The sequence below is a fragment of the Castanea sativa genome, chromosome 9, assembly GCF_040712315.1.
Source record: "Castanea sativa cultivar Marrone di Chiusa Pesio chromosome 9, ASM4071231v1".
Lineage (NCBI taxonomy): Eukaryota > Viridiplantae > Streptophyta > Magnoliopsida > Fagales > Fagaceae > Castanea > Castanea sativa.
In genome coordinates this window covers 11,397,173-11,468,127 of record NC_134021.1, presented here as the reverse complement: position 1 = coordinate 11,468,127, position 70,955 = coordinate 11,397,173, and the positions used below count along the sequence as shown (strand labels likewise).

Below are 70,955 nucleotides of genomic sequence, written 5' to 3'. Positions count from 1 at the left end.
TTTGAAGTTACTATTATTCAGTGTCAAACAGAAACTTGGTTAAGTATGGTCTTCGGACCACAAACCTTGTGGAAATTGATATCTTGTCATTTGTTAAACAAAACCTTAGTTATGCCGGGTCCTCGGACCTCCTACTTTGGGAAAATTAACATTTGAAGTTACTATTATTAAGTGTCAAACAGAAACTTGGTTAAGTATGGTCCTCGGACCACAAACCTTGTGGAAATTGATATCTTGTCATTTGTTAAACAGAACCTTAGTTATGCCGGGTCCTCGGACCTCCTACTTTGGGAAAATTAACATTTGAAGTTACTATTATTAAGTGTCAAACAGAAATTTGTTTAAGTATGGTCCTCGGACCATAAACCTTGTGGAAATTGATATCTCAGTTACTGTTCTTATTCTTATCACATGCTTTGTGGAAATCACTATTTTACTATTCGTTAACTTAGATCTTAAGTTCTATATCATTAAGTGTTAACTAAATTTTTGCAAGGAATACCTTCGGACTTGACATCCTACTGAAAGTAATACTTCACATTACAAAGGTTCAACCATCATATGGGTCTTTTAACTAAGGCATTGATTAATGACCAAACTAAGTTATACGGCTGTTTGGAAGTTATAGTTGTTTGATTGGTGGAGTTAGACTTACTTATTCTGTTCTCCCTTTAACTATTTATTAGTGAGAACTTTCATGACAAGCACAAAAAGAATAAAGTAAAACAAATACAACATGAATGAAAGTTGAATAAAACTGTTCTTCATTAATCATATACAAAAAAAAAGGGAGGAGTACAAAAATTTCTATCCTAGGCCTTAAGTTTGTGGAGGGGGGTCTTGGAGGGAGCTGCTGCCAGCCTCGGTACTCTTCAGTTCCAAGCTGAAAGGTGGACAAAACTTGCTTCCCTTTGTCTGTTGAAGGGATGAGGGGCTCCATGTCTTGAACTTGCTCCTTCTCGGCGCCATCACACTTGTCCTTCTCTTTATGGGAACCTTCAGGTTCTGTAGGATCAGGAACAAGTTCTTGCATCACAGGAGGAAGGGCAGGAGAGGCTGCTATAGGAGGGTCTTCTATCTCCTGTATGTCTAGGGGGAGCCAGATGTTCTCGGGCTTCCTCAGCTCGGAAGCTGGAGGAACCCCTGCTGCATTCATGGCCTCTCCCCAGACCTGTTGACAGTACTCTCGGCACAATGCATCGAAGGCCTCTGTCAACAGTTCTTGCGTTCTAGATACCCCCTCCTGATAGCTGGCCTTCTTCGCGGCCTCCAGTGCGATCTTATGGCTGCGAGCCTCCTCTTTCATTTGCGTAAGCTCTTTCTCCAAGTCAGAGCGTACTCGTTGGGCTTGAGAGAGCTCGTCGTCCTTTTGTCGAAGAAGCTTACGCTGCCCCTCCACTTGGGTCTCCATCGTCTTCAAGCTGGCCTTGGCACCATCTCTCTCTCTTTTCAAGTCGGCCAGCTGCGATGTGATCTTCCCTTTCTCTGCTAGGGCCTGGCCTAGGGACCTTTCTGTCTCCTGCCTTAGCTCTTGCTCCATTCCAACACGCTTCCGATAGTCCTCCACGAACTTCTCGGCCGCGAAAACTTCTTGGATGGACTGCGAAAATGTCAGGGGGTTAAAAATGGTTAAGTGTCTACAAATGAATCTAGAGTACAAGTGAGAGGTGGAACTTACCAGAGCTAAACCCCTTTTTAATGAAATGAATAATTGAGGCTGGCCCATTTTTTCCAAGGTTTCCATGTCCTTGGGCAGCAGAATAGGGCGCTCTAACACCTCGGCCAAATGGTGGGCGTGGCCTTGTTGGACTGCCCTAATGCTGGAGTGGCAGGGAATGGGTGCGCCGTCCAGTCTCAAGTCAGGAGACCAGGTAGCTGGTGCTCGGCGCACCTCGGCCACGTCTCTGATCTCCCCCGCTTTCAACGGGGGCGCACCCTTTGCCCTTGTCCAATTTCCGCGCGGGCCGGGTTGTTTCATCTTCTTTTGTTTTTCACCGCCAACCCCCTCGGCCTCCGCCTTCCTTTTCTTCTTGGGATCTTCGGCCAGAGGCTTGGGGTCGGCTGGAGGAGGAGGAGGTGGTGGTAAAGCCGAGGGAACTTGGGACCCCTTCGTTTCCTTCTTTGCCACTCGTGCGCCTCTCGCGGTCATAAGGTCCTTCAGCTCGTCCATCTCTTCTGCAAAGGAGCTGTCGTCTGGACGCGTTATCACTAGACCCGCGATCCCAGAAGCCTCGGCTGCTTCTTCTTCCTCGTCGGAAAGAACAACGAACGGGCTTCCACGAGGTCGTGGGGTGTCCTTGAACTGAAACTGTTCTATCTCCTCGTCTAACGTGTTAGAAGAAGACACTCGCTCCTCTGGGACAGCAATTTCCTGAGAGTGCACAGCGAGGGGGACTGCCGCTATGGGCTGTGTGTACAACACGGTGTGAGGGGCGTTAGGAATGTCGTGGTCGGCCAAGAAGTGGGGTCGGGCTACGTGAATCCTCCTACGCCTTCGGTCACCCGCAATTATTGCGTTTTTGATCTCCTGGAAGTCCGAAGAGATAGGGTTGTACCCTAGTATCAAATGAGCCGCCCTAAGTTGTAAATTTGCACTGACAAACACCTCAGAGCGTAGCACTCGATTCAAATCTGCAACGTTGCAGTGGCTTAAGTGTTGGCGCACGTTTTGCTTATCTGCAAAGAAAAACATCCAAATAAACAAACATGGTCAGATTCGTAGAACATATAATAAATTAAAGTTAGACGCTCAAGTAAATGCAAATGCACATTCCTAGATGATTTAGGGAGTTATGGGGTGGGAAGTTAAATCCTAAGGTGTCGCACCTGGATCTCCCCACTCAACTGGGCAGTGGGGGCCGTCGTGCCAGTTGCCAGAGATGATGAGGTAGTCATCCTTCAAGCCTTTATTGGACTTGGGAAAACAGGAGATCAACCTAACTACGCTAGAGCGGGATTTGATGTAATAACCTACTCCAGTGAGTTTGTGGCATTCGTACATAAAGACGACATCATGCCAGGTGAGGTTCAGACCCATCTGGTCGTTTAGAGCATTGACGCTTCCTAAGACCCTAAAAACATTGGGAGCGCACTGATCGGGGCACAATCGGTGGTTGCGAAGATACTCCCTGGTAACGGGTTTCATTGGGAGGGTCATCCCACCTTCTACAAAGGCGACCATTGGGATGATGACCTCTCCGGCTTTCCTAGAACCAGCCACGGCTTCCGCCGGGCAGTATCTTAAACCTACGTCGCTGGGAATGAGGTACTTAGCTCTAAAACCCTCCATCCCAGCAGCGGTATCAACTAGACACTTAAATTTTCCCATTAGAAAGGAATGAAAGACTAAGTTCTAAGAAGGAGGACGGTTAGAAGGGGAGCCGAGAACAGGATCCGAGGAGAATGGGTTGAGGAAAGAGAATAGGAACTTACAGATTTGAAGTTATGTGAATTTCCACGGATTTGTGCAGGCAAAAGGTGATTACTGATGTTTTGATGGGATTAGCCTCTGAAGAAATAAATGAAGGCGCAGGTTCCCGAAGTGTCACGACGTGCGGGAAGCGGCCTCGAAATTACATTTGTCCCGCCCAAATTTTCATGGAGTAACAAGGGCCGTTGGATGCTCATCTCACCGTTGAACGTGGGGGACAAGGCGTAACTTACGGTAATAAATGCGAGCGCTTTTGAAAATAAAACCGCCAAGTGGCATCTTCTGGAACGCGAAACGGTCTCCACACGTGCAATTATTTACAAAACGTGTGGGGTAAGTCCTCGTTGGATCAAAACCCTATTTTTCTCCCCGGATGATGAAAAATAGAGTTTTGAGGGGCTATTGTGGGGAGTAAAAGGACCCAAGTGGACATTTGGGCCTTTGGACTGTAGCATGGAGGGCCGACCTACTCCAGAATTAAGAATTTGTTAACTCTGCGAATTGGCCCATACGCCGAGGGTCCGAGGATACAGCCGAGGGCGAGCTTCTCCTCGGACAGATCCAAGAGAACTCAGAGCTTCATTATGAAGGTCAAGGCACAACTCTAGAAAGACTAATGGTTAAAAGGGGAAATCCTGAATCTTCGAGGTACACCAGTGGTAGAAAAATACCAAAAGAAAAAGCTGCTACCACCACATTAAAGACTCTGCACCTACCTCCCTGGCCGCATTAATGGAGAAGTGACCCTTGAACAGTAGAACTGAAACTTCTGGTCACTATTCAAAGGCACTAAGAAAAGAAATATCTAGGGGGGAGGGGGTTGGAGCAGCACGTGGATAAAGTATCAGAGAAAGAAGTATTTAAGGGGGATGAATGCCAGAGAAAGGGGGGTCGGTCGGTAACAAAGAAAGAAATTAAGAATTGTAACTTTTAAGAGAGAAAGAGAAATAATACAGAAGTAGTCCTCGGCTTACGTCCGAGGAGGTCTTTTTGCAATTATCATTTGTTATTTACAAGTGTTTGTAACTTTTAGCCTGTTATCAAGTTCTCAGTACCTCTAACCTAGATTTCAAGCCCACACTCTATAAATTTTATTGTTTAAGGCTCATTGGGCCTGAGCCCGTAATTTTCTTTGGGTCCAAGTGCAATTGTGCACTTACAGATGGGTAAGGATAATTATTTTGTTTGGAATTTTTTAAAAGGTTGGGTTGTTTACTATGGGTAAAATTGGTTGATTAGACTTTTTTTTTTAGCTTTACTATTGGTAATTTTTGTTGTTGGGCTAATTTTTTTGGGCTTGTAATTTTTTTTTTAAATTTAAATTTATAGATTTTTTTATTGTCTTTGAAAAGGATAAAATGATATAGATATAATTTTTTTTTTTTAATTACTGATGTGGTGAGTAATTATTTGTAAGTAAAAAAGTGGTGTAAGTGATAGGCTTAGATAAGAACCAATAAGAATTTGCTACCCCAATAGTTTGTAAAAATATTGTAGAAAAATTTGTAGTTATAACATCACTCTTAAAAGAATTAATGATATTATTAAAGGGGCAAAATGTAATTTATAGAACAAAATTACTAAAATTAATACCTAGAATATATTATAATCTTTTTTAAAAAAAATTTGGGGGGGGGGGGGGGATTGTCAAAGGCTACCTTCGTCCATGCTCAAAGTATTGTATAATTGTGCTCCATCTTGAAAATTATTTCGTACTGCTTGAGTACAATAATATCTTACTCCCTCTCTTCACATGAATGGTGAGTCTCACTGTTAATTCATAAGTTCCCAATTTTCTTCTTAATGTGTATGCCAAAATAATTTTTATTAAATAATTTTAAAATAAAAAATTTTAAAACAAACATTTTTAATAGAAGAGATAATTATTGAGAGTATGCAGAGTGTAAAAAATTGTAATTTATAGTGGATTTTTCAGTATACACATCTAATATTTTTTGTTCCAAATAATAATCATCTATTATATTTTGGGATGGCTCCAAATGTAGTGGACTTTGAAAGTTCAATACCATTATTTAATTATTATTTAAATCAATAAAATAATTCTGGAAATTTATAACTTTTTTTTTAACTAAAAAACAATGAATTAATTCTCTTAAAAAGTTGAATTGTTTTTTAAATGAATACAGTAAAATATATCTCACTTTCACTCACTTTATTTCAGATAATTTGTCTTCGAAAATTACTGGGCTTGCCATTGTAATTGTGAGGGAGAAGCGTCGTGCAACTGTGCAGCATCATTAAACCTGTAAAATTCTGTACGCTTTCGCAGTCTTCAATGGACAAGTCACAATGCACTACTATTTTCATATAAATGGTACAAGATAGTACAATATTATTGCTTTTTTTTTTTTTTTTTTTTGCAACCAAAAAAAAGTCTCTAGTGTGGGCCCATCAACTCCACGTCACATAAAGGCAATGGATAATATTATGTATACCACACAGGCCTTGCTAAGGTTACTGCTCGACCCACTTTTCTCTATGTGCTGAGACAAAAACTCCTATCATCAAGCCACATCTTGTGTGGTATATTATTGTTGCTTTACTCACGGCATTGACCGTTTTTACTCACGGCATTTGCCTTCAACATAGGTTATTTTATGGAGGTTTTTTTTTTTTTTTTTTTGTTGGCAGAAAATTTGATTAACAGAAACACAAGCTACAACAACAGTCCAACCTCACCCTCCACAACAGAAACAAAACAAGGGGGGTTGTTGCCTACAGCAAAAGAACCAAAAAAATTACAATTTAAAGACCATCTAGCTAGAGAGTGAGGAGCATAATTACATTGCCCATTCACCCAGCAAACTGAGACGCTTGGGGAAGCAGCTAAGAGAACCGAAGCATCAGCAATGATGGACTTGATACGCTAAGGAGGGGCAGATTCTTTGTCAGACAGGAGATTGACAAAATTTTGGGAATCTGACTCGATGCACACGGCCTCAAAATCCAAATAGGATGCTAATGTTAGCTGAATGGAGGGAGGGAGGTGACCAATGTTGAGCATGAGCCAAGCAGTTCAGGTTGCGAAGAGAAGGCCTAGCCAATGTTGAGCATGAGTTGATGTAGCAACAAATTGCATGTTTAGTTCTGAACAGAGTCCTAATCTTGTAACCTGCCATTTCTTTTTTTCCCACCGAACTTGCATTTGATTGGGTAACAAGTACTTAGTTTAATGTAAATAAATAATGTCTTCAAAAAAAAAAAGAGTACATAAATAATGAGATTATTTTTCAAAAAGGCTACCAGTTGATTTTCAAATTCAATGATAACAGCCATACTTACAAATCAGTAAACATTAAACTCCAATTCTCACATACTAAGGCAAAAGCATCCATTGTGCTTTTTAAGGGTTTTAAAAAAATAATAATAATAATACAGATTCGGGCAATACCTGAACCTAGCCCGATAATTTCAAGTTAGGGAAAAATCCGGCCCATTTTCTTTGTTCAAGATAAATCGGGTAATATCCAACACTTTTGGATCGGGTATCCATTACCCGGAGGGTTTTGGCCATCATACATGCATCAACATGCATGCAAAACTTTAGAAAGTTACTCATGAGCAGGGCCAGCCCTAGGCCTAGGCCATTTAGGCCATGGCCTAAGGCCCCCTAACATGGAAATCCCTCCAAATATGGGGCACTAAGGTTTTTTTTTTTTTTTTTAATTAAAGAAAACTGTAAGTTAGGTGTAAATTTTTTTTTTTTGCAAGGCCTAAAATATTAAAGTTATGAAAGTGTGGGGTCTTGGGCTTCGGCCAAGAGCATGGGGCTTCGGCCGAGAGCATGGGGCTTTGGCCGAGATCGTGAGTAGTCCGAGTCCGAGGAGGAATATCTCCTCGGTTAAGCTAAACATAGATCAGATATAGATCCTAATGATCAAAGTGACCTTCCAAGAAGTTCTAATGATAGGGACGAGCATCATAAACATACAAGAGGGATAAGAACTCAAAAATATCTAAGGGAAAGCTGCTACACCGCATTGAATGCCCTGTAGCTAACTTTCTGAGCGCATTTATGTGGAAAAGAGCCCTGAACAGTACTACCTCGGCAACCACAACTCACAGAAGGCCAGAAATGGTGTCTAATGGGACAAGCACTCAAGTGGTGGCTCAAAGGATCAACAAGTGTAGGATTAAGATCATCCAAAAGGAACTATATAATGGAAGAGGCCTTTCATGAAAAGGGGATGAAAAAAGGAGAAGAGAAAGCACTGTAGCAATCTCAACAACTCCTGTAACCATTGTCATCCAATATATATTAGAACAGAGCTCATCGGACTGTGCCGAGGACAAACTTTCTTGCACAAACCAGGTTTAATTCTTGTTGGCTCATCATCCAAAACCATATTAACTGTTATCCATGCACTAAAACCTAGCTCTTTGATTCACTCTCTACAAATTTATTGTGCTAGGTTCACTGGGCCAAGATCCCTTATATTTTGGGCTTGGTCTGAAAATCGTGTCCCTACAGAAAGTATATTACAAGTTTTATTACATAAATCCTATAAATTAATATGTCACTAATCACATGAAGTAATTCAATACTTATTTATTCTTTTGTCGAAATGTCACCTCATTACTACATCAGTTTGTAAGCTTTTTGTAATAAAATTTATAGTAAATTTAGCATTTTCTTCACACAAAAAAAAAAATATATATATATATATATGAATTAATAGAAATGTAACCTAATCTCCATTCAATGAATGAAAAACGCTAAAGTTAATACAAATTTTACGGCAAAAAACTTATAAACTAGTGATATGATAGTCATATAATTGGTGTCAAACAATATAATACATGAATGTTTGAATAACTTTTTGTTTAATTGGTGATATGCTAGTATATAAAACCTATATAATAAGTATCATTAGCTCACTTCGGGTGAATTAGTCATATTAATATATATGAATTAATAATAGATTTGAAATAAAAATATATATATATATATAATAAAAAACTAAATATTATTTAAGTGATATTTAGATGTAAATTTCCGCCTTAGACCTCAAACTATTTTGGGCCGGCCTACTCATGAGTTGCCACATTTATTGAATGAACAAAATAATACAGCCGACCTAATGAAGATTATTGAATGAACTAAATAATACAGCCGACCTAATGAAGATAAATTAACTGCCATAGACATTTAATAAACACCCACCTTATAATTTAAAAAGTAAATAAACCAACCCACTTACCAAGCGAATACGATTTTAGGCTTCGGAGCTTATCCTATAAATTTAACTCGATAAATTCATGAGGCTACTTGTGGCACGATCCCTCTTCTTTGTCTTTCTTTTGAGCATAGAAATCAAAGGTCATCGACAATCTAACTATTCCCATACTTGGAAGAGTTAGAAAATATTCCTCTGTCTCTTTCTCTCTGTTAGCAATGGCAATGGCAAAAAGGTCAGAAACTGTGTGGTCACTAAGTTCTTACGTTGCTTTATACACATTTTGCTTGACGTTATTTCATTAAGATCAACTAATATATTGTGCATCACTCTAATTAATGTATGACAGTTAAATATCCACTATTCATGTATGTATATACCTTGATTCTAAAAAAAAAAGTATATATATATATATTTTTTTTTTTTATTGTCGGAGTAAACAACATTTTTGTCTAGTGATATGGCCTATATGCATGAGGTACACTGCGTCGACTAAATTCAATTTAAACGATTAGTACCTTAAAGTTCCACATAAGTTTACTAATCCTAAGATGATGCTCAAACAACTTTGTTTTTCTTTTTGTCATTTTCAGAGATTTTTAAAGGTTGAACCGTTAAAACATGAAACTTTAATTTGATTTGGCATAGGCTTATATTATATTTTATATAATGTAACCAGAAATAGTACGACATATTATTCAAGTTTTGAATCAGACTTGATTTTACATGTGGAAAATGTGTACCATGTTCCTCCACTAATTCAATTCCATCTTCAGGCTAGACGGGAAAGTGGCAATCATAACTGGTGGAGCAAGCGGGATTGGAGCAAGTACCGTGCATCTCTTCCATGAACACGGTGCCAAGGTTGTCATTGCTGATGTACAAGATAACCTAGGCCAGGCAATTGCAGATAAGCTTGGGAAAAATGTTAGCTACATCCATTGTGATGTGACAAATGAAGATGATATCTGCAATCTTATTGACACCACCGTTGCCAAACATGGACAACTTGATATAATGTATAACAATGCGGGCATCACAGACAACCCTAGCCCAGTAGGGAGAATTCTGGATACAAAGAAGTCAGATCTAGAGCGAACTATTAGCGTGAACTTGGTTGGCTCTTTTCTTGGAGCCAAACATGCCGCAAGAGTTATGATACCACAGCGCAAAGGATGCATACTATTTACTTCTAGTGCAGCCTCAGCAATAGCAGGAATTTCAAGTCATGCTTATGCAGCCTCAAAGTGGGCAATTGTGGGGGTAGCTAAAGGCTTGGCAGCTGAGCTTGGCCAATATGGTATAAGAGTAAATTGTGTGTCCCCGTTTGGAGTGTTGGGGACTGGTATGACTTTACAGATGAGTGAAGAAGATATGTATAAAGCAGAATTCGCACTAAGTAATCTTGTTGGTAATCTAAAGGGACAAATTCTCAAGGCAGAAGATGTAGCACGAGCAGCACTATACTTGGCTAGCGATGAAGCAAATTATATAAGCGGGATCAACCTTTTGGTAGATGGAGGGTATAGTGTGGTGAATCCTAACATGGAGAATATTTTAAGCGCCTCCCTGGGTTAGAATTTGAGTACTACTCCCCAACTCTTGTTTACTGTTGGATGGAATGTATAACAATAAGAGTCTTTGTGACTTTGTAAGTGTTTAAAAGTGATATGTTGTGATTAGTGTATAATCACAACTTACCACTTTAGTTCTCGTTTTGTAATTTTATTACTTTCAATCAATAAAGATCCATGCCGTTTACTTTGAAAAAGGAAATAAAAACTTACCATTTTTGGGAATTTCTACCTTACCCAATGTAGAACTTTTGACTACATTTTGACTCCTCATCATTTAGACCCAGATAGATTTCTGGGCTTAAGATCATTTTCACCCAATCTGATACTGACTGCGTATGTTCAAACAATTACAATTAATAGGCCAAGGAGACAACAACCATATTTTGGCAGCCCAGTCGCACTGAAGGAACAAATGCTCCGCGAACTCAATTGCATTGTTGCACAAAAAACAGCTAACAAATGGGAGAGGAAACCTGTTGTTAAGAACAAAACTTGTAGCTAAAATATTCCATGAAAGTTTCCACTGTAGATTCTTGAATCTAGCATGGATTTTCAACTTCCAGAGCTTTTTCCACTCTTTATTTTGAAGGATTGGGTGGTGGGCAATACTTGGGATTAGTAGAGCATAATACGCTGATTTAACTTAGTATTCAACGTTTGCATTCAAACACTAGAATATCTGTCATTTCATTCAAGACATCTCTGCAAGCAAGAATACTTTGACAAGACCAAGACACTACTTTCGGCACTAGGATTTTCATAAAATTTATGTTCTTCACATATTTCTTTTGAAAGACTTTTTACCCACCATTTATCAGCATTGCTAGCTATTTCCCAAGCCATTTTCGCAACTAGCGCCTTATTCATATCCTCTGTTTTCTTAATGCCCAAACCTCCCTCACATTTAGGAGTACAAATGGAATTCAAACTCTTAAGACAACAACCCAATTTGTTATCATCTTTCACTCCCCTCCAAAAGTTTCAACTGAGAAAATCTAACTTGGTACAGACTTGCTTACGGGAGTGTCACTAGACCATATGATTGTTGGCACGTCCATTAAAATTTTTATTCACAATACTAATCGCAGACCCACAAGATGCATGGGGATAAATAATTATTTTGTCTGGTAAAATAATGTATAATTTTTTTCTCTAAAATTTTTTGAAGATAATTTGTTCTCCCTAAAAATTAAATAATTTCTATTTAGAATTAGTTCTATTTTGGTCCCATTCAGCCCAATTTAGTCCACTCCGTCAATTTCGGTCCTCTTTAGTCCATTTTAGACTAACTGGGTTTTAAATTGATTTTTTGTGTAGTTTTCCTTTTTAAGTTTAGCTCAAAAATTCATTTTGCTTTTTAATTTTTGGGTTGAAAATATGAAATTTTATTATATATGGGATACACTCTGTAGTTTTGAGTTAAAAAAAATACAAAGAAAATTGAGATTAGAAATTAGAAATATGAGCCCTAAAAATGCAATAAAAATGATAAATATTCAAAAGTCTCATTTGGACCACATTGGTTCTATTCCGGCCATTTTGGTCCTATTCGGTCCACACAGTTCTAATCGGTCCATTCTGTCGACTAAAGTTCTATTAGGGTTGTTCGGTCCACTTTGGTCATACTCGGTCCCTTTTGTTGACTTTTGTTCTATTCGGTCCATTCTGTCCACTTCAGTTCTATTCAGTCTAAATTGGTCCTATTCAAACGACATCAGGTCAATTGGGTCCCACTTGGTTAATTATGTCCACTTCGGTCCTATTCGGTCCATTCTGTGTTATTCGGTCCTATTCGGTCCACTTCGATCTATCTTGTTCTTATTCAGTCCTATTCTATCCATTTGGCCCACATAGTTCCATTTCGTCCAATTCCATCCATTCAGATCACTTCGGTCCATTTTGGTCCACTTCGATCTATTTTGTGCAATTACATAATGGGAAAAACATATTTGGGTTGAATTTGTTAAGCCACGTTAACATAACATTTCAGTCCACTTCAATAATACTAAATTTAAGTGAAAGTTTTTTTAAACATAAAGGCTATGAATATACAAATGTAATATTTAGGGAAATTATTCATTTGAAATTCATCAACGTCATTGCTATTAGCATGTGAGTGCACAAGCATGTGAAATATCCAAAATGCAAACCTTAGATGTGAAACTTAGATGATGCATGAACCTAATTCCACATGAGATGTACACTATTTTCATTTTCTGGCTAATGACAAAGCCGAGCATGTTTGTAACATACTTATTGTTCCTTAGTTAATATTTATGCTTGTTTAACCTGCCCAAAAAAAAAAAACTCTGTAAGTTTGACATTTGTTGATGAATTTTCAGTCTGTTGATGATATGATAGCAAAATATCCTAAAAACTATGTGAAGTTTTGTTTGTGAATGAATGCTATGGATGAATGGATGGGATGCTAAAGTGATTTGTGTGCTATGAGAGAGAGAGAGAGAGAGAGAGAGAGATGAAACATATGCACACACAAAAAAATAGTTAAAAAAGAAAAAGGGTTTGGGTGATGGGTTGGTATTCAATAGTAAACCGTAAGTGAAAATCTTGATCCCTTTTCAGTTTGATACCTCTCCTATTTATATAGAGATTTTTATTTTTATTTTATTTTATTTATTTGCTTATTTTAAGGACTTAAAGGTCATGTAATTCGTTGTATTATCTCATATTTATGTCCCATTAAAAAAACAAACAAAAATACTATCTTTTGATTGCGTTCTTCCATAGTTAGAACTTTAATAAATTAATTTAAAAAAATGCGTAATCTGATAAGATATATTTATTTTAAAGTTAATTAAGAAGATAATATTATTTGCATAGATTAGTTTGTTCTTACATGCTACCATAATTAAAAATTTTAACCAATGGGACTGTATCTTGCAAATAAATTTAATTAACATTTTTATGAAACAATTAAATTAACCTGTGATATTTCCATCCATACATGCAACTGTATGGTAAGATTCTAAGTACTACTAGGTTGTAGCAATTTAGAGTAGAGTTGTTCTAAATCGTAAAAATTTCAATTCATTTAGTGGATGAATTTTGCATACTGTAGGTCAAGCCCTCCCAAGTTTTTTCTTTTTTCTTTTTTCTTTTTTCTTTTTTTACTAGATAGTTTTCATTGGTTTTTCCCTGCATCACCATATTCTGTCTCATTTACTTTCTGATGTTTATTTGTTTGCACAATATTGATGTTGTTCAAGACTGATCATAATTGAACTAAATAATCACTAAATGAAACTAACAAATGTTATAACAAAATGGAAATTAAAGGAGTACATTTTACGAGAGGAGGGAGCATATCAAACGAGGAAAAATGATCTAAAAAATGTGGGCTTTTTTGGTGTTCAGATAGTGGGGCTGATGAATTTAATTCTCACACGCCATGTCCACTACTAGTGGACTCCCCCGTCTTTAGAACTTCAGAAGCAATAATTTTAGTGCACATTACCTAACATCATACACATTTGTTTCAGTGTACTTCAGATTTATCAAGATCCAAAGACATGACTTACAAATTGCATAAAGATGATCATGAGAAATTTAATTGGACTACCTCAAATTTGTCACTATCACATGATATACTTGCACTAAGAGAACATTTTTTGGTATTATTTCACTCATTAATCTAGGAGAAAAAAAAGACTATTATCATTATGACACACCATTTTTGCAATATAAGGTCTGTAGGTCAAGCCCTCCCAAGTTTTTTCTTTTTTCTTTTTTCTTTTTTTACTAGATAGTTTTCATTGGTTTTTCCCTGCATCACCATATTCTGTCTCATTTACTTTCCGATGTTGTTTATTTGTTTGCTCAATATTGATGTTGTTCAAGACTGATCGTAATTGAACTAAATAATCACTAAATGAAACTAACAAATGTTATAACAAAATGGAAATTAAAGGAGTATATTTTACGAGAGGAGGGAGCATATCAAACGAGGAAAAATGAACTAAAAAACGTGGGCTTTTTTGGTGTTCAGATAGTGGGGCTGATGAATTTAATTCTCACACGCCATGTCCACTACTAGTGGACTCCCCCTTGTCTTTAGAACTAAAGAAGCAATAATTTTAGTGCACATTACCTAACATCATACACATTTGTTTCAGTGTACTTCAAATTTATCAAGATCCAAAGACATGACTTTCAAATTGTATAAAGATGATCATGAGAGATTTAATTGGACTACCTCAAATTTGTCACTATCACATGATATACTTGCACTAAGAGAACATTGTTTGGTATTATTTCACTCATTAATCTGGGAGAAAAAAAAAAGACTACTATCATTATGACACACCATTTTTTAACCCAGAAACAAGTGTTTCTTACTGATATGATTAAGAATCTGGGTACTGAAACATGTTGAACGATGGATTGACAATGCTGAAGCCCCCATCAATTAGGAGATTGTGTCCACTCACGTATCTTGATTCATCACTAGCCAAAAAGAGAGCAGCATTTGCAACATCTTCTGCCTTAAGAGTCACACCCTTTAGGTTGGCAAGGGAATTCATCACATTCTCAAGGGTTTCATCATCAACACCAACAAATTTCGTTGCTAAAGGTGTTGCAAGTGCATAAGGTGACAAGCAATTGACCCTAATGCCAAATTGCCCTAACTCAACCGCGGCATTTTTGGTAAGGCCTAAGACAGCGTGCTTTGAGCATGTGTACGCATGTGAAGCTGCAGCTCCAAGATATGAGCTTATGCTAGAGGTTGAAATAATGCTACCACTACGTGCTGGAATCATGGCTTGCGATGCATGTTTAATGCCAAGGAAAACGCCAGTCACATTGACGCTAAGCACACGCTCGAAGTCTGCTTTTTCATTGTCAATGATGCGAACCTTGTTCTCATCAACTATGCCAGCATTGTTGAACATTATGTCTAGCTTTCCATAAGTTGCCACAGCTTTGTCCACAGCATTTTTTATTTGGGCTTCATCAGTTACATCGCAGTGGACATAGAGTGCATTTGATGAGCCAAGGGCCTCAATGACTGAATGACCCAATTCATCTTGGATGTCAGCTATAATCACCTTGGCTCCATGATGGACAAAGACTTTGGCCGTGAATTCACCAATGCCGCTAGCTCCTCCAGTTATTAGAGCCACCTTTCCCTCCAACCTACACAATTTGGAACCAACTTAGTGAAGTAATACTCTATAATTTAAATGAAAGGACATCTTCTAGAGTCCTTTTTAAAGGACTCTGTTTATTCTTTATATAGAAAAATAGGCAAAGGAAATATTTTGTTGCAAAGAAACAAGATATTAAGGAAATGTGCAAAACATTTTGTTAATTTATATACTGCCATGAAGCAATGACATCTGTCCATTGGCTCAGGTGTATTTGAAATTTAATATGCACATGAACACATTTTTTAAATTTGTTAAAGTTATAAATTGTTATTGATAAGGTGATGGATGTATATAAAAGTGATTGTCCACAAAATACATTTTGCCGTTTCAATAAATTATGAAAATATTTATCCATTGACTTAGACTTTGAAATTTAACATCTCTCTTGATTAAGGGTCGTCAATGGGCCAGGTCGGGCCGGCCCGACCCATTTTTACTTGGCCCATGAGCAAAATGGGCTAGGCATAATGGGCTATTAACTAGTTAACGGACCGGATCGGGCTGGGCTGAAAGAAAAAACCTCAGCCCATGACCCTGCCTATGGGCAATGCCCATTTTGTCTTTAGCAAGCTGGGCTATCAGGTTGGGCCTAATGGGCTACCCATAGGCTTGTGTTAGCATATTATTTTATTATTTTTATAAGGAAAGAATCAATTTTTTATAAGAGAATAATCAATCTATTTTTTTAAATGAAAGAATTAAAGAATTTAATACTTAATTACAAATTTTTTTACATTCAAATCTATTTAATTTTTTGTTTTGTTGTTTAATTTTTTTTTATCAAGGCTTTAAATAGTTTTTTATTTTATCTTTAATAAAAAAAATGTCAAATGGTTAATTCAAATTTGCTAGACTACTAGAAAAATATATATTTAGTAAACTAAGTTTAGCACAATTACTTTGAGTATCTTAGTGGTTGAGGGAATTCTCTTAAGAAATTCCTCTATAATATCTCAAGATCAATCCTTCATACACTTCTTATATATTTTTGTTATGAATTATGAGTTATTGGGCTGGGCAACGGGTTGGGCTACTGGGCTAGCCCACCGGGTACCCATGAGCATAAAAACTAGCTCACGGCCTAACCCACTAGGCTAGTGGGCTACCCATGAGCCTCAATAACAACAGGTTGGGCCGCCCATTAGCCCGGTGGGCCGTCGGGTTTCTGGGTCGGGCTATGGGCCGTGGGCTATTTGATGACCCTTACTCTTGATAAAGGAAAAATTGCTCAAACTTTCTGCAATGTGTTTAATTGAACTCATGATTTGTTGAAGCGTATAACCTCAAGTGATGTAAATACATGACAACAAGAGTCTTGAAACTCAATTAGCATTTTTTTTATATCTCAAATGAAGATGTCAAACTTTTCGATCTCCATCTATTGAATAATTTGAATTATCAATAAGTAATAGTATAAATGTGATGATTCACAGGAACATCACTGAACCAAAAAGGGGAGAGAGAGAGAGAGAGAGAGAGAGAGAGAGAGGCCTCCAACCATCTTAGAGTGGACTTACCTCCAAATTCAGGCAACTCTCAATCCAAATCTAGTTAATGAGATTATTGGTAATATTAATATATTAAGGTTTTAATGTATAGGCTAGTTTATTTAATCGATAAACTTTTCAAATTTAGAATCAAAACCAGCACACACCTGAAATTAAGTAGCATTTATATGTCTGTCTCCAATCGATTGAAAGGAAAATCATAGGCAGCAATAGACTTTTTCTTGTTTTTGGGAAAAAGACTTCATTATCATAAGAGTCCTTAGTTCCTAAATTGGGCTGATCGTGAAAGCAAAATTAGAAGTGTCTAAGGCTGCGTTTGTTTGGGTGTAAAATATTTTTCGGGTGTAAAATAATTTCAGGGGAAAATATTTTCGGGAAAAGAAAATATTTTTAGGTGTTTGGTGGCATTTTAAAAAATACTTTGAAAAATATTTTCAGGTGTTTGGTTGTATTCTTGAAAATATTATAAAAAACACATTTTCTCCTTATTGCTCACATTTTCTCACATTTTCTAAGCTTCCAATCGAATATATAAAAATCCTTTCTCAGAGAAACACAGAACAAACAAAACCCAAAAAAAAAAAAATCATCAAATTCGGGAGAGAAGAAGGAAGAGAGAGAGAGAGGAGAGATCGTGTGATCGAAGGCGAAGGCTTCGATCGCGCGGCGGAGGCTTCGATAGCACTATCGACGGCGAAGGCAAGACACGCGGCGGAGGCGAGATCGCGCAATGGACAGCGAAAGCGAGATCGCGTGATCGGGGGCCACTAGGTTCGAGATCGCGCGGCGTTGGATCGATCTTTGCTTGATCGGCGGTGAGAGGCATAGCCCGAACGGTGAGATTGCACGGCGTTGGAGTCGATCTTGGTTCGGTTCTTTTTTCCTTTTTTTTTTTTTTCCCCCTGAAAATGGTTTGAAGGTAATGGTTTGCAGATGGGTTTTTCTGGAAATGATTTGGAGATGGGTTTTTTTGGAGATGGGTTTTGGACCGTGGGAAATGGTTTGGAGATGGGTTTTTCTGGAAATAGTTTGGAGATGGGTTTTGGACCATGTGAGGAGTGTGCTCGAGCTCTCTGGTGTAGTTTCCGGAAATTGTTTGAAGGTAAAATAAAACTATAAATGATTTTCCGTCGGAAGGGACTTATTTTCCGGTCAAACCGTAAATGATTTTCCGTTGACCGAATTTTCCGTGGATGCCAAATACACGTAAACGCGTAAAATGATTTCCTGAAAGGGTTTTCAGTTCAAACAAACGCAGCCTAAGTAGCAATATATGTTTTCCATTTTTGGCAAACAGAGTGCATTACCATAAACACTTCCTAAATTGGGTTGAGCTTGGCATCAAATAACAAAGCCATTCTAAACTATCTTTTCCTACTAATATGAAGTAAAAGCTCATTGTTTGTATATAAATTTTGAAATAGCAATTTTATTAATAGTATCTAACAATTACCAAAGAATTAACAATTCTTGGAACAGCCTTAGAAGTGTTAATTGATCATAAATGTGAATAATCATAACGATCTAATAGAAGTTTATAAAAAAATAAAAAGCATGAACACCTGTAAAATAAAACCATGATTAAATCATATCTTGCTAACCTTCTTGTGACTGCGGATATGAATGAACTTAATTGTTGCCATTGAGCAGAGACAGAGAGAGATTTCTTAACTCTTTTAGGTGAGATTTCTGTGGATATGAATGAACTAGTACCCTATATTTATTGATAAAGATGTGACAGCATTTTCCATAAGGAAGGGTCCAATTAGGTATGTATTTTGTGAAAATTCAATGACAAAACAACAAGTGGACCTAAAATTATTATTAATTTATTCAAAAAATTCAATGTCGATTTTATTCAACCTCCTCAAAAAAAAAAAATTATTCAACCCAACCAATTGACGAAGTTACTGTAGTACTGGGGACATACCCACAATTTGATAAATTTAGCTTCACCACTTCATTTGCTAATAACATTGGACTGAAAATCAGTGCATGTTTCATCAAGCATCTGATTTATTATTGGGGTCAAATTTTGGAATTTAATTAAAACTCTAATCTTTTTTCTAGAACTTTAAAATTTTTTTTTTTTTAGTATATCTTTGATTCCAGAAATGGACATGGAAAGATATTGTGGAAAAAAAGAAAAAAAAAAAAGTTCGTTTGCTAGTACTGAATTGACTGCTACCTCTCAATAAAAAAATATTACTTTAGTAATAGGCCAAACCTTGCTAATAAATGTATAAAACTTTAGCAAGAAAAGATGTGCTGCATATCAACAAAACAAAAAACAAGGAAAGATGAGCTAGTTTTAATAATAGTTATTGTGGGATATCTCAAATAAACAAGTTGGAATTGCCTCTTGGCCCTTTTGTTTAGTTGCGCTGTGTCTGCCTAAGCTCTCCGTCACTAGCACTGCTAAATGAATCACTATCTGAGTGGTCAAGTTCTAGTAATATGAAGATCTCATTTTTGCTATGTTGGTTACTAATGAGGGTATTGATAAGGGATTTGGCCTTAGCTCTACACTCGCTCTTGAAATGACCTTTCTTTCCACAGTTGTAGCATTTGTCTGATGCTTGTGGAATGGGTTCCTTGGATTTTCCTTTTTTATAGAAATCATCAGTTTTGTACTTCTGTTTTCTATTATACTTGGTTGCTTTCTTCCTATAGGATTTCTCAAAGGATTCATTTCCTTTGTGCCTAGATTTCCTATTGGAAGGTTTGACTGAGGGTAAGCCATACTGTGTACAAAAATGTCTCATTTCGTACTTGGCTTTGTTCTTATTGATTTGGCTTTGGATTTTGAGATCTCTGCACATCTTCATTCCTTCACTTCGAATGGTGCTAGAGATGTCTCCATAGGTTAGGTTATCATAATCTATGACACTTGAAGGACTGCAAAGGGTTTCTTTGACTTTCTGGCTGAAAAGTGTTGGTAAACCATTAATGAATTTCTCCTTCCAAAACGGAGAGTTACAATCAGTCCTATGCATGACTCTAGTGGTAAAGATATCTTCATACCACTTGTAGTCTCCTAGGGTTTTACATCTAAGGTTACTTAGCTGCTCGTAAATTCTAGATGTAATATTGCTAGGCCTTCCTATGAAGTGCTTCATGATCGTATAGATCAGGGTTTTGACACCATCAAGAACTCCTTGTTCAACTTCATTGATGATAGGGTTTCCTTCCTCATCTTTTTGAATTGCATACTTGATGTCTTCTTTAGACATTTCTGTTAGGTAGTTGTTCCACCATTGTAGGAGTTTTCCTGTGAATCCTAACACCATCATTTCAATGACTTCCTTATGAGAACGGCCTTCGTCCAAGTAGTTGTTGGCTACTATAGTCATATGTTGGATTTTGTTTAGGATTTCCTATTCTGATAGACCATCTATGTTCCACTCATAGAGTCTTCCAGATGATACTGAGAATTGGTTACTAACATTCCTTTCCTCATACTGGAGGTCAGGGGGTGTTGGTCTAGGGTACCACTTCTTGGTTGAGCTGGTTGGATTTATGTTGGGATGGTAAAGCCGTTTTACCTGTAAATCCTGAAACTGGTTTTCTAGTTATTCTATCTCCTGGTCAGAGGCTTGGCTAGAACTGCTAGAGGCTGTTTGGATGTCTAAAACGTTAACTGACGAAGGGGTGGCTGGTTCCTTTTTTACTAGTTCTTCTAACTTCTGGGCAACTATTTCTAAGGTCGTTTTGTCCTTAGGATAACTGAGGCTGGTGTGCCTAGTTGTAGGTAACTTGACTAGAGGCAATTCCATATAAGCACTGATGTAGCCACTAAAATTCTGCCACATTAATATTTTATTTAATATTTAAATATTAGATATGCCAACAATGCAAACTATTTGTCATGTAGACATTTTTCATTAGTAAGTTAAAGGTAGGGACCAAATTGACTGGAAGTTAAAATAACATAGACCAAATTGATTCCTACCAAAATGTAAGGACTAAATTAACTGTGACTCTAAAATATAAGAACTCAAATAGTGTTTTTGCCAAAAATTAATAATAAAAATAGAGTCCGGCCCAAGTTTGCCCATATGATTGAAAGCAAAATCAGAAGTGGCTAGGCAACAATAGATTCTTTTTCCTTCTTTTTTTGGCAAAAAGAGTAAAAGACTGCTTTGTCATAAGAAGCCTTACTTCCTAAATTGGGTTGAGCTTGCATGAAAGTACAATGACACTCTGAACTATCTTTTCCAACCAATTTGCAGTAAAATCACGTTATACCTCGTAAGTTGAGACTTAGGAACAGTACTTAGGTGTTATTTCTTAAATTCTTTTTTTAAAATTCTACCATGTGAATTTTTTCACATGAGATGAAAGTGAATTTTTTAGTTAAGTAACTACATGGTTAAATATTAAAAAGGAAATCTAAGGAAGGTACTGTATCTAAGTTTTGTCATACCTTGTAATAGTACCTACTAGTACTACTTACCAAAGATGGAAATTAACCCAATACTTTTTTTTTACTTAAAAAAAAAACCCAATATGCAAAACATTTGAATCCATCAGTTAGCTCAACTGGTAAAGTCTCTAATGGTTAAATAAGAGATTTAGGGTTCAATTCCCACCGACAGCAAAAACCAATTAGTGTCTTGGTTTGAAAATAAAGAGTTATCATTAGGAGCGAACACCATAGATTAGAACTCTAAAAACAAAAAACAAAAAAAAAATTAGCAACAACATGAACAAAGGTAAAATAAAAACATGATTAAGCATAGTCTTGCTAACCTTCTTGTGACTGCAGAGATTAATGAAGTTGTTGCCATTGCGCGAAACAGAGAAAGAGATTTCTAACTCTTTGAGTTAAGGTTGAGATTAAGGGCAGGATTCAGTGAACCGAGAACCCTACATTTATTGATAAAGATGTGGCAGCATCTTCCATTTAAAAAGAACCAACTAGGTCTTTATTTTTATTTTTATTTTTATTTTTATTTTTATTTTTTTGGGAAATTAAACGACAAAACAAGAAGTTGACCAAAAAAGTATTTGTTTTTAAGTTAGATGATTACTAATCACAGTGACTTCATTATTGCTTTAGTTAAAATGTTAACTTACTCAGCTTAGAGTGAAGTTCGGAACCCTAGCACCAACCTAGGTTTTGAAGTAAGGAGCAAAGAAGCAACAAGAACTATTTCTTTAACTTTCAAAAAAAAGAACTATTTCTTTATGAAATGGATCTTATTCTAATATAATGAGTTGGCTGGCAAACGCGACAAAATTAACGGCATATATAGGTAGCCAACAATGAACTTGTCTTTTCTCAACTAAAAAAATAATAATAATAAATTTGTCTTAGACAGCCCTTTTATTTTATTTTTTTTATTGACTAACTCCCTTGTTTCTTGTTCCATTTTGCACAAGTTTCAAAGGGGCTAAAGAATTCTCATCAGTAAAAGTTTTAGTATTTATAATTTTAAAACATTACTTTTACAATTTTAACACCTCATTTTACAATATATCAAACATCAAACATTCTATTTTTTTTATAATTTCATTTAAATATTCTTTCTTTGATATTTTTATTCATTTTTTTTTTTACAATTTCATTCAATTTTTATTCTTTCTTTAAAAGAAAGCGGGTCGCACCTGAATAAAAAAATAATATAAGTTTTACAATTTGTGAACAGTGCGGTCTCAAATTTGAGATTGCACTGTTCATCAATGCCAAATATTATGGCATTTAAAACACTTGATGAAAGTGATTTTTTTAGAGTTTGGTGTGTATTTGGCATTTGACACACTTGATAATAATGTTCTAACATCTTCTACCCCTAAATAGCATATAATCTAATATTTTTTATAGATATTGTATTAACTCTCTCTTTCTTTGCCCCCTAACCCCTATCTCATCCCTCCTACCATTATCAACACTAACATCATCTATTAGAGATTGATGAGTATTTTCTTTGCTTCAATGGTCCAACTTTCGTCCTATATATATTTTCCCAAAAAAGAATATGACGAAGATATATACCTATAATTTTGCCTCACCCTATTTACAATTCCCCCTCCCCCCTCCCCCTTTTGTGACAAACGAGAGTATTCACACATTTTCAAATATTTGACTCTTCTTTTGAGTGTATATAGTTTCTCATCCTATACACACCAAGTTACTACATGAAGAATTCCCTTAGGGTGTGTTTAGTTGGGTTGAAAACATGGTGAATAGAAAATATAGTGGAGAAAATAGGAGAGAAAATGAGTAATTGATGTGTTTGATTAAGAGAGAAGAGAGAGAGGAAAAGTGGCGGGGTTTGAAAGTTTTTTATCGATCCACCAAAATTGAATCACTCCAATTTGGAGTGAAAACACAAGGAAAATATGTGGTAATATTTTGGACAAAATTGCCCAGTTTAACATTCCAAAATTCTTATCCTTTTTGTCCTTTTCTTCTATGTACATTTTGTCATTAGCTTTTCAACGTACAAACCTCTTCTTTTTTCTTTGTTTTTTTTTCTTTAATGCTTATCCTTTCTTCAGTTTTTTACCATTTTTTTTACGTAATCTTTTTTTCTTTTCTTTTAGCATGTGCAGAGTGTTTGTTTATTTTCTCAAACAGTTAGTCGGTTTTTTTTTTAATAATAATTTTGGATTCTTGAACTTCTTGTCAATTATGTTCTTAATGTATGAAATACAATTGTACAAATTGTATTTAATAAAAAGAATGCGTTACTTTTTGTTTTATTTAACAGGATCATAATTATAAATTTATATCAATTTCAATTTCTATCCTTTCACTTTTCTTCTCAATATAACAAATAAGTTTCTCAACTCTCCACTTTTCCTATTTTCCATCCTTCCAACCATTCACAAATGAGAGAAAACTAAATATTCTATTCTCCCACTTTTCCACTCCTCCAACCAAACAAACCCTTAAGGTGATCCTAAACTATTGTCAATAGGTTTTGAACCCAAGATCTCATGAATATCATGAGACCTTAATAACCACTAAGTCAACCCCTTGGTGTCCAATTCCTACTACTAAGAGCTCTTTTATGGCCAAAAATGAAAATTTGTGAACACAACTTTTATACCACAATTCTTGTCATAACTCTAATATATACAAGTTACTGAGAGGTACATAAAAAGTAATAAGTTCGTGTGAAAGTCATGGTGATGGTTCGTCAATCATATACACAAAATATTATTAAGTTGTAATAAATTTGGTAGTCCAAAACAAATTGTGACCAAAAAAACAAATATCATAATTCATGACAATTACAAAATTAATATCCAAAAAAAAAAAAAAATGATGTAGTTGGCTATCGGTGTCCACGGATTGGACCAAATTACTCCTAATCAAAACCCGTCCCAAACTTAATTTCATGCTAAATATGTCAAGGTAGTGTTAACTTGTTATGCCAGTTTACGTTAATAATAGTTTAACTTTTTGTAAAATATTTTACAATTTTATATGATGTAGAACTAGTAAAGTCAATTTTTTGAATTTCACTTATTATTTTAGTACTATTTTCAATTATTTCATCAATTTATACTAAATGAGTTTCACAATAAATCATTCTTAACGGAGCTCATGGTCCGTGTTAACATTTCGCATATGCCAAATTTTAAGAAAGAAGTATAGTGGGTTTCAGTTAGCTCAACTGCTAAAGTTTCTTATGGTTTTCAATTCTTACTTACACCAAAAACTGATTGGTATCTTAATTTAATAATAAAGAGTTATCATTAAGAGTTTCTAACAATAAAAAGCTATTATCAAAAATAGACAACATAGACTGAAAATCTCTCAAAAAAAAAAAAGAAAGTATACAATTTTTTTAAGGGTCCATTTGGATACAACTGAAAACTGAAAACTGAAAACACTGTAGCAAAATAATTTTTAAATAGGTGAATAGTGACGCGGGTCCTATTTTTAATTTTAAAAAATTTGAAAAGTATATGAACAGTGCACCACTGTGCGGTTACTGTTTACGCACAGTGGTGCACACTGCACCTGTCCCCTGTTGGAAGATGTGCGCAAGGAAGAAAATAAAAAAAAAAAGTCAAAAACGCGAACGCCAGACGCAGCCACCTATCCAAACTCAGCCTAAAGTATCATTGACATTGACATAATAGAATCAAATTCAATTACCGCATCAAAATATTTATAGTATTTCAGGATTTCTCAAACTCTGCTTTGGGTGTTTGTTTGTCATGGAGTGGCTACGTTTGTTATTGTTGCTACCAATATTCACGTGTCATGTACTACAATTCAAATGGGTTTCGGTGTCTGCGTCGGGATCGGAGCTAGCTGAGTTGACTCGTGAGTTGCTGGAATCGGCGAGGGAGGCCGAGTTCTCGGATTGGTTGAGAAGGGTTCGGAGGAGAATCCACCAAAACCCAGAGCTGGCTTTTGAGGAGTTCGAAACGAGTCAACTCATTAGATCGGAACTGGACTCGCTTGGGATTGAGTACACGTGGCCTCTTGCCAAGACTGGCCTTGTTGCTTCTGTTGGGTCCCACTCCCTGCTTCAACCTTGGTTCGCTCTTCGGGCAGACATGGATGCCCTCCCCATTCAGGTTTTTTTTTTTTTAATCACATTGTCTCTCAACTTAATAATTTACTTTTTTTTTTTTCTATTAGATGTATTTACTTTTTAGGTTAAAATACTATTTTAGTTGTTAAATTTTATTAAAAGTTTAGTTTTCATCTTTAAATTTGAGGATTTTTTTTTTATTGTAAACTATTAAAGTACATTTTTCATCCTAAAATATTTAAAATGTTTTATTTATGTTCTTAAATTTTACCAAAAAAGTTTAGTTTTCATTCTTAAACTATTGAAAAAAGTTCTTTTTTTCATCTTTATTTTTGTCTCGAAACTATTAAAAAAAATTCTTTACAAATTTTAGGGATGACCTTTTAAAGTTTAGGGACAAAAAACAAATTTTTAGTAAAATTTAGAGACTAAAATAGTATTTTACCTTATTTTTAAAAAAAATTCATCTTATATTATCTATTTTACACATTATTTTATTAAAAAAATTATTATTATTATTTATCTTAAGTAACAACACCATTTATATATATAAAAAAATAAATACAAAATGAATATTATTACTATAAATTTACATGTTCACTGTAGTAACAATGTATTTTTACATAATTTTGTATAAATATGATCATTGAGTCCTAAACATGGAACCAATTGTATTAGTTGGAAACTAATGTAGTTGTTTTTATAATTCATTATTTGTGGACACTTGTCACCAACTTTGAAGATTTAATTAAATAAAAAATAATTCAAGGGCAATTATTTTTGTGGGGACTAAAATGACCTAAGTAAGTATTTGGGCCTTGGGCTTTGTTGATGGGCACTAGTTTGTTTTAGACTAAAAGTCCCCTAGAACTGTAGGTCGGCCCATGAGTTAAGAGTCCGAGGATTCGTCCGAAGACGAATATCTCCTCGGACAGACCCACGATGACCCTGGGATTCGCCAAAAAGATCAAGGCAGAGTTCTGGAAAAACCGTTGGTTAAGAGGGGGATTTAAGCACCCTCCGGACGCAACGGTGTGAGAAAAATATCTCAGAAAAAGGCTGCTACCTCCACATTAAAGACCCTGCACCTACGTCCCTGACCGCATTAATGGGGGAATGACCCCTGAATAGTAGAAGTCAGTCTTCTTGCTATCATTTAAAGACTTCCAGAGGATGGTGGATGGGACAGGTGTCTAATAAGGTGATTTGCGTTACACGTGGGTAAAGAGGGAAGAAGAAGAAGTATTTAAAGAGGGAAGAGGGTAAAGAAAAAAGGGGGAGAGAAAAATATTAAGAGCTGTAACCTTTGACAGAAGAAAGAGAAATAATATATAAGTTGTCCTCGGCTTACGTCCGAGTAGGTTCATTTTGCCCCGTTTGTCTATTATTTGCAAATACTGTAATATTTTAGCATGTTCATCAAGTTTCGAATATCACTAAATTAGATTGCGAGCTCATACTCTACAAATTTCATTGTTTAAGGTTTATTGGGTCTGAGCCCACATGTGTTTTTGGGTCCAGGCGCAATTGTGCACTTACAATTTTCACAATACTTTTTTTTTTTTTTTGCAAGTGTGGCAAGGATTATATCACTGACTCTATTACTGATAATATATATTTATTTATTTTTATATATTAATCACAACAAATCATATAAACAACTATCTGAAACTTATTGTTAAATAAAATCAGAAATGCATTCATTTTGTACTATTCTTTTGGGCATTGCTCTGCTGTTTGAGGTTGAGGGCCACCTTTGGGCTACCTATGACTCTGAATTTTATTTTTTTCAATTTTCTAAGCAACTCTTTACCAGGTGTTTATTAAATGTTTTGTGCTTTTGTTGAATGCTGGTTGTAGCTGGAATCAAAGTGAGAAGAAAATGGTCTTTAAAAAAAAATTTGATGAAAAAGACAGAATATTAATTGAAGGCAAAAGTTAACAAATAGCTTGGAATCGTGTGGCAACTGACAACCTAGGGTAATTGGTTAGTCTAATAGTATATCAAGAAACTTAGAGTTATTTAGATCTCCTCCATTTTTGAATTGGATGTGTACTTTAGATAGCATGTATTGGCCTAGTGACAAGAGACTAGTTTTTTTTTTTTTTTAAATCATATTGTGGACTAAATTTTTGGATTAGGCATGAAAGTTTTAGCTACGCCTTAATTCAATGCCAATGCTCTTAATTTCAAAATTGAAAACTTCATTGGCAGTAAGATGTTGTAGTTTATAATTTTTTATTTAAAAAAAAAAAAAAAAAAAAAAACTCCTTTTGAATCATGTGAAGAAGATAAGTGAAAATTTTGGTTATAGAAATTCTTTCTTGCAAGTAATTCTTTCTTCATAGTTTTGGTAATAGAAAAGACAATTTTAGGCAAGATTAGCTTTAGAAATAAATTCCATATGCATGTAATGTAAGAACTTGATCTTTGGAAGTCTGCAAAAGTTTGGCAATTTGGACAAGTTCAGCTTTACATGCTCAAAAGCATCAAAAGTTATGGGGAAAAAAAAACGACCAAATTTCAATTTTGATACCACTGCCTTACTTCCCACCTGTCTCATGGAAGCTGCCCCATCCATAATTTAGCATTCCCATGTTAAGGGTATCTTTGTAACGGAGAGAGATGGGAAGAGAGGAGAGGGAACGGTGGCTGGAATACATTTGTTTGGATGGCAAATACTGATGGATCCAAAATTTATACCAAATGTTTAATTTCTTTTTCCTGTTATTTAAACTTAGGATTTACTTTTGTTCAAAAGTGAAAACTTCATTTTTAATCAAGTACTTGAATTAATTAATTGTGATTTTTTTGAAAGGAATTGGTAGAATGGGAATACAAGAGCAAGAACCCTGGAAAAATGCATGCTTGCGGCCATGATGTTCATGTAACAATGCTGCTCGGAGCTGCTAAGTTACTTAAGCAAAGAAGCAGTGAATTGCAGGTAAATCAACAATCACACAAATATCTAGGAACAAAAATGAAGAATTAAAAGAACCTTATTGGCATCTTGGTGTACTTGTCCAAAAAATGAAAGTCTTGACTTGATGATAATGAGAAATTGTCGTGGAATTAATGCCATAAATTCAAATCCTATCATATCTATCCCCCTAAAGTCATATATATATATATATATATATATATATATATATATATATATATATATATATATATATATATATATTATTGTTTTGATAATGTTGGCTGATTGCATTGTCTAAAATCTATTTCAAAGGGCACCATTAAGCTTGTTTTTCAACCTGGAGAAGAGGGTCATGCCGGAGCCTTTTATATGTTAAAAGAGGGAGCACTTGATAAGGTTAACGCCATTTTTGGATTACATGTTTTACCACAAATGCCCACTGGTACCATTGGTTCGAGACCTGGTCCAATGCTTGCTGGCTCTGGCAGGTTTATAGCCATAATTCGAGGGAAGGGTGGGCATGCTGCAAATCCCCATGTAACTAGAGATCCTGTTCTTGCAGCATCATTGGCTATCATTTCACTCCAACAGATTATTTCCCGAGAAACAGATCCTCTAGAGGCCATGGTAATTTTCCTCACATTCTTGAATAATTGAATTGTATAATGATCTGTAGGGGAAAGTATTAGGATCCTCTTCAATTGAAATGAATTTGTTTAATGGTTTAGATTAATTATTATAAATCTAATTGTGTATCCAGTATCAAGTCATGTGAAATTTAAAATTACATAATACTTTATACACGGTCAAATTTAGGAAATCAAATGTTGACGTGGGTGGCTTGAATTGCCAAGCCCACAATCCCATTTATTGTAAGTCGGTCAAGGATGACCGAATACAACTAGGAATGTAACTCCTAGTGTTGCCGACCTATATATATATATATATATATATATATATATATATATATATATATATATATATATAGGTCGGCAACACTAGGAGTTACATTCCTAGTTGACGTAGGACAACCACAATAGTATAATAGAACAGAAAAATAATAGGATAACCCTAGGAGTCAGCACTTAAGGGCTGCTTGGAGTCGGCACCAAGCAAACTGGAATCGGCACCAGTGTAAAAGAAAACAAATGTTTTTTTATAATTCTCAAAAGTTGTGTTACAATAATCAGAAAAAGTATTTAAATAGCTAACAACACAAAACCCTAATTATTAAATGTTCGGGCTTGCTTAATCTCAAGCCCAATAACTAATAGGCTCCATCCATAAGGCCATACGTTGGGCCGTCTTCTTTTTGCTCTTCCTCCCGTACGTGTGTATAATTGGGGGCTTGTATCTTGTGTCCACACCAACTCCCCCCGGGTGAGAGGAACTCGACCCCGTCGAGTGGAAAGCTGAAGAGCTCTGATAGTACTCTAGTAAGTCAAGATCCAGTCGCTGTAGCTCATCTCTAGTAATCCATGTGCAATCAGAATCTGGTCGCCCGCACCACCGAACTAGGAAACGGTGAACTCCTACATCCCTGGTAGAAACAATTTGCTCATCTAAAATAGCATCAATAGATTCTTTATGTGCATAGGGCAAATTTAAGGGTAAAGGGGTAGGCATAGGGGCATCAATAGGATTAAGCAAAGGCTCATCAAAAGGAGTATCAGGAATAGCTGTAGGGCTTTTATAAGCAACTAGATCCTCAATATTAAAGGAGGAGCTAATACCATAATCATGAGGAAGGTCAATGACATATGCATTTGGGCCCATTCGTTTCAATACCTTGAACGGACCGGCACTACGAGCCTGCAATTTCTTAACGGTCCTAGAGGGAAACCGTTCAGGTCGGATCCGAATCATGACATAATCTCCTACCTGAAACTCTGCATGACGCCGATGAGTATCAGCATGAATTTTATATTGAGAATTACTTACCTGAATTTTTTTGTGAATCTCAGTATGCAAATCATGAACATGTCGTGCAAATGCCTCAGCAGATTCAGAAATCCTAACATGTGGGGACATGGGCAAAAGATCTAAGGGCTTCCTAGGTGTAAATCCATGCACAACCTTAAAAGGACTAACGCCTATAGACCTATTGACAGAGCTATTATATGCAAGTTGGGCTATAGGAAGAATTGAATCCCAATTTCGATTGGCTTCACCCACTAGACACCGAAGGAGGTTCCCTAGGCGACGATTAACCACCTCAGTTTGACCATCAGTTTGAGGATGAAATGCCGTGGAAAATTTCAATTTGGTGCCTACTAACTGCCACAAGGTCTTCCAAAAATAACTCATGAAGCGAACATCCCTATCAAACACTATGGTTTTGGGGAGACCATAAAGCTTGACAATCTCATCAAAGTAAATTTTTGCAATTTTAGAAGCATCAGAAGTCTTAGAACATGGTAGGAAACGAGCCATCTTAGAGAAGCAATCAACAACTACTAGGATAAAATCATGCTTCCTAAAGGTGCGGGGCAAACCTAGCACAAAGTCCATACTCACGTCCTGCCACGGGCAATTTGGCACAGGTAAAGGCGTGTACAGACCAGTGTTTTGCTTGCGATGTTTGGCTAGCTGACATGTACGACACTGACCAACTATCTTGGCAACGCCCCTCTTAAGATCAGGCCAACAGAATTGACGTTCCACTTTCTCAATTGTCTTATCTCGGCCAAAATGACCTGCAAGGCCTCCTGCATGTATCTCCCAAACTAGGAAATCTCTCACTGACGACCAAGGGATACACAACTTGTTGGCTTTGAACAAGTAACCATCTTGAAGGGTATAATCATCCAAGACGGGACGTGAAGCATTACTTAGGCTAGTGTAAAGCTCCCCAAAATCTAGGCATGACTGATAGTCATTTTTAAGTCTTTCAAACCCAGTGACCTTAACACTCATGACTGATAGCAAAGACACTCTTCGACTCAGTGCATCAGCAGCCTTATTCTTAACTCCCGCCCTATGTTTCACCACAAAGTAGTAGCGTTGCAAAAATTCAACCCAACTACCGTGCCTAAAATTTAGCTTCTTTTGGGAATTGAGATAGCGCAAAGCTTCATGATCAGAGTAGATAATAAACTCTCGAGACAACAAGTAATGGCGCCAATGCCAAAGAGCTCGTACAATGGCATAAAATTCTTTGTCATATGTGGAGTACTTTTGCTTAGCATCATTCAACTTCTCACTGAAATAGGCAATTGGATGACACTCTTGACTAAGTACTCCCCCTATGCCAATACCTGAGGCATCACATTCCACTTCAAAAGGCTTGGTGAAATCAGGGAGACACATGACAGGTGCCTCAGTCATCTTCTGTTTCACCTCCTTGAAGGCCTTAGTAGCAGCTTTTGTCCAAATAAACTCTCCATGTTTCAAGCAGTCAGTGATGGGGGACATAATGGTACTAAATCATTTGATGAATCGGCGATAAAAGGAAGCGAGCCCATGAAAGCTTCGAATCTTATGTATAGTTTTGGGCTCAGGCCAATCCATAATTGCTTGAACTTTCTGGGGGTCGGTAGAAACTCCTTCAGATGACACTATGAAACCTAGGAAGACAACTTTATCTGTAAAGAAAGAGCACTTCTTGAGGTTACCATATAAACTCTCCTTCCTAAGGGTTGTACAAACTTGAGTTAGGTGGTCTAAGTGTTACTCCCTAGACTTACTATAAATGAGGATATCATCAAAGTACACAACCAAGAATTTTCCCATAAAAGGCTTGAGCACTTAAGTCATCACTCTCATTAAGTACTAGGAGCATTGGACAATCCAAAAGGCATAACGATCCACTCATATAAACCATCTTTCGTCTTGAAGGCAGTTTTCCACTCATCACCAGGACGAACCCTAATTTGATGATAGCCACTTTTCAAGTCTATCTTGGAAAAGATCGTTGCTCCAACCATCATATCCAACATGTCATCCAACCGAGGGATAGGAAAACGATACTTCACAGTGATCTTGTTGATGGCACGACTATCAACATACATCCTCCAAATCCCATCTTTCTTTGGAGTTAAGAGTGTAGGGACTGCATAAGGGCTCATGCTCTCACGAACAAAACCCTTCCTAAGTAGTTCTTCTACTTGCCTTTGCAACTCGGCATGTTCTGCAGGGCTCATCCTATAATAGGGCAAGTTAGGTAGAGTCGCTCCGGGCACACAATCTATGGCGTGTTAGATATCACGCATGGGCGGTAAATGATCGGGGAGTTCCTCTAGGAAAACATCCTTAAATTCCTAGAGCACGGGCCCCACTTCTTCAGGTTGCTCCTCACAGGTCTCTCCATGAAGTTCCCTAGCAACCAAGACAAACACAATGGATTCCTGAACTACTACCCTTTCAAATGCCTTTGGGCTTGTGATGTTCAGACCTTTCGCCTTCGGCACTTCTGGCTTCTTGCTCATGTCGATTGGCTTGGGTTTCAAAGGATTAAGCACAATCTTCTTGCCTCCAAGCATAAATGAGCAAGGATTGGATCGCTCATGAAGGGTGACATCCAAATCATAAAGCCAAGGTCTACCTAAGATAATATGCCCTACATCCATGGGAATTACGTCACACCATATTTCTGCCTTATAGGTGAGGAATTGTAGTGGGACAACACATCTTTCTTTTATGGCTATGGAGGAAGTATCCACCCAAGAAACTTTATATGGGTTAGGGTGTGGGATCAATTTCAAGCCTAGGCGGGAAACAACGTTAGAGGACACCGCATTAATGCAACTCCCACTATCTATAATAACCTTGCACGTTTTGTCTCCACACTTAGTGTAAGTCTGGAAGATGGCACTTCTTCGCCAATCATCAGTTTCCCTTTGTTCTGTCAAAGCACACCTTACCACATTCATTCTAGGGACACCAAAAACAGCCTTGGAATCATCAACCTGGGGAGAGATGGCTCTAATGCACATGAGGTAGCTAGGATCATCTTCCTATTCGGCCTCAACATCTTGGACTTCTTCAACATTTGGATCATACACTAGCTCTTCAACATTTTCTACCTTTTCATCATCCTCTTGAATGACAAGGGTCCTAAAGGGACATCTAGCTGTGACATGTCCAATCCCATTGCATTTGAAGCATTAGAGGCGAGAGCCTAATCTTGAGGGCTCATTGATGACACCTTTTCCCTTGTCCTCTTTTTCTATCGGGATGCTATTGGGGTTGACCTTAGAGGTTAAGGCAAGTTTAGGTTTGCTACCAAAAGGTTGAGGGTTGGGAGGAATGCTTCGAAGCTTAGAACGTTGCCAAAAGATAGATTTGGATGCTAACTCACAATTCCTAGCAAGGTCATAGGCTTCTCTTAAGGTTAAGGTGGTGACTCCTCGGGTGATAATCTCGCCTAGTAGGTTAGCATTTAAACCTTTCTTGAACCTATTGAGTGTGACAACCTCTTCCTCAACTATTCGAATTCGCCTCTGGAATTCCTTGAATTTCTTTATGTATTCGGTCACAGGAGCAGTGCCTTGTTTTAGGCGATCCCATTCCTCAAGGAGGGAGCTCCTATAAGTTGGAGGAAGATAATTCCTCGAGAGGGCGTGCTTCATCTCCATCCAATCAATAATGGGGGGCTCACGTCGTCGCCTAAGGGTTTCCTCAAGGTCCTCCCAGAAAAGATCAGCTCTCCCAATTAACTTCATCATAGCATACCTCACTTTCCTATTCTCAGCCCAATGGTAATAGTCAAAGAATTTCTCCATTTGACGTAACCAATCAGTGAAAACCCATAGGTCTAGGCAGCCATTAAAGGTGGGTGCTTCTATCCTTTCCTTAGACATCCTATCATCATAATCCCTAGGACCATAGTGATTATAGTAATCATGTTCAAAGTGTGGAGCCCTATTAAAGTGACCATTGTTATTTTGCCCAAGCATGTTATCTCCTTCATGGTTAATGGTCTCTCTTTGAGATGTTTCAATTCGCTCTACCCTATCCAGCAAATCACGGACACTCTTTGCTAGGTCTCCTATGGTTTGCTCTAAAGAGGGCCTAGATTCGGAAGTGGATTGAGGTTCAGGGTTTGACATGATGCGACCACTACGTAGATGCATGCAACACAATATTTATGAATGCAGTTGAGATTCCCAAAAATTCAAGTAATCAATTCTCAATGTAAAATTCAAGGTCAAGCAAGAGTACATGTAGAGACTAGATCGATGAATCGAAGGAAGGAATTGCAGACAAATAGTGACAGTGTTCACAATATTAAGAGATAGCCCAAATAAAAGTCAAATCCCAATAAGCTCCACAATTAATAATAAGAATCAGATATTTCAAAGAAATTGGTTTTTTTTTTTGTGAATTTTAGAGTGGGTACTGAAAGAGGACACAAACAGTAAAACAATTAATTTGAGCACAAAATGGATAGGATAATGGAGTATGGTGGGATATGCACATAAAAAAACATAAAGATAATATTTTTTTTAATGAGACAAAATTGAATCCACCAAAAAAAATAGAGTCAGAATTGTACCCTAGTCAGTGGCTCCACATATTGCACTAGGTAGCCACAGTCTGCTCCTCAAGTAGTGAATTGACTTGGGCTGAGTGGACCTGTGAAAACAATTCAAGCCCAATACAAGCAATGGGCTGTCACAGCAACAGTGTTTTCCTTTCTTTTCTTTTTTTTTGAAATACAATAAAAGAACTATAGCTTAAAACAAGAGTCTGCTAAACCCAACTCCCAAACATAAACACTGAACTAAGGAAGCTACTAGAAACAAAAAGGAACTAAAAGAGAAAGAGAAGAAACGGTGGAGTCATCGGCTGGAGCCATCAACTGGAGTCGCCGGAGTCATCGACGGAGTTGGAGGTTGCTTGTCTCGGCCTTGGCATCAGCGTTGGCCGACGTCCTCAGCAGCGGTGGTCGAGGGTGAAGTGCTGGGTTTCGCGGCGGCTGGTGGCTGGTGACTGTTGGGCTTCGCAGCAGCTGGTGGCTGTTGGGCTTCACGGCGGCTAGTGGTTGTTGGGCTTCGCGGTAGTGGGTGTTGATTTTGTGGGTGTTGGCGGCTGGGTCTTTTGTGGGTCTCTGCTTCTTCTTCTTTTTTCTTTTCTTTTTTTTTTTGTGGGTGTTGGTGGCTGGGTCTTTCATGGGTTTTTTTTTTTTTTTTTGGTGGCCTGTGGGTTCTGTGATCAAAGGCAAGCACGGATGGTGGTCACCGGCTTGGGAGGCGCTGCTGGCTTCTCTATTGGTTTGGGGGTGAGAAACTCATGTGGGGCTTTGGGGAATACACGGATTGCAGGGGCTGGCTTAGGCTTGTTTAAGATCTCATGGGGCAAAAACTTGAAAGGTACTGTCATGGTTGGCTTGCTCTTTTTGATGGCTTTGCTTTGACGTGGTTGTCTACGGTTGTGTTGAATGGACCGGAAGTCTGCTCTGATACCAAAACTGACGTAGGACAACCACAATAGTATAATAGAACAGAAAAATAATAGGATAACCCTAGGAGTCAGCACCTAAGGGCTACTTGGAATCAGCACCAAGCAAACTGGAGTCGGCACCAGTGTAAAAGAAAACAAACAGTTTTTTATAATTCTCAAAAGCTGTGTTACAATAATCAGAAAAAGTGTTTAAATAGCTAACAACACAAAACCCTAATTATTAAATGTTCGGGCTTGCTTAATCTCAAGCCCAATAATTAATAGGCTCCATCCATAAGGCCACAGGTTGGGCCGTCTTCTTTTTGCTCTTCCTCCCATACGTGTGTATAATTGGGGGCCTGTATCTTGTGTCCGCACCACTAGTTGTATGGAAATAGAGATAATTCCTAAAACCTAGTAGCAGCCGCATAAGAAGAAGAATAGTGATTTCTTGTCTTGTGGGTGAGAGAGAGTTAGGGTGTTTTGGGATTTGGGTTTCTTGAGAGTGTTCTTGTGCACTATTGTATCTTTCTATTTTTATAGTGGAATTTCTTTGTCGTCGCCATGAAGGTAGGCAGTTTACCGAACCACGTAAATTCTTGTGTTCTTTGTGTGTGCTTGTTATTTAATTTCCGCTCATTTACTGTTATTGATTTGAGTCCTGGGATGCTATCTGCACAACATCAAATGTTTATTCTTACCGTTTCAATTGAAATGAAAATAGAGACGTTCCTATTCAAAGGCATACGTGTTATGAGTACTTCTGCTAGTGGATAATTAAATTCAGTATGAGAAGTAGAAACCTTATAGCATTTTCTTGTCTGTGTTTCAACATTTACGAATTACAGGTGATCTCTGCTGGGTTCATTGAGGGTGGCCAAGCAGGGAATGTAATCCCAGAGACAGTGAGATTTGGAGGCACATTCCGAAGCATGAGTACAGAAGGTCTATCCTACCTTATGCAAAGAATTAAAGAGGTACTTTTGACACAATTCTAGTCTAATAGCTTAGATACACGCTTGTTTAATATCTTCTTCTTCTTTTTTTCTTTTTCTTTTTTTGGAGTTTGAGATGGTATGATATGGAGGATGAGATAAGCACACTTTGAGAAGGTATGGGTTGAAAGATTAAATTTTTTTTTTTTAAGTTGTATTTCAATAGGTTATGTTGCCATTTGCCAATTTAACATCATCAAATTCTGATAAAGTAAACAAATTGACTTACGGATGTAAGTATAAGGGAGCTAAGTGTTTGCAAACCAAATCGCAAGGTCTTCTGAATTTTAAGGGCATACTACAGGGGTGTTAATTGTAACTGTCTAAAAATATCTTTGAGCAAAGGCTACTTCCTTTCCCCTAATTAAGCTGCTTAATTTATTCTAGTGAGTACTGACTATTGGCAGCTACTTTTCCTTGGAAGTTTGTTTTGAACAATGTCTAGGGAGTATGGAGCTTCTTTTTGAGCATGAAATCTACCATTTGAGATAGAAGAGTATGGTAACAATTGTAATTAACAGGTCATTGAGACGCAAGCAGCAGTGCAACAATGCAATGCTACAATAGACTTCTTGGAGGATAAATTGAAGCCTTATCCTGCAACTGTTAATGATCAAGCAATGTACAAACATGCAGAAAGGGTTGGAGAAAGCTTGCTTGGGGAACCCAATGTCCAACTTATTCCAATGACTATGGGAGCAGAAGACTTCAGCTTCTACTCACAGAAGATTCCAGCTGCATTTTTCATGATTGGGGTGAGTAATGAAACACTGAAATCAAATAAAAATTTGCACTCACCCTACTTAGTTATTGATGAGGAGGTTCTTCCCATTGGAGCAGCTCTCCATGCTGCTGTGGCCATTTCTTACTTGGATGGCCATCTTGTTGAGACTAGTTAGAGACTTGGGATAGAGCAAAATAATGTGTTATTCAAATTTTATCTGATTGACCAAAGAGACGGGAAAGATCATGAATATACAATGTAATAAATCCTGAAATTCTGTCCACTTATAGTTGTACTTGTACATGACTTGTACAGAAAGAAAATCTCAAATCTCGACAGAATTGTTTGGGAAAGTGCCTTCTGAGTAATGATATTGTTCTGAAATGTCCATACCAAATCCCAAATTACACATTTTATTCCTAGCTACCAGTATCAACTGGAATAGTTTGCGAGCTAGGTGTCACCACTATCGAAGTTTTTCTTTTAAGAAAACATGAGCTTTTAGTCGCCAAAAGGATTATTGTAGAAGTAGCTAAAGGTAGAGGTTGAGGTATGAAAGAGTGATTCCTTGGTTAGGCACATACTGGCCAACAAGAGATATTTACAGATTGCCTACCGTTTGGATGGAGGGAGAGGAAAGAAACGGATACTAGTTGAAAGAAGGGCATTGATGGGGTGTTTCCCTTCCCCTATTTGATATATTTGGGTGGAGGAGGAAATTATTTGAGAGAATTTGGAAAAAAATAAAACACAATCCCCTCAAATTGGGGAATTCAGAAGGTGATAAGACTTGATAGTCAATAGATACTAAAGAACTAAATCTTTTTGATATCTTGGATCAATAATTCATAAAGATTGAGAGATTGAAAAGGGTGTGAATTATATAATAAGTGTAGGGTAGATTAAGTGGATAAGCGCATCAAGAGTATGGTGTGATCATATAATACCTAGTAATTTAAAGGATTTTTTATTTTATTTATGAAACTGCTATACAATTAGTTATGCTCTATAGTACTGAATGTTAGGCTATTAAAAAGTAACTTATTTAGAAAATGAGTTATATCAGTTTTCATTTTCCTCCTATTATTAATTAAAACATCAGAACAAATTAAGATGAAGAAGAAAGGACACTCAAACTTTTACTTATAAAGAAGAAGAAGAAACTATCTTATATTTGTTGGTTTCCACTTTCCACTAAAACTAAAAGGATAATTTCCCTTTTATTGTGAAAAAGAAGAGAAAAAAGACCAAATAAGAAGATAAAACCGACCATAAACTAGGTGGTCATCTGATTGTTAAGACCCGTGAATTATGATGATCATTGAGAGGTCTCACTTGCCACACAAAATCTATGGCCATAATAAGAGAGACATGCCATGGATTGAGTAAGATACATAATGATGCATGACTACACGAGTTAGCTTAGACACAAGGACACGGTTTGTGTTCAATGCATTAGTGCATTGAACATGTTAGGATAGAATAATACTCCAAGCATTTTTTACAATATTTTTACAAATTGTAAATGTTGCAAATTATTATTAGTTTTCATCTGAATCTACTACTAACATCACTTTTTTATTTACCGACAACCATCCACCATATCAACAATTTGTAAATAAAAAAAAATATATATATATATATATATATATATATATTAAATAGTTTATGACTTTAGTATTTTCCATTAGGATATAAACACAATGTCCAAAACTAGGATATAAAGTGTCTAATGCAATGGACACAATCCCAATCCATTCTCGAAATCAAGGGTACAAAAGTTAAATTTTGGAGCTGGGCTGGATTGGGCTAACAATCATTAAACCAAAGCGTAATACAAGATTAACAGGTCAAAAATCCAGCCCAAACCCAAACTAGTACTACTGACCAATTCCCCAATCTTTCTGCCATGTAATTCTGGGCCGCACGGCATGGCAGTAGGTCCAACGCCACACCCATTAATTAATGTAGCATTTTTCTCTACGACGGGAATTTTTTTTTTTTTTTTTGAGAAACACACGCATGCTATATGGGTGAGATAAAGGAATATACTCACACGTCAATACTAAAACTGCATGCGGCAATTAGTTTACGAAGCAAGTAATAAACTTTTTCTCAATATTACACTTTACCGATGTAGGACAACTCAACAACACCGAATATCTTTTTTTTTGAGAAACACACCAGGGGGAATTCAAATTAAGGGTAAAACCTCTCTTTCAAACAGTGTGCAAGTAACACACTGATTTTATAGAAAAACCTAAGTTAAATCACTTTTTTTTTTTAGTTTAATTATTAAAACACAAAGTTGTATAAAATATTCTGGGCAAAAGAAACATCGTTCTTATATTAAAAATGTACTATCATTATTCTTTATTTTATGTTATGTTTGCTTCGATAAAAAATCTTATATAAAGGTAGTTTTTTTATATATATTTTTTGTATTTATTATTAAAAAAAAAAGTCAAATGAAAATTACTTCTTAACTTCTTATTTAACTTGGCATGAGATAAATTTATTTAATTAAGAAAGTCAATAAATAATTTTTTAATTTATTTTAAACCTGCTTGCTACTAAACAGAAAAAATAAAAATAAAAAATGAGATAATTTTTCTAAAAAATGTTAATGTGTGAAACGAGTGAACTGGTGGGTAGAGCAAGCGTGAGTCAAAAGAGGCAGCTGGAGCCTGGAATGAATAATAAATAAATAAATAAAAACCACTCCCGCACACTTGTTTACTAAAATACAAAAACAGAGCCTAAACAATATTTCCATTTAATACGTAAGAACTAAGCTCGAGGCTCACAATCACATAAAACAAAGTAGCCATAGCCAGGTTCTTCATCTCTAGATACAATCCAAGTGAGCCAAACCAAAAAAAAAAAAAAAAAAACTCTAACCCCAAAAATTCAATTACAATCAAGTCAGTATGGATTTATTCTTGTGCTTATTGCTATTTTTGACAATATTCTTGCACCAACCTTGGGCTTTAGAAGCTGATTTGAGATCAGATATGGGGTCGTTGACTCGTGAGTTGCTGGAATCAGCAAAGGAGAGAGAGTTCTTCGAGTGGATGAGAGGTGTTAGGAGGAGAATCCATGAGTACCCAGAAATAGGATTTGAAGAGTACAAGACGAGTAAGCTCATAAGGGCCGAGTTGGACTTGCTTGGGATTGAGTACGAGTGGCCTATGGCCAAGACTGGTGTGGTGGCTACTATTGGGTCCGGTGAGAAACCCTTCTTTGGGCTTAGAGCTGACATGGATGCCCTTCCTTTGCAGGTCTCTCTCTCTCTCTATCTCTCTCTCGGCTTATGAATAATCACATGCACACACTCAATGAAAGTTGGACACTTTTATTTACGTGGACTCAGTTCTGTTCTTGTCTTCTTGATAACTAACATTCTTTTGGCCCAACTGATTAGTATAGTACGCCCAACTGATTAGTATAGTATGGTTGTTAAATTACTGATCGTCTAAAATGTCAAGTTATTGAAATATAGTAAATTTAATCACATATTTTTAATACTCTCATTCACATGTATGTTGAAACTAGCTTAATTTATTGGGATATGATAAATTTAATCATTTAATTACTAAATTCAAGATCTTATACTCTAATATCATATTAAATTATAAATTATTCTAAAAATATAAACTATTAAGATATGACGATTTTTTTTTTTTTTTTGGGTAGAAAGGAAAACTTCATTCAAAAACTAAACAACGGGGCAAAACCTATTAGTACACAAACCGTGGCTATCAGCCTCAAATACACTTAAAACATCCACAAGAGGACTAGAGTACAAGATAAAATCCCTAGGTTGCGAATCACCAATATTAGCTAGCTTGTCCACACACCCATTGGCTTCACGAAAAATGTGCTGAACTCGGCAGTGGGGCATTTGAGAAACCAGCTGTCTGCAATCTTCAAATAGAGGGAAGATGACTGCATTAGTATAATTTGGATTGCCAAAAGCATCTACAAGAGATTTAGCATCCATTTCCACTATGATTTTGGGGGAGTTTAGTTGCTGGCATAATAGGAGCCCATCCCTAAGAGCCCAAAGCTCGGCCAAAAAGCTATTAGCATTCCTTAACCTCCTGGAGAAGCCTACAACCCAATTGCCATTCTCATCCCTTATAACACCTCCACCCCCGACTGAGCCCACCACACAATTTGCAGCCCCATCCATGTTAAGTTTCAGCCAACCCGTATCAGGTTTTTCCCAACAAATACTTTTAAGAATCCCTTGTCTGCACTGCTTCCATCTCCCTGCACAGTGGAAAAATTCATTGGACTGCATGATGATCTCTTGCACTATACTTGGGTTAATGCCTTTGTTTTTTAAAACCAATTAGTTCCTTTGCTGCCAGATTATCCAAATGGCGAATAAGAAGAAAGAGTTCCAAGGGGGGAATCTGTCGTATGGTTGGTCTTATCATGGCAGTTGGAAAAGAGCCAATCCCTGGTTGGTTGAGAAAAAAAAGGATGGATTAAGGGCTTGGTGTCGAAGCTGAGCCCAGATGGGTTTGATGCAGATGCAATCACGAAGAGCATGGGAAATGGATTCAACTTCCATATGACACAAGGGGCACGTTAGGTCTTGAGTTATCCCTCTATCCATGAGACACTCCTTTACCCCGATGCTACTATACATGCACTTCCACACAAACACTTGAATTCTAGGGAGAGTGTTGAGCTTCCATATCCATTTACCTGAGAAGGATTCAGACTTTGAGGGGTCAACAACAATGCAGTACGCACTCTTTAAATCAAAGGTACCCTTTGGAGATGGGCTCCAGGCTATTTTATCAGTTCCCCTAGAGAGAATAGGTGTTGGTGTGGCTTGGATCTCAACTTTAATGTCATCAAGAAGCTCAAAGGGAATTACTGACCAATCCCAGCCATACGGGTCAGCCACATCCTTGATTTTGAGATTCACTATATCACAGGGAAGAGGGCCATGAATGAGTTGTCTAATCGGTCCAAGGTTTAACCAACAATCAGACCAGAAGCTTAGGCTACTATCATGCCCAGGAATCCACTTCACCCCATTTTTAAACACATCTTCTCCTTTTTCGTACTCCTCCAGGTGGGGGAATAAGGCAGCCTCAGATCATTCCTGGACTCCACTCCCAATCTAGTACAATATTTCAATCTAAGAACTCTTGCCCATTGAGAGTCACTCTCCGTATGGAATCTCCAGTTGAGTTTAGCCAAAAATGTCGTGTTTCTACCTTTGGCTAACTACAAGCCCAACCCTCCTAACTCTTTTGGCTTACCTTATGCCAATTTACCTAGTGCATCTTCTTGATGCTTTTCGTGGACCCCACAAGAAGTTTCTATTGACCCCATCTATCCCTTCAAGAATCTTGTTAGGTAAGGACACATTTTGCATGACATGAGCTGGGATAGCGGATGAAGAGGATTGGATCAATACAATTCTTCCCGCCATCAAGAGAAGATTGGCTTTCCACCCCGCAAGCTTCTTCTTAACTCTATCTAGCACAAACCCAAAATCTTGCCTACACGAACCCAGGTGTTTTAGAGGAAAACCTAGGTATTTGCCGAAAATTCTATGTAGCATGAAACCCCAGCAAATCAGCAAGCACCTCTCTTTGATCCAGATCTATATTGGGTGAGAAAAACACCCGAGATTTTTCTGCACTAATAGTCTGACCTGAGCTGACACAAAACTCTTCAAGCACCCCTTTAATGTGGCACAATTTTCCAGGTCAGCCCTGGCGAATAAGATAAGGTCATCCGCGAAAAAGAGGCGAGAGAAGGCTAGCCCACTTCTAAAGGCCTTGACCGGAACCCACTGCTTGGATTTGCACTTTTCCTCAATTAAAGCTCCCAAAAACTCCATGCAAGGAATAAATAAGTACGAAGAGAGTAGATCACCTTGCCTAATGCCTCTTGAAGGATAGAAAGGCTCAAGTTTGCCTCCATTAAACAATAAGGATGTTGACATGGAGGAGATACAGCTCATGATGAGATCCAAAATATTGGAAGGGAAATTAAAACTAGCCAACGTGTCCCTAATAAATCCCCACTCAAGTTTGTCATACGCCTTTTCAAGATCAATTTTAATAGCCATATACCCCTTCTTCTTCTTGATTCTTCCAATGGAGTGGATAAGCTCTTGAATTATGATAGTATTGTCCACAACTCTTCTCCCAGGAACAAAAGTAGCTTGATACGGTGAAACCAATTTCTCTAAGTGTGGCCTTAATCTAGCCACAACAACTTTAGTGATGATCTTGTACACGGTGTTGCAAAGGTTTATCGATCTGTAATTTCCCAAGACCTTCGGCCCTTGGATTTTTGGGATGAGAACAATGTGGGTTTCATTGAGGTAATCTGGCACTCTTCTCTTCTCAAAAGCTCTCATGACTTCCTCAACCACTGAATCCTCAACAATAAGCCAGAACTTTTGAAAGAAACCGACATGCAACCCATTTGGGTCGAGGGCTTAATATGCCTTCATGGACCAAAGAGCATCCTTGATCTCCTCCTTGGTGACCATCATTGCTAAATCTCTCTTTTCCTCATCCGAGAGTTGGGCTTGCCACTGGAATCTTTGATTAGGATTTCGATTAACCACCCTATGGGAGGTAGTGTACAAAGACATAAAGCCCTTTCTAAAGTAATCCATGACATCACTTTCCTCTGTAACCCACTCCCCCACCTCATTTTTAATTGAGACAATGTGATTCTTTTTCCTTCTAGCTAAGGCCGAAACATGAATTTAATCATTTAACTATGTATTTCTAACCGCTGTACAGGTAAATAAATTATGAAAATGAGTTGAATTTGGGTGTGTTTGACTTACACAAACACACACTGACACACATGTGGATTAGACTTTAGACCTAGAGTAAGTCTTATGCTACTAGTGGCACAACAAATGCCACAACTCGCAACATAGATGAGTTATAGTTGGTAAAAGGGTGTCCCCACATGGATCTACCACTACCCCTCTACCAACCACAATTCATTACATAAGCAAATTGTGACATTTATTATACCACTTTATGTGATACTAGACTTATCTTTCAACCGGTCTTTTTTTAACAAACAAAAATGTAAAACTAAAGCTACAGTCCCATGTGGTGTCATCAAGCAGCGATAGTCCCAAGATGGTGAACGGTGCTGTTTCCAAAGCTTCCTTCTCTAAAATCTGTCCACGTGATTTTGAGCGCGAGTAGAGTTTATTTATTTAGGTAGTAGGCATAGTTTGGCTTTTTCTTCTTTTAATAATAAAGGATGATTATTATGGAACGTGAATTTTATCATACATATAAAATAAATAAACTTATTTTGAATGAGTGAAAAAAAAAAAAAAAAATAAGTAAGCTTTTATAAAAGTTGGGTAAAAGTTTAGTTCCAATCTTCCTTTAACTCATTATATAACTATATATAACTAGTGAAGAGATTATCAATGTATAATTTTATATAGCATTATTAATTATATTTGTTGAACTAGTAGATGATGTATACAACTTTTTATATGGATCAAGGAAAGAGTGACAGACCTATGCCCCCTCACTAAATATAAATCATCATGGTACAAAAATTTTGACAAATTTTATTTTTATAATTACTAATGTTTTTATTGTTGGTTATTATTATTATTATTATTATTATTATTATTTTGATTGGTTGCTATTTAATTTGAAAATGATATTAATCTATTCACAACCTTTGTATTTCCTATATTCAGCACACAAAAAAAACCTTTGTATTTCCTACATTGCTTTTAATTGATTAGTTTCTTTTTCTAATTAGAGTGATGCCTAAAACTCTATTATATGGAGTGGACGATATTAATCGAATCTTTATCCTATTTATTAAAAAAAAAATTTTTTTTTTTTCTCTCTATCATTTCATATGTAGTTCTGTTTTGGGATTTTGGGATTTTGTGATTTGGGCCATGCGGCAAGAACTTATTGCCAAAAAAGATGGCCAGGATGGGTTGTTAGCCATTGAAGCAGAGGTTGTAGAGGACAACATGGACGTCATGGTCGATGGTGTGCTTGTCAAACTTGGTGACAATGGGGGCCGATTGCAAGTTTAGATTGCTAATTTGAATATTCTGATTTTCAGATAGTATTAATGGGTATTGATTGTGTGTGATAACTCTTGTTCATTAATTTGTGAAATACTAATATGGCATGCTGGGAGTAAAGGGTGTTACACTACACACTTACTGAATTTAAACTCAAATTTATATTATACATGACATCACAGGTTAAGACCTAAAAACTTCCTAGAAAGAATCATTCCCATTTGGTTTGATACGGAAAGAGTCATTTTTACATTCACCGAAAATTGAAAAAACTCTCAATACTTTTTCAATTTTCAAAAAAATATTTCTAAAAATTATTAATGATTGTGTGTCATTAGTCACACATTAACAAAATCCTTTATTCAATTACTTCTCTCCAAAGCGGATTATAAAATGTGGGCCTCAAAGGAAATTATTTCTTTGACTTTCTCTTCTCCCCTTTGACCAAACAGAATAATATACCAACTTTCCCCTTATTTCTCTTCTTTTCCTTTCTCTTCTCACCTTCCCAAACATAGTGTTAGTCCTTCACGATGGATAAAGCAGCGCATAACATGGATTTCCTTTAAAATGACATGGCAATTGCTCAACTGATGTAGCTAATGGTTAATTTTCATGCTCTGCGTAGTTATGTTATTCTCTTTGATTTTATGTATTTTCATTGTATGAAACATTGAAATGAACATTTACCATTGAGAAGGAATTGGTGGAGTGGGAGCATAAGAGCAAGATTGATGGCAAGATGCACGCCTGTGGTCATGATTCTCATGTAGCAATGCTACTTGGAGCAGCCAAATTACTCCATGGAAAAAGAGTCCAATTGAACGTAAATTTATAAAGGCTTTTTTCAATTAATCATCAAGAATATGAACCATGAATGCTAACTATATATATCGTTTCAACTTACACTTCCTTTAGGGAACCGTGAAGCTTGTTTTCCAGCCCGGAGAAGAGGGTTATGCTGGTGCTTACCACATGTTGCAAGATGGTGCTCTTGATGATATCAATGCCATCTTTGCATTGCATGTTCTGCCATTAATACCCTCTGGAGTTATTGCTTCAAGGCCTGGTCCAGTGCTTGCTGGTGCAGGGCTCTTTTCCGCTACCATTCAAGGAAAAGGTGGACATGCAGCAGCCCCACATATGACTAAGGATCCAATTCTTGCAGCGGTCTTTGCAATTCTTGCTCTCCAACAAATTGTGTCTAGAGAGACCAATCCCCTTGAAGCCAATGTAAATCTCTTTCCTTCCATTATTTTGAAATTGGTTTTTTTTTTTTTTTTTTTTTTTCTCTCTTTTTCTTTTTCTTTTGGCATGATTTCACCACTTGCTGGGTAAGATGAGCACGCAGCTTACATTGAATTGCATTAACAATGAAGTAATGCTATTTTTACAACAATAAGTCTTAAGGACTAGGGAGAACATTTTTTTTTTTTTGTATTTTTTGACATAGCCTATCGTGATTGCTACATAATAAAAGTATTTTTAGTGATAAACTTAGATATAAGTGATGATCAAATCACAATAGATCATATCAGTAATTATGAAAAATATTGTGTCCCTGACATAACTTTACAAATTACATTTCACAAACACTCATCTCTATTGCTGATTTGAGAGTCAAAGTACATGTCTGATAACTACGATGTGACAATAGAGATAGAGATGGGTTTGTGGGTGGATTTGTAACAACAATTTTATAAAAGCAGCATTGCTCTTTAATGAAAGAACTGCTATGTCTGGTTTGACATGTGATATGGCTTTTATATCCTTAAATCAATCCATTTATATCCATCTCCCCACGGTGCCAACTAATGTGAGAGCTTAAATTTGAATCATGTAGGTGGTGACAGTTGGATTCATAGAGGGAGGCAAAGCAGGAAATGTAATTCCAGAGTCAGTGAAATTTGGTGGAACTTACAGGAGCTTGACATCCGAAGGTCTCTCCTACGTCAAGCAAAGGATCAAAGAGGTGAAACATGCACTCCTTGTCTGATCTTCATTCATTCCCATCACCATTACCATTCTGTTGAAAGAAAAAGTAGCGAACATCTAATGTGCTCCACTTGCAGGTCATAGAAGCACAAGCAGCTGTGCATCGATGTAGTGCTGTGTTGGACTTCAAGGAAGACACACCACTGCCTTATCCTGTAATGGTTAATGATGAGGCATTGTATGAACATGCAAAGAAAGTTGGAGAATCTCTAGTTGGGCAATCCAATGTTCAGCTTCTACCGGTGTCTACAGGAGCAGAGGATTTCAGCTTCTTCTCACAGAGGAGTGCTGCAGCAATGTTTGTGATTGGGATTATGAATGATACTGTGAAATCCGACCAGCCATTGCACTCTCCTCATTTTGTTATTGATGAAGAGGCTTTTCCAATAGGAGCAGCTCTTCATGCTGCTGTTGCAATCACATTCTTTGATAGCCATGTTGTTGCCACTTATTAACTTGACAATAAGGAACTTGGGATTTGTTTTGGATTCAGCTGGAGATAATGACAGAAAAACAAGAGGATGATGTCAAGAACACCAGAAGCGTGATTCGCACCAAACAATGAAAATCATAAATTTAAATTGTGTGAATATGTTAGAGTAAAACCTAAAGTCTGCCAAAATCAAATAAAATTTTGTAAGTTGACAAAGTTCAGTTATAGTTCTTTAAATTTAATTTAATTCCATAGATGCATCGACCAATGCAATGCAAGCAATATTACAATTCATTGGCCAAATGCAAGCACATAATTGAAGTTTTTTAGTCTTAAACTCATAATTGAAGCTTACTTGATAACCTAAGGTACAATACTTAAAGAACTACAGCTAAATTTTACTCCAAACAAGTGCAAAAAGACCTCTAAAAATAGGTCAGTTGCAAAACCCTATGTTATCAATTTTGTATTGTTGACCCCCTTTGCTTAAGAACTATTTAAATTGACCACTCCATCTCAATTCCATTAACTATAATTGACAAAAAATTGTCATGTGTTATGCGCATATTGTTTTAAAAATGATTTTCTTTTAATAGTAGAGTGGTAACATGCACGACATCTAACTTTTTTCTTTCTTTTATTAGATATAGTTAATGGAAATTAAGATAGAGTGATCAATTTGACCAATTCTTAAACCTCAAGAATCAATAATACAAAATTGATAACCCATGATGAAATCAGTTTATTGCAACTAACCCTAATTTAAGAGTTCTTTTTTGCATTTTGACCTTTACTTATTATATATCTCTAAGCACATTAAATATTCTTCTAGGCTTTGGTGATCTTTTGATTGTGATTTGTGGACTAGATCATGACTCATCACATTGGATTGAAATGCTTGGATTTGATTCTTTGGGTGACGATTTTTCCATCTCACCAATTTGTACAAAATCATATAAACTTTTTTTTCTATTTTTTGGATGGTTTATATGTATAAATTGACGTCATATTTGTGATGAATAATTTTTATAAGAAACGTTATTTTCCCCTACTCTCCTTTCTAGATTATAATATATCCTCTAGTATAGTACGATTTACAATTAAAACAAACTTTCTATTCTCAGAATTGTTATCCATACGGACAGCTGACACGTAAATAAGAAAGAGTAATGCTAATGCTATACAATTAGACTTTATTAATTTTATAATAATATGTAATTAACACGTAATTTTATATAAAAGAGGGCAGACAAAGCAATTTGCAATCCAAAAAGAACTGCTTGCCAACGCATGAGTACAATTTAAATTTCCAACAATACTCTTCAAGATACAAAGTAGGTATACCCTATATCAGGTATATATTTTCTCTCTCTTACAGCAAGTGGATATAACTCATTTAAACCAATATACACGGAGAATAATGAATTTCAATTCCACTTTATTAGTGGATAATTAATGGTTACTATATAAGAGGAAGAAAAAACCATAATTGGTGGAACCAAATATTTCAATTCTCATACAACACGTTAATAAGAAAGAGTAATGCTATACAATTACACTTACTAATTTTTCACCAGTTTCCATGTACTTAATTAGAACGTAATTTTACTAAAGAAGTTCTTTCTGGATTAATCCAGAAAGAACTTCTTAGTTCTTACTCACGCATGAGTACAAATTTGAGCTGTAATTTAATTTCTTGCGATACGGACAGCTCTATTAGTGGCAAAAGAAAGTTATTTAAATTTCCAACAAGACTCCTCAAGTTTCATTGCAAACAATGGATTTCATCACTCGGTGGTTGTTGCTATCAGCATTCTTATTCCAGTCCTGGGCATTGGAGGAGTCTGGTTATGGTTCAGAGCTCAAGTTGTTGAGTCAGGAGTTGTTGGAATCGGCGAGAAAGCCTGAGTTCTTTGAATGGATGAGAGGGTTAAGGAGAAGAATCCATGAGTACCCAGAGCTGGGGTTTGAGGAGCACAAAACGAGTGAAGTCATAAGGACTGAGCTTGACAAGATGGGAGTCGAGTACAAATGGCCTGTTGCCAAGACTGGGGTGGTGGCTTCTATTGGGTCTGGAGAGAAACCAGTTTTCGCTCTCAGAGCTGACATGGATGCTCTCCCCTTGCAGGTTCTCTCTCTCTCTTTCCCATGCATGTCACTTTTTTTCTTTTCTTTTCTTTTCTATCTTTTTATGTGTTAGTTTCTTGAGAATCTAAAACTTAATTGTTTTTGAATTGTTGTTATTCCTCGTGTCACGTGTGGTTAACCCTAATTAGTAATCTTAAAATGACCCAAGGCATGGTTGTTATTGTTATTGTTGTTTTCAATTAGGTAGGTGTGTTTATCAACCATGCAAAATTAGCCATTTACCAAAGTGCAATTGCATGATGACAAAATAAAATGGAAAGCTCTAATTGCGAGCATAGTTAATTACCAAAAAAAATTTCTTTTCTTTTTTATACGAACTTTTTGGCCTTTGTTGAATGGACAATCTTGTTGATTATAAGTTTTAGAGTTGAAGCTGTCATACATAGGTAGGCCGAACTACTCACAAGGAAAGGGGTCTAAAAATCCTTTTACAGTATGTATAACTAACGAACATTTTAGTTCATCAAAAAAAAAAAAAAAAACTAATGAACATTTTAAAGAAACAGGGTTAAAAAAAAAAATTAAAGTTTCCTCCCCAAAATATTCGAGGCAATCCAATGATACTCTTAAAAAGTTATAATTTAAACCTTAAAATTTAAGAAGTGTATCAAATTAAATATTCTAAAACTGAAAGTAACAAATTAGGCATTTAAGTTTGAAAAATTAAAAAATTAAACTTCAACCAACTATTTTTGAGGTTCAATATAGGTTGACAGATTTAATTTGTTACTTTGGAAACCTTAGATCAAGTCTAATTTATTCTTTTGAAAATAAAGTGTTTAGTTTGTAACTTTTTAATACATCATGTTTTAAATTGCTACTTTTGAAACTATAAGGTTTAATTTGTTACACTCTTAAAGTGAACTTTCCCTAAAAAGGCGAGGTTTTTTTTCCTCTTGATTTCATTTTTTTATTGTAAAAATTGCTATTTGTGCATCTATTAAATTTTTGCATCATATATATCTTATACTACATAATAGAAGACAATTGATCAATAATTTGTACTGAAATTTAAATTTTTAGAATTTCAATATAGAAATGATAAAAGATGAATTTTATTCTGTAAAAAAAAATTCTCATTAAGTAAAATTCTTAAAAGAGCTACCAACTTCTTTTTTATTTTATAATTTTGAACATGCCTAATATCAAACAATGAATCTTTTGTATACTCAATGGCTTATGATTATTATTTTTTTTACCAAAACTCAACCCCAAATTGAAAGTCCTGGCTCCACCCTTGTCATAAAAGTGCTTTTGTGATTCACTGGCTTAACTTTAGTAATTGTATCATAACACAGGAAAAAAGACTAAGAAAAGCTTTCAGTACAAATAATTAAAGGTGATGCTTTTACATTAAGCCATAAGGGCAAAGCGGTATATGCCAAGCAGTGATTCACTTGAATTTTCAATATTTCACCATGATAGTGAAACAACAACCTATAAGGCTATAATGCAGTGTCTTTAAGGAGAAGAATATCTTTAGCTTAAAAAGCTTAGTTAAGAATCTTGTAAATCAATTAGTATTCCCGCTATTTCCAATAAATGCCCATTGTCAAAGCAATTACTAATCATTTCCTTATGGTTATTTGATGACGCACTTTTGTGTAGCTATTATTTAACTATATGCTCTAATATATGTGTCTGATCCATGAAATCAACATTACAATTTGGAAGGAATTAGTAGATTGGGACCACAAGAGCAAGATCAAAGGCAAGATGCATGCCTGTGGTCATGATTCCCATGTAGCAATGCTACTTGGAGCAGCTAAGTTACTCCAGAGCAAAAGAGATGAATTGCAGGTAATTCTAATCTCTTGCAATCATCAGCAACAATAACAATAACAAAGAACTTTTGTTCCCACTTTTGTTGTTGCTAATTACTTAAGAACATGGTTGTCAAAATCCCGATTTGGATCCTACGATCTTACGATTTTACGATCTCACCTGCTCAAAACTATTCGGATCTTTCAAGGATCTTTGCGATCGTTCAGGATCGATAGGATCACACGATTCTGACAATCCCAAACGACCTTTATTTCTTGTAATGTTTTTAAACTTAATAGATTGCTCAGTTGGATTTAAATGAAAAATAAAATCTCAATAGACCAAAATTTTCAACTCTAATGTAGAGAGTGTACCAGTTGGATCCGAATAAAAAATATTCCAATAGAGTGTCATGTTTTGAGATTTTTAACCTCTTTAAATGATGCTTATAAATGAATATAGTGATGTATGGTAATTATATTAATGAATGTATAATTTATGTGATTATTTAACATACAAATGTTTATTTTTTTTGTTTTTTTCTCAAATAATATAGGATCTTACGATTTACAATCCGATCCTACGATCCACGATCTCACCTACCTCCTACGATCCTACGTAGGATCCCGATTTTGACAACCTTGCTTAAGAAAATGTTTTTCAGGGAACTGTGAAACTAGTTTTCCAGCCTGGAGAAGAGGGTTATGCTGGTGCTTACCATATGTTGCAAGATGCTGCTCTAGATGACATCGATGCCATCTCGACTATACATGTTTATCCAACATTTTCTACTGGTGTCATTGCCTCACGTCCTGGTCCGATTCTTGCTGGTGCTGGGATCTTCTCAGTCACCATTCAAGGGAAAGGTGGACATGCTGCAGGCCCTCATGAGACTAGAGACCCAATTCTCGCAGCAGCCTTCTCAATTCTTGCTCTCCAACAGATTGTATCTAGAGAAACCAATCCTCTAGAGTCCAAGGTAGAATATAGCGCTCTTTATCCATGATTAAAGTGGTAGAATAATGGTTAAATTCATAATTTTCTAATAACTTAAAGCTTTTGGACTAACAGTAATTAATCAATCATGGTATCTGAATAAGTGTTACCAAATTGAATCTTATGTCCGTTCTTACTCCCATGTAAAAAGTAAAAATTTATTCTAATTTGATCATATTAGATCATTTCACATTCATATTCCATCCATTTCTAATCAAATTTTCTGAAACTAAATCTCTAATTAAATCAAGTTTGTCTAATATTGCCACCAATTCTGTTTGAATCAAATTTTCAAGGTTCATGACTTGAACTGATCCATTAACAGCAATAGCCTGCAGTGCCACATTCCTATCAACAATATAAAACCAATAAATCTGATCTATTCTTTTGAATCATATAGGTGGTTTCCATTGGGTTCTTAAATGGAGGTCAAACACACAATGTAATACCAGAGACTGTGAAGTTTGGAGGAACTTTCAGGAGCTTGACCACTGAAGGTCTCGCCTACATTAAGGATAGGATCAAAGAGGTAAAACCTGCATTCACTATTTGACCTTCATAATTTTCTGTCATTGCCACTCAAGTAGTAGATAACTAGGCATAATCTACTTACAGGTCATAGAGACACAAGCAACTGTGCATAGATGTAGTGCCATGGTGGACTTCATGGAGGACAGCGGACACAAGCATTATCCAGTAATGGTAAATGATGAAGCACTATATGAACATGTGAAGGAAGTTGGTGAGATCCTACTTGGGAAACCCAATGTGCAGCTTTTGCCATTGACCATGGGATCTGAGGATTTCAGCTTTTTCTCACAGAAAACAGCTGCTGCAATTTTTGTGATTGGGATCAAGAATGAGACTCTAAAGTCAGATCTGCCTTTGCACTCCCCTTACTTTTTCATTGATGAAGAGGTTCTTCCAATAGGAGCAGCACTTAATGCTGCTGTGGCAACCTCGTACTTAAATAAACATGTTGTTGAGTCTTCCAAAAATCATGGGTTTGTTTTCACTTCTCCAAAGGAAGAACTCTAGAACACATTACTGGATGAATGTAAACAAGCATAATAATGGCAATAAAACAATAATAGCAGCAATAAATGTCTGTTTATGATCATATCACAAACTGATAGATAGAGTTAGAGCTATTGAAATAAGTACATGTTAATTGTGTAGCTATTGTAAATATACTGTTGAGGCAATTAGTTAGTTTGTTAGAACCAACTTGTGAGTTGGATCAGGGGGATATATATAGGAATGTTACATGTATGAAAAGAAAGCAAGCAATAAGACTGAAGTTAGTTCTTTTCCATCTTCTTAAATTCTTCTTCTATTGTTGACCTAGCTATCTCAAATCAGCCACTCAAAGACCTTATATAGATTAGGATCTTAACACAAATTGTAGATAGACATCTAGGATTGCAACCCTTTTCACAACAAGGTATAGCCACATCATACATAAATTAATGAGGGAAAATAATAATGTTGACTAAAACTAAGTTGTGTTTGTCTTTTTGTAATGTTGTGATACCTAATTTTGTTTGTTTTCATCAATGCATATATTTGTAGTGAGTAAGGTGTTACAAGCTTTACTCACTCTTTTTTTTTTTTTTTTTTCTTTTTCTTTTTTTGAGAAGAAGTTACAAGCTTTACTTGGATTATGTATGTTTCATGTCATAGCAAAATAATGATCAATTGTACCCAAAAAAAAAATAATAGAAATTTTTTCTTGATTGTCTACGGAATTTTTTACTACTCAAAAAACCTTTATATATATATGGCAAAAATGTAAAACTGACTTTCTAACTTTTAGCTTTTTTCATTTCAGTCCTCTAACTTTCAATTTTGTCATTTCAATTCTCTAACTTTCAATTGTTGTCAATTCGGTATTCCATTAAATCTCAGTTATGTCTTGCCGTTAACAGAGCCAAAACGACGTCGTTTTGGTTTTTTTTTTAATAAATTTCGGAATTAAAAGAAAATATAAAAAAAACATTTAGGCATAAACGCTCAGACTAGGCAAGAGCAATGCAAACTCACCAAAAGTCTCACTTGGCTCCCTATCTCTCACCCTAAACCCAACCTTTCTCTCTAATCTCTGAAACTCTCTCAAGTCGAGCCTCCATCGAACCTTCATGGCTTGAGCTCATCATCACAGATTAGCACCGCCACCACAGGCAGCGGATTGCTCCTCATCGAGAACCCTCACTGAGCTCTCCCTCTTTGAAACTCTCTCAAAGTTTTCATTTCCCTCTCTGATCTAAACCCAGGTGGAGCTTCCTTGCTCCACCGTGACAAAAAACGAACACCACGAGGGTGCTTCTCAATCTCCATACAAGTCATCCCACTCTAAAATCACAACTGAAACCCAGCTTTCTTCTAAACCCGAACCAAGGTCTCACCGAGACTCCTCCACTCTCAAATCTAACAACCACTCTCTAATCTACAAGCTAATAGCACCTTGAACGGCGCATGAACCACAAAGAGTGGGTGTGGAGGTGAAGGGCCTCACGAGTCTGCCAAACACCAAGACAATGGTGGCATGTTGGTATCAGAGATCATGGAATAGTGAGGAGGGAAATGGTTGCGCTTGTAAAAGAAGGGGCAAATCCAGATCTTGGTGGCGAAGATGACGCATCAACCTTCGTTCGTGGCCACACGTTCCAACTCATCCGAACTCCGTTGATTCCCTCTGGATTTGTGTTTGCCATTTCCAACATGTTTTTTTTTTTACAGCTTTATTTTTTTTTTTAGTTTTCTTTTAACTATGAAAATTATTATAAAAAAAAAAGTCAAAACGGTGTAGTTCTGGTCACTTAACTGAAAAAATAACTAAGTTCTAACGGAAGACTATATTGACAAAAATTGAAACTTAGAGGACTGAAATGACAAAGCTGAAAGTTAGAGGACTGAAATGATAAACGCTGAAGTTAGAAGGTCAGTTTTGCATTTTTGCCTATATATATATATATATATATATATATAGAGAGAGAGAGAGAGAGAGAGAGAGAGAGAGAGAGAGATTCCATTTCCAAACAACTAGACTCCATTACACTAAATAGCAAGTTCGGGCACTTTTAAAGGTTTTTTTCTTTCTTTTTTCTTTTTTCTTTTTTGGCTTTTCCTTACTCCATCTTTATTGTAATAACAAAAGGTCATCAATTGTAGGGTATGCATAAGTCAATTGTTTAAATAGAACAATCCCACTCAACCCAATCTTCTCGAATTGAGAAATCTTCAATCCAACTCAATCCATGATAACTATAAAACCAACCTATATGGATTGAGTTAGGCTGGTCATCAAGTTGGAATGATTTTTCAAGCCTAATTATAAAAAATATAAAAATAAAATAAAAAAGAGAGAGAGAGAGAGAGAGTTTTCAATCAACTATTTAATCTCATTATTCAATAAATTATTATAGTTTGCAAAATTTGAGCCTACTATTCTAATCTTATCAAAACTAATTTTCAAAGTACAAAACAATTCAAACTAATGAATTTTTAAATACATATATATTTTTTAGATTATTGATAGTGAGAATTGAGTAAGGTCACTTGGGTTAAAAAGTTTGCCAACTTAAATCTAATCCAACCCAAACTTCAAACAAATTTACAACCAAACCCATCAGCCCATAAAAAACCAACCTTTTTTTTTTTTTTTTTGAGAAAACATAAAAAAACCAACCTAAGTCGTCAAGTTCTACTTATCAAAAAAAAAAAAGTCATCAAGTTCTTCATTAAAACAGCAATGAGATTAAGGTCAGCAACTAATATTATTGAGCCGAACGCGGCCCAGTCCAAGGTGAAAATCAAATTATCAAAAACCTCATACAGTTCCAAGCTCCAAGTTCCAACACTTTGGGACTTTAAAAGCCCATCTCTCCTCTTCACAACCAAACAAACAAACAGTACAGATATGGTGCTGTGGTCATATCCACCAACGCCGAGACAGCTAGGCGTGACGGTCTGCTTCTTCGTCACCGGCGCTTCACTCTTGGCGGCTGGGATTCACCTCTCCTACGCCAACGTAGGACCCCAACAAGCTCGTGCCAAAGCCCGAAGCGATTTTGTCAAACAGCGCCTCAGGAAGCTTCTCGACGACTAGCTTTGTTACTATTAACAACCACCACGCCCTTGGTAAACATTTCTGTCAATTGTTTGCTTTGTGAAGTATTGATTAACATAGCCTGCCAAAACGTAAACACATTTGTACTCTTTTTTAGGCAAAGATATCATTTTGGTACATACAATTTGGTCCTGTCATTTTCAACTTAATTGAAAACAGCATGACTGTATTCACTGCTACCAAATGCAAGGACCAAATTGACGGTGACCCACCAAGCTTTTCAAGTTGAAAATAACATGACGAAATTGATTATTACTAAAACCAAATTTACAGAGACCCCCAAAATGTAGTTTTTTTAGGCAAACACATTTGTAGTTGAGAATGTTGGGAAAGTTCAGTTTATATATGGAATAAAGTTGACGTTTAGTCGATGAAAATAGCTGAGGCCTCAACATTCAACAATAACATGTTGTGTTTCTGACTCTCTGGTGGCAATTTTAGCTGTGAACAATTCTAATATACCTTTGTGCCTTTTGAAGGTACTGTGCTCATAACCATATATTGTGAAATGTTTTAATCTCCATCATTTCTTGAAGAATATGAAGAAAACAATAAATCTAGTTACACAAAAATATTCATAGGTTTTTCAGAATTGCTAATAACTGTTACGATTAGATTAGTACATAGTAAAAGTGATGTTAATGGTGATGTTAGATACTGTATTTGCAGGACAAGTTACCTAGTCCTACTAGCTAGGATCACATTAGGATAAGGCTAGGTTTCTTATAAATGATCTCTAATGCATAGCATTGTATAATCAATATCAATTTAGTATTTGCTCCCTATTTACAGGCGGATCCATGTGAAATTGATAATCACAACTTACCATCTTAGCAAGTTGTGAAAAAATTGTGAGGAAAATTTGTGTCTCAAGCATTGCTTTAAGTAAAAGGCTGAGATTAAAATCATAGTGGGTATATTAGTCATAGCTACCATAGAAGAACTCTCTTAGCTGTTATCTCATATTACCTTGCTTGAGTGTTAGCATAATCCATGAGGTTCTCGGCTTACAGAAACAAAAGACAACTTAAGAAGTACTTTATTGCATTGTTATGGGTTTTGAGTGTCAAAGTTGGGGCAGGATGGAGGTCCTAAATGGAAAATTTTTGGGCTTCACTTACTTTTGTGTGATTGAATAAGTTCATGGCTTCGGAATATTGTGCGTAATATTTGAATTCAGAACATAAATATAATTGAAGCATTACTTTAAAACATTCTCAACTAAACTGGTTTTTCCATCTGTTCGCAAGCTTTTTAAACACATAGATCCTATGGTTAATTTTGACAGTGTCTTAATTGTTTTGATAAGTCATTTTTCTTTTGATTTTTGTAATGTTTAGATGGTAGGAGTGCAAGCGCAAGGCATGGCAATAGGAATGCTATGGGAATGCCAGGAATGATTAAGGAAAATCCACTGAGAGCGAGAGGAATGTAGTAGATTTATGGCATAAGCAAGATGCTTCCTTAAAATAGTTTTTGAGGTTGTTTCTGAGAGAATTGGTCCAATTGGATTTGCTTTTGGACGATAACATCTCACAAGCACAAAAATATAGCTCCTTTGTAAGGGAGAAAACATATTGTTAGTGCCATCATTGTAGCAAGTGTTTGGATGCTTTTCTAGACCTCCTGGAAAATTTGATGTGTTTTGTGAAGCTTATGTAATTTCAAGGCTAAATTACATTTTTGGCACATAAAGTTTGGGATTATTTTCACTTCGGTTCTTTACTTTCAAAATTTTCATTTGGCCCTTTGATATTTGTTTTCATATTGGCCCTGTTGTCTATTTCCGTTAGTACTATGATCGTCCATAATATGTTTTTCTACTTACAACAATGAAATTCCTATATTTTAGAGCTAGTATTTCATGAAATAGTTACAAGGCTCTTGGCAGTTAAAGGACCATTTGATTCACTTCCATTCTCAATAATAATAATAATAATATATGGCACTATGAATAATGTCTACTTGAGTTAACTTCATGATTCAACATGTCCCTCCTGAAAAACAATGTCCTACTTATGACCTAGTTAAGCATATTTGACTTTGGAAGTAACCTCTTCAAGCTTTGCCTTAAAAATATAAAGGCAAATCAAAATCAGGGGATGATGAATCTTGGCAAGAATGTGCAAGACTGAAAGGTGGTACTCCGGGGGTGGTGTATAAGTTAGACATTGAAAAAGCATATGACCATGTGAATTGGGACACTTTATTCTATTTTTTGGAGAGGATGAGCTTTGGGGATAGATGGAGGAGATGGCTAAAGACGTGTCACTACCGTTTGCTTCTCAGTTTTGGTTAATGGATTTCCTGTTGGTTTCTTTGGGAGCTCTAGGGGGCTAAGACAAGGTGATCCATTGTCTCCACTTCTTTTTATTTTGATCATGGAGGTTTTAAGTCGGGTCATGAAGAAAATTGAGGAAGGTGGTCTCATTCAGGGTTTTCATGTGGGTCCTGTTAATTCTACCGGAATCCGTATTTCTCACCTATTATTTGTTGATGACACCATTCTTTTCTGTGATACCTCTAGAGAGTAGATGCTTTCCATTAGGCTGGTTTTGACTTGTTTTCAAACTTTTACTGGCTTGAAGGTAAATGTGGGGAAAATTGAAATTGTCCCTATTAGGGAGGTGAGCAACTTTCATACTTTGGCTAATATTCTTCAATGCAGGGTGGGCAGCTTGCCTATGATTTATTTGGGTATGCCATTGGGAACTTTGTATAAAACAGCCTCTATCTGGAATATGATTCTTGAGAGGATGGAAAAGAAGCTATCGGGCTGGAAGCGGCTTTATTTGTCAAAGAGTGGTAGACTCACTTTGTTGAAGAGTACCCTTTCAAGCCTTCTGACTTATTATCTTTCCCATTTTACTATCCCCAAAGCTATGGCGACTAGATTGGAACGCATTTAGAGGAATTTTTTGTGGGGTTCTTCGGATGAGTGTTTCAAATACCCCTTGGTGACTTGGGAAAATGTTTGTTTACCACGTGAGTTGGGTAGTTTGGGAATACAAAATTTGGTGTCTTTTAATCAGACCCTTTTAGGGAAATGGCTTTGGAGGTATGGCCATAAACTCACTCATTTGTGGCGGAGGGTCATAGCCATGAAATATGGCGAACGGAAAGGGGGTTGGTGCACTAGAGTTTGTAGAAGGGCTCATGGTTATGGCTTATGGCGGAGTATTAGCGAATGGTGGAAGACTTTTTCTAAGCATTTGTCTTTTGTGGTGGGCGATGGTTCTTGTATTCTTTTCTGGCATGATAAGTGGATTGGGGAGGATTCTCTTAAAACTCTTTATCCTCAGTTATATATGTGTTCAGCCAATAAGGAAGCTTGTATTTCTGAAGTGTTAAGCCCTCCAGTTGGTGATAATGACAGAGTGTGGAGTCTAAGATTTTATAGGAAATTCAATGATTGGGAGTTAGCGGCTTTCTACTCCCTACTTCATCTCATCCAAACCCAGACTCCTAGGGGTGGAGGGTATGACAGTCTTAGTTGGGGTCTTAATGGGAAGTTTGATATCCGGTCATATTATCATAAGATTCGTAATGCAGCTCCTTCTACTTTCTCTTGGAAGGGCATTTGGAAAGTTAAGGTTCCTAAAAGGGTAGCATTCTTTACGTGGATAGCAGCCCATGGTCAAATTTTAACTTTGGATAACCTTATGCTTCGCGGTCGCCCTTTAGCAAATCGTTGTTACATGTGCTGTTGTAATGCGGAATCTGTGAATCACCTATTACTTTTCTGTCCGATAGCTCATTCTTTGTGGACGCATATGCTTCGGTTGTTTGGGATCGATTGGGTCATGCCAAGTTCAGTGGTGGACTTATTATTTTGTTGGTATCATTGGCTTAGGAAGCATAGTTCTGACATTTGGAATTCGGTTTCAGGTTGTTTAATGTAGACTATTTAGACTGAACGAAATCAGCGTTTTTTTTTAGGATAATGGGTCAATTGTGGTTCAGTTAGTAGATTTATGCCAACGGACTCTCTTTGATTGGTCTCGATGCTAGGATCTCTCGGATTGTTCTACTCTTATGGATTTTCTTTTGTCTATTAAAATAGCTTAGTGGTTGCTTGTGTCTTTCTGTTTTTTTATCATTCTTCGTTCACCACCGTGAACTCTTTGTATTTTTCTTGCTATTCCTTTTTTAATAATACTTTCTTCTTACTTATAAATAAAAAATAAATAAATAAAAATAAAAAAGATATCGTTTTCTGACTGGCCACAATAAAGAAATTTTCTTGGAGGATATATAAGTAAGATTGTGACCTGGAAAACGTGATTGTTGGTACGAGTTTTCTTCTTTGTTATAAGCACCCATTGCTTCATTGTATTTGTAGGTTTGCTACAAAGAGCAGGAGACAATATTTGTTCTTTTCTTTGGTATTAAAAACAAACAAACTTCTGGCGGGCTCTATATTTGGCTTAAAGTACCTGTGGCACTGGTGTCCAACATGTTTTTCTCGGGGAACAAGGAAGATACTAGAAGTCTGTGTTGGCATTGTCTCTCTAGTCTACGCTGCAATTAAGAGCTTTTGTCTTATTTCTAAGGGTCGCTGAATATACACAACTTTGGTCTTTTGATCGAGGCCCACTGTGAGGGCCACTGCGTTAACTAGATCATGGTTCATCACATGGATGTATAATAAAGCCTGGAAGTCATTTCTTGCGTGAAGATTTTTCTATCCCACCAATTTGTTCAAGATGATATTAATATGTTTGGACATATTTGATGATAGCAATTGCATACCTCAATGTGGAAGTGACCGTTACTTAGTGATGAATTATTTTGAGAAGATACTTTTTCCCTCACTCTTCTTTCTAGATTCCAGCATATCCTCTAGTAGGTTACGATTTACAACCTTTTTTCCTTTTAGAATTTTCATCCTTGCTGACACGTAAATATGAAAATATACATTTAGACTTAACTAACATGTAAACACTTAACTTTTTCTCGAAAAAAAAAAGACAAAGCAGTTTCAATCCAGTAAAACTGCTTTTTTTTTTTTTCGGAATAGAGAGAGAAGTGCTTACTCAGCACAAAGAGTACAAATTTGAGCTTCAATAATTTCCTATGTGAGAAGTGCTTACTCACGCATGAGTACAAATTTGAGCTTCAATAATTTCCTATGTGACCCACACATGGGCTCTTTTAGTGGCAAATGAAAGTTACTATATAAATTTCCAACGATACTCCTCAACAAACATTGCAAACAATGGATTTGACTAGGTGGTTGTTACTATCAACGTTCTTATTCCAGTCTTGGGCATTGGAGGAGGCTGGTTATGATTCGGAGCTGAAGTTGTTGAGTCGGGAGTTGTTGGAATCGGCGAGACGACCCGAGTTCTTTGAATGGATGAGAGGGTTAAGGAGAAGAATCCATGAGTACCCAGAGCTGGGATTTGAGGAACACAGGACAAGTGAGCTCATCAGAACTGAGCTTGACAAGATGGGAGTGGAATACAAGTGGCCTGTTGCCAAGACTGGAGTGGTGGCTTCTATTGGGTCTGGTGGTAAACCAGTTTTTGCTCTTAGAGCTGACATGGATGCTCTCCCCTTGCAGGTTCTCTCTCTCCCTCTCCCATTTCACCTTTTTTCATTTCTTTTCCATCTCCTTGCTTTTACTTGTGATCGATCTTGATTAGCCTGTTGAGAATTTAAAACTCACCTAAGGCTTGGTTGTTATTGTTTTTGTTCACATGTCACATGTAGCTGTCCTTAGGCGTGTTTCTCAACCTTGCAATGAGCCATTTACCAAACTCTGATTGCACGCTGACATATAAAAGAAGGAAAAACTCTGATTGCATAGTTAGCAACAATTTGGCATTTGTTGAGTGCACAATTTTGTTGTAAAATTTTTGGTTTTGAAGTGGTCAAACAGGTATTATTGCGATTCACTGGCTTAACTTTAGTATTTATGTATTCAAGACTGGGAGAATAAGATTAGCTTGCACTACTTTACTGGTAAGGGGGATGCTTTTACATTAAAGCCATAAGGCAAAGCATGCATACCAAGCAGTGATTCACTTGAATTCTTAATCTTTCACTACGATAGTGAAACAAACAGCATCATATGCAGTGTCTTTAAGGGAGAAGAATATTTTTAGCTTAAGAAGCTTAGGGAAACACTGACCACAAATTTAGGTAGATCACTCTTTAGAGGTCAGGTTGACTCCATTTCCTGGTTAGACTTAGCAGGACTTCTTGGATTAGAGAGGAGTTTTGTCTTATGAAGCTATGAGGTGGCGACTTCGATTAACCTTCTCTATGACACACACTTGTCCCATTTTGGATTTTGAGCAAAAGCCCATGGATATCATGAAGGACCAAAACCATATAAACTCGCTCCCTGCTTTGGTTAATTGGAGCTGGCTAGCCCATTGTTGGAGCACTTATACTAAACATTTCCTTATGGTTATTTGATGATGCCATTATGTACTATTAATTTAACCAACTGATCTATTATGTGTCTGATCCATGAAATCCACATATTACCATTTGAAAGGAATTAGTAGACTGGGACCACAAGAGCAAGATCAAAGACAAGATGCATGCCTGTGGTCATGATTCCCATGTAGCAATGCTACTTGGAGCAGCTAAGTTACTCCAAAGCAAAAGAGATGAATTGAAGGTAATTCTAATATCTTGCAATCATAAGCAACAATAACAAAGAAGTTTTTTTCCTACTTTCATGGTTGCTAATTGATTAAGCCAATGTTTTTAAGGGAACTGTGAAACTAGTTTTTCAGCCTGGAGAAGAGGGTTATGCTGGTGCTTACCATATGTTGCAAGATACTGCTCTAAATGACATCTATGCCATCTTGAGTATACATGTTTTACCATCATTTTCTACTGGTGTCATTGCCTCTAGTCCTGGACCAATTCTTGCTGGTGTTGGGCTCTTCTCAGTCATAATTCAAGGGAAAGGTGGACACGCAGCAGCCCCTCATGAGACTAAAGACCCGATTCTTGCAACAGCCTTCTCAATCCTTGCCCTCCAACAGATTGTATCTCGAGAAACTGATCCTCTACAGTCCAGGGTATTATATAGTGCCCTTTATCTATAATCAAACTGGTTTAATAACAATTAAATTCACAATTTTTTAAGAACTTAAGCTTTTGGGACAAATAGTAAATTATTGCATTTTCATAACAAGTGGAATTGAGTTCTAATCTTATTTCTACGCTATCTCCTAATTAAAAAGTATAAATTTATTCTAATCTAATCAATCAAATTTGTCCGATACTGCCACTGATATGTTAGAGTCAAATTTGGAGATCTCATGGCTTGAACCAAATTCTAATGATTGACAACAATAGTCTGTAGTGTCACATTCTTATCAACAATAGAGAACCAATAAATTTGATCCATTCTTTTAAATCATATAGGTGGTTTCTGTTGGATTCATAAATGGAGGTCAAACACACAATGTAATACCAGAGACTGTGAAGTTTGGGGGAACATTTAGGAGCTTGACCACTGATGGTCTCTCCTACATTAAGGAAAGGATCAAAGAGGTAAAACACTCATTGTTTGACCTTTATAATTTTCTGTTATTACCACTCAAGTAGTAGATAACCATGCATAATCCACTTACAGGTTATAGAAACACAAGCAACTGTTCATAGATGTAGTGCCATGGTGGACTTCATGGAGGATAGCAGACACATGCCTCATCCAGTAATGGTAAATGATGAAGCACTGTATGAACATGTGAAGAAGGTTGGTGAGAGCCTACTTGGGAAACCCAATGTTCAGCTTCTCCCAGTGACCATGGGAGCAGAGGACTTCAGCTTTTTCACACAAAAAACAGCTGCCGCAATTTTTGTGATTGGGATACAAAATGAGACTCTGAAGTCAAATCAACCTTTGCATTCCCCTTACTTTTTTATTGATGAAGAGGCTCTTCCAATAGGTGCAGCGCTTAATGCTGCTGTGGCAACCTCATACTTAAAAAACAATGTTGTTGAGACTTCCAAGAAACATGGGTTTGTTTTTACTTCTCCAAATGAAGAACTCTAGAACACATGAATGTATGTAGGCAAACATGCTTGATTATGATAATATAATAATAAGAGTAGTAGTAAATGTGTGGTTATCATTATATCACAAATCCTAGCTAAACGTTTAGGATTGCCATCCTTTCCTTTATGAGGTAAAATTACATCAGACATAAACTGAGGAAAAATAATAATTATTGAAATTTTAATTTCTTCAAACTTCAAAGAACTAACCTGTCCAACACCCAAGACTAGAGTCAGGGTCTGGCTACTGGCGCCCAAAAATACAAAAGCATAATAAGTATTAGCTGCAAGCCTGCAACTACATCCCATGCTTATGTTCACCTTTCTTTTTCTTTTTCTTTCTTCAGTAGAAAAATTTTAGTTAAACAAAACCTTTGGCAGGCTCTATATTTGGCTTTACAAAATTCAAATTTTGTATTTGTAAGTGGTGCCTTGTAAACTAGTGTGCAACATATTCGAACAGTCTCAGGGAAAAAGGTAGAAACTACTTAAAGAGTCCACATTAGTCTCATTTTGTCTAGTTCAGTCCAATTCAGTCTATTTGTTCCACATCAGTCCACTTCGGTCCATTTTGACCACTTCTGCCTATTTCGTCTACTTTAGTTCATTTCGGTCCATTCGGTCTACTTTATTTTGATATGGTCCATATCGGTCTACTTCGGTCTATTCAGTCAGCTTCTGTCCATTTCGTCCTCTCGGTATAGTTCGGTCCACTTTGGTCTATTTCAGTTCACTTCTATCTGTTTTAGTCCACTTATATCTATTTTGGTCCACTTAGGTCTATTTGGTCCATCTTGGTCTATTTTAGTCCGCCTTAAGTCAATCGATCTATTTTGGTCTCTTCAATGCAATTTACTTGGATTAACGGATTCGACCCCTTTCATTAGAGCACTTGCAGCAGTGGAGTTAAATAGCTATATAGCTATTTTAGCTCCACTAAAATACCAAAAAGAAGCATGCAGCAGTGGAGCTAAATCTATTTTTTTTTAGCTCATTGCTACAGTGCACATCTATAGATAGATGTGCACTGTTCATGAGAGCTAAAAAAAAATTAATTTTTTATTTTGCGTTCACATTACCTTTTTATTGTAGTGTTTTTATTGTAGTGAGATGTATTATTTTATTGTGGTAGATATATTATTTTATTGTGATGTTTATATTATTTTATTGTGTTGAAAGCTAAAATAGATTCATTGCTACAGCATGTGTGTAGGTAAAATAGATAAAGTAACTTTTGGTGGAGCTAAATTGCTAAATTTTTAACTCCACTGCTGTGGATGCTCTTACGTTGCACATGGAAAATGTTTGATGCTAACGCGGTATAAAAACAATAATTATCAAAACGTATCAATAACTATCATAAAGTAAATTACAATCAAAGAATCCAAACTAGATTCTACTGCCCTCCAACTTCGTTCCAAATGTCTTTTTAGTTAACCTATAATTTAATGTCATACATAGTACATAATTAGTTTTTGGGAATATTTCTACTATAAAAAATTTGATGAACTGGGAAAATCAATGTCATACTCATACATAATAATCTTCTGTTTTTTTTTTTTTTTTGGTAAAAACTAAAAAAAAAAAAATTCTTAATTCACATCTAGGCTTGCAAATGCCATATGTAAGCATATTTTAGCATTAAGGCATTAAAAGTGAGCAACATCCGATCTTGTAAAATTGCAAAATTGTAAAAAAATTTGTCATTGTGCTACAACTCCATTATAAATGTACTAGCCTCATCACACGCGCTTCGTGTGTGCCATGAGGCTTTTTTTTTTAAGTGATCTTATTTTGTAGAAAAAAAACTATATTTTTTTTATTTTATATATATTTATATACTTTTTATTTTGAAAATCTAATTTATAAGTGAATAAATTAATTTAAAAATTAATAGAAGAGTAGTCCTATTTTTTAGGCAATGTTTTAGTGGGAGTTAGAGTTTCATTTTTATCGAATTGTCATTTAATTTTGTCTCTACTTAAACATAAGGATGTAGGAGTATTTTTGAACTAAAAAATTAGGAATCCAAACAGAGGAAGGCTCTTAAAACGTGTGCCATGAGGCTTTTTTTTTTTTTTTTGAAGTGGTCTAATTTTGTAGAAAAAAAAAACTGTATTTATTATTATTATTATTATTATTATTATTATTATTATTATTATTATTGTGAGGATACTTCCCCAATTAATCGGATTTATCCGCTTTGGGGAGCCAGTCCCTCACGGTTTATCGACTCGTCCCCGAGTGCGGGCAGGATTTTCACCAGGAGCAAGGGCTAGACCTTGGACTCGCAGGCTTGACACCAAGTCCCACATCGGTTAGAGTTCCCTCCCACATATGGTTTATAAGCTTCTGGAGCAACCATATGTGTACCACTACTACACATGCCTTTTAATGTGAGGATACTTCCCCAATTAATCGGATTTATCCGCTTTGGGGAGCCAGTCCCTCACGGTTTATCGGCTCGTCCGGGATTTTCACCAGGAGCAAGGGCTAGACCTTGGACTCGCAGGCTTGACACCAAGTCCCACATCGGTTAGAGTTCCCTCCCACATATGGTTTATAAGCTTCTGGAGCAACCATATGTGTACCACTACTACATAGTGGTACACATATGGTTGCTCCAGAAGCTTATAAACCATATGTGGGAGGGAACTCTAACCGATGTGGGACTTGGTGTCAAGCCTGCGAGTCCAAGGTCTAGCCCTTGCTCCTGGTGAAAATCCTGCCCGCACTCGGGGACGAGCCGATAAACCGTGAGGGACTGGCTCCCCAAAGCGGATAAATCCGATTAATTGGGGAAGTATCCTCACAATTATTATTTTGAAAATCTAATTTATAAGTGAATAAATTATTCTAAAAATTAATAAGAGAGTGGTCCTATTTTTTAGGTAATGTTTTAATAGGAGTTAGAGTTGCATTTTTACCGAATTGTCCTTTAGTTTTGTCTCTACTTAAACATAGGGGCGTAAGGGGCATTTTTGAACTAAAAAATTAGAAATCCAAACAGAAGAAACCCCTTCAATAATAGTATAGATAAACTACCCAATTAAATAATAACTAGCCTCTGAGCACGCGCAGAGGCTCTTCTATTTTTTGGGTAAGGGTTAATTTAGAGTATTTATTATAATTTGAGATTACTACATTTTTCAACCACCAAAAAAAAAAAAAAAAATCTAGGGGTGTGATGAGTATTATGTGTGGTAAAATTATTTTTCATCACACCCCTAGGTTTTTTTTTTTTTTTTTGTGATTGAAAAATGTAGTAATCCCAAATTATAATAAATATTCTAAATTAACCCTTACCCAAAAAATAGAACAACCTCACGCGCGTGCTCAGAGGCTAGTGTATATATATATACACATTGAAAATGCATAATGAAAACATCCTCTCTTTTTCAAATTTTATGTATGGCAGTTATCATTTTTTGTCTAATCCTAAAATGTAGTTTTTTAATCCTAAGATTTAGCCATTTACTACACATCCATAACATAAGTAAATAAAAGCTGAAATTTAAAATTTTATAGCAAGAGATACACGTTATTTTTGGTGTTGTTGTTCTTTAAAAAATAATAATAACATTTATCAATTTTTGTTTAATTCAAAATTTTAGTTTTTTAGTCCTAAAAGTTAGCCATTTACTACACATCCATAGCAAAAGTTAAAAAGAGTTTAAATTTCAAATATATCAACAACATTTAAAACTGAGAAAAATGTACGTAATATTTTTTTAAGTCGTACATTTTATCCAAAAAAAAAGTACCCCTATTTTGAGGGAAAAAAAAACATGAAATTATCCCACGTTTGATAAAAAAAAAAACCCAACCCGGCCACCTTTTTTTTTTTTTTCAAATTCAATGTTTAAAAATACCTTATATTTATCCCATGGTAACGTATATCAATAATTATATTTTAATGGAGATGTTCAATGTTCAAATCAATCTTTCCAATTATCAAATTATCGTTAAAAAATAATAATTCAAATTCAAATTCCGCTTGCCAATATATTATATTATCCAAAAAAGTATTCCTGATTTAAAAAAAATTGCTGATTGCTTTTTTATTATTATTTAATTCTCACAAAATAATTTCCCATTTTTTCATAACCACTACGACGTGAAAAATGCAATCCCCATAGTATGTAAACACCTTCATCTGTATAGAAATTTTAAAAAAAAATTAAATAAAAAACTTGAAAAAGAAATATAATAGAAAATAAAAGAAAAAATGATAAATCTTTTTTTAAGTCACAAAAGGATAAAGGTGTTCGGGTAGTTTTCATTCATCTGTACAGTTTCTTTCTTTTTTTTTCTTTCAAATACACGTTTTCCTCTTTTTTTTCTTTTTCTTTTTCTTTTAAATCTCTTCCATATTTTGGGGGGAAGAAAAAAACTCCTACTATAACTTCTCCATCCATATCCTTATATTTAGGCACTAACATATCTGATTTTGAAAGAAAATAAAAGACTAAATTTTAGGAAAATTTAAAAGATTAAGGTGGAGAATTGGTGTGACCCTATCCTTATTTAAAAGTTTATCAAAAAATGAAAAACTACATGTTTTAAAAAATCTCATAATCTATCCATGTACTATTTAAAAAAATCCAACTTTCTATCCCACGTTTAAGAACTACCTGACCACCTTTTTTTTTTTTTTTTCAAATTCACGTTTTCCTCTTCTTTTTTTCTTTTAAATCTCTTCCATATTTTCGAGAAAAAAAAAAAAAAAAAAAAAGGACTCCTACTATAAACCCACTACTATAACTTCTCCATCCATATCCTTATATTTAGGCACTAACATATCTGATTTTGAAAGAAAATAAATGGCTAAATTTTAGGGAAATTTAAAAGATTAAAGTGGAAAATTGGTGTGACCCTATCCTTATTTAAAAGTTTATCAAAAAAAGAAAAACTACACGTTTAAAAAAATCCCATGTTCTATCCATGTACAATTAAAAAAAATCCCACTTTCTATTCCACGTTTAAAAACTACTCGACTACCCCTTTTTTTTTTCAAATTCAAAGTTTAAAAACTACATGTACTGTTTTAATTCTAAAAGTTAGCCACTTACTACACATCCATAACAAAAGTGAAAAAGAGTTTAAATTTCAAATATATTTATTTTATGGTAAAAGGATCGATAATAGTTAGCCACTTTAACGCCAAAAACATATACAATGATGGTAAAAAATAAATAAATAAATAAATAACTTTTAATGCCAAAAACATATACAATGATGGTAACAAAAAAAAATTTCTTAAAAAAAAAAATACGAAGAAGGAAAAAAAAAAGAAGTGAGGAAATAGAGGATAAAATTTTTTTAGAATTTAACTCTATCATGGACTCTTTAAAATCTAATCACCACATCATCAACTATTTAAATAAATAACTAAATAAAAAAAATTAACGCCAAAAACATATACAATGATGGTAAAAAAAAATTCTTAAAAAGAAAAAAAAAATAGTTAACGTGATACATATAAAAAAAAAAAAAAATTAGAACACAAAGAAAGTTATTCATAAACCAAAGAAAAGAAAACAAAGAGGAACTTGCAGAAGATAGAACCTGAAAATTTGTTGGTTGAATGCTTCTTTCGAGCCTTGTTCATTTAAAAAAAAAATAGTTAACGTGAAAAATATAGAAAAAAAGAAAAAAGAGAGTTAATGATCAAAATATAAAATAAAAAAAATTAAATTAAATTAAATTAAAAAAAAAAAGAAAAAAAAAAAGAGTTAACGTGATACATTAAAAAAAAAAATAGAGCTCAAAGAAAGTCAATCATAAACCAAAAAAAAAAAAAGAGGAACTTGCAAAAGATAGAACCTGAAAATTTGTTGGAGCCTCTGACAATAAATGTCTTTAATCTGAATAAAAAGAAAGGAGGATGTAGAACTAAACTAAATATCTTCAATCTAAAGAAGAATGAGAGATAGAAAGTGAGATAGAAACTGCAAAGCGTACGTGAGTTTGTGGGTTT

The 70,955-nt window shown here is 36.0% G+C and overlaps 7 protein-coding genes across 10 annotated transcripts; 6 read left to right on the top strand and 1 right to left on the bottom strand.

The window, feature by feature from the left end:
* The first annotated feature begins 8,657 nt into the window (after positions 1-8,657).
* On the top strand, positions 8,658-10,410 carry LOC142611428 ((+)-borneol dehydrogenase 1-like). Its single transcript, XM_075783545.1, has 2 exons — positions 8,658-8,863; positions 9,405-10,410. The coding sequence occupies exons 1-2, from the start codon at positions 8,847-8,849 to the stop codon at positions 10,204-10,206; spliced, it is 819 nt and encodes a 272-aa protein (XP_075639660.1). The 5' UTR covers positions 8,658-8,846; the 3' UTR covers positions 10,207-10,410.
* Positions 10,411-14,451: 4,041 nt separating this feature from the next.
* Positions 14,452-15,496, bottom strand: LOC142611267 (secoisolariciresinol dehydrogenase-like). Its single transcript, XM_075783339.1, has one exon. It carries the CDS (start codon positions 15,113-15,115, stop codon positions 14,570-14,572), a length of 546 nt encoding a protein of 181 aa, XP_075639454.1. The 5' UTR covers positions 15,116-15,496; the 3' UTR covers positions 14,452-14,569.
* Positions 15,497-25,030: 9,534 nt separating this feature from the next.
* Positions 25,031-37,761, top strand: LOC142610818 (IAA-amino acid hydrolase ILR1-like 3). The gene is made up of 5 exons (XM_075782760.1): positions 25,031-25,425; positions 28,202-28,327; positions 28,619-28,933; positions 36,538-36,666; positions 37,206-37,761. The coding sequence occupies exons 1-5, from the start codon at positions 25,060-25,062 to the stop codon at positions 37,581-37,583; spliced, it is 1,314 nt and encodes a 437-aa protein (XP_075638875.1). The 5' UTR covers positions 25,031-25,059; the 3' UTR covers positions 37,584-37,761.
* A 2,443-nt stretch (positions 37,762-40,204) lies between these two features.
* Positions 40,205-48,213, top strand: LOC142610915 (IAA-amino acid hydrolase ILR1-like). The gene is made up of 5 exons (XM_075782901.1): positions 40,205-40,689; positions 46,183-46,308; positions 46,401-46,715; positions 47,326-47,454; positions 47,555-48,213. The coding sequence occupies exons 1-5, from the start codon at positions 40,339-40,341 to the stop codon at positions 47,930-47,932; spliced, it is 1,299 nt and encodes a 432-aa protein (XP_075639016.1). The 5' UTR covers positions 40,205-40,338; the 3' UTR covers positions 47,933-48,213.
* Positions 48,214-49,684: 1,471 nt separating this feature from the next.
* On the top strand, positions 49,685-53,856 carry LOC142609335 (IAA-amino acid hydrolase ILR1-like). Its single transcript, XM_075780906.1, has 5 exons — positions 49,685-50,038; positions 51,733-51,858; positions 52,487-52,801; positions 53,219-53,347; positions 53,434-53,856. The coding sequence occupies exons 1-5, from the start codon at positions 49,688-49,690 to the stop codon at positions 53,854-53,856; spliced, it is 1,344 nt and encodes a 447-aa protein (XP_075637021.1). The 5' UTR covers positions 49,685-49,687.
* A 2,813-nt stretch (positions 53,857-56,669) lies between these two features.
* LOC142610312 (uncharacterized) lies at positions 56,670-63,581 on the top strand. 4 transcript variants are annotated; one of them, XM_075782109.1, is made up of 2 exons: positions 56,670-56,958; positions 62,180-62,320. In XM_075782109.1, the coding sequence occupies exon 1, from the start codon at positions 56,738-56,740 to the stop codon at positions 56,924-56,926; it is 189 nt and encodes a 62-aa protein (XP_075638224.1). In that variant the 5' UTR covers positions 56,670-56,737; the 3' UTR covers positions 56,927-56,958; positions 62,180-62,320. The 4 variants fall into 4 exon arrangements, with proteins under 4 accessions (XP_075638224.1, XP_075638223.1, XP_075638222.1 ...); XM_075782108.1 differs by lacking the exon at positions 62,180-62,320 and adding an exon at positions 63,456-63,581 and having other exon boundaries at positions 56,671-56,958; XM_075782107.1 differs by lacking the exon at positions 62,180-62,320 and adding an exon at positions 61,290-61,740 and having other exon boundaries at positions 56,672-56,958.
* LOC142610310 (IAA-amino acid hydrolase ILR1-like) lies at positions 61,989-65,055 on the top strand. The gene is made up of 5 exons (XM_075782102.1): positions 61,989-62,513; positions 63,456-63,581; positions 63,676-63,990; positions 64,340-64,468; positions 64,551-65,055. The coding sequence occupies exons 1-5, from the start codon at positions 62,166-62,168 to the stop codon at positions 64,971-64,973; spliced, it is 1,341 nt and encodes a 446-aa protein (XP_075638217.1). The 5' UTR covers positions 61,989-62,165; the 3' UTR covers positions 64,974-65,055.
* The last annotated feature ends 5,900 nt before the right edge of the window (positions 65,056-70,955 follow it).

Excerpts from the sequence above, each read along its gene's own strand:
- LOC142611267 (XM_075783339.1), bottom strand. The coding sequence starts at position 15,115 with ATGTTCAACAATGCTGGCATAGTTGATGAGAACAAGGTTCGCATCATT.
- LOC142610818 (XM_075782760.1), top strand. The coding sequence starts at position 25,060 with ATGGAGTGGCTACGTTTGTTATTGTTGCTACCAATATTCACGTGTCAT. Across the intron at positions 25,426-28,201 it reads TGGATGCCCTCCCCATTCAG|GAATTGGTAGAATGGGAATA; the intron begins GTTTTTTTTTTT and ends TTTTTTTGAAAG. Across the intron at positions 36,667-37,205 it reads TTATGCAAAGAATTAAAGAG|GTCATTGAGACGCAAGCAGC; the intron begins GTACTTTTGACA and ends TGTAATTAACAG.
- LOC142610915 (XM_075782901.1), top strand. The coding sequence starts at position 40,339 with ATGGATTTATTCTTGTGCTTATTGCTATTTTTGACAATATTCTTGCAC. Across the intron at positions 40,690-46,182 it reads TGGATGCCCTTCCTTTGCAG|GAATTGGTGGAGTGGGAGCA; the intron begins GTCTCTCTCTCT and ends ACCATTGAGAAG. Across the intron at positions 46,716-47,325 it reads CCAATCCCCTTGAAGCCAAT|GTGGTGACAGTTGGATTCAT; the intron begins GTAAATCTCTTT and ends TGAATCATGTAG.
- LOC142609335 (XM_075780906.1), top strand. The coding sequence starts at position 49,688 with ATGGATTTCATCACTCGGTGGTTGTTGCTATCAGCATTCTTATTCCAG. Across the intron at positions 52,802-53,218 it reads CCAATCCTCTAGAGTCCAAG|GTGGTTTCCATTGGGTTCTT; the intron begins GTAGAATATAGC and ends TGAATCATATAG. Across the intron at positions 53,348-53,433 it reads TTAAGGATAGGATCAAAGAG|GTCATAGAGACACAAGCAAC; the intron begins GTAAAACCTGCA and ends ATCTACTTACAG.
- LOC142610312 (XM_075782108.1), top strand. The coding sequence starts at position 56,738 with ATGGTGCTGTGGTCATATCCACCAACGCCGAGACAGCTAGGCGTGACG.
- LOC142610310 (XM_075782102.1), top strand. The coding sequence starts at position 62,166 with ATGGATTTGACTAGGTGGTTGTTACTATCAACGTTCTTATTCCAGTCT. Across the intron at positions 63,991-64,339 it reads CTGATCCTCTACAGTCCAGG|GTGGTTTCTGTTGGATTCAT; the intron begins GTATTATATAGT and ends TAAATCATATAG. Across the intron at positions 64,469-64,550 it reads TTAAGGAAAGGATCAAAGAG|GTTATAGAAACACAAGCAAC; the intron begins GTAAAACACTCA and ends ATCCACTTACAG.